The sequence below is a fragment of the Saccostrea cucullata genome, unplaced genomic scaffold, assembly GCF_032062105.1.
Source record: "Saccostrea cucullata isolate Sc308-1 unplaced genomic scaffold, CSIRO_AGI_Scuc_v1 ctg159, whole genome shotgun sequence".
NCBI lineage: Eukaryota > Metazoa > Mollusca > Bivalvia > Ostreida > Ostreidae > Saccostrea > Saccostrea cuccullata.
The window spans coordinates 383,975-452,487 of record NW_026936852.1 but is presented as its reverse complement, the minus strand read 5'-3'; the positions used below and the strand labels follow the sequence as shown (position 1 = coordinate 452,487).

At 33.5% G+C, this 68,513-nt stretch overlaps 2 protein-coding genes across 6 annotated transcripts; both read left to right on the top strand.

Annotated features, from left to right (window-relative positions):
• The first annotated feature begins 5,944 nt into the window (after positions 1-5,944).
• On the top strand, positions 5,945-20,850 carry LOC134246738 (serine/threonine-protein kinase PAK 1-like). Of its 4 annotated transcripts, none has more exons than XM_062729096.1 (8): positions 5,945-6,082; positions 6,332-6,409; positions 13,188-13,378; positions 14,970-15,216; positions 16,208-16,346; positions 17,959-18,022; positions 18,214-18,696; positions 19,023-20,850. In XM_062729096.1, exons 3-8 carry the CDS (start codon positions 13,194-13,196, stop codon positions 19,339-19,341), a joined length of 1,437 nt encoding a protein of 478 aa, XP_062585080.1. In that variant the 5' UTR covers positions 5,945-6,082; positions 6,332-6,409; positions 13,188-13,193; the 3' UTR covers positions 19,342-20,850. The 4 variants fall into 4 exon arrangements, with proteins under 4 accessions (XP_062585080.1, XP_062585079.1, XP_062585078.1 ...); XM_062729095.1 differs by lacking the exon at positions 13,188-13,378 and adding an exon at positions 12,434-12,667; XM_062729094.1 differs by lacking the exons at positions 5,945-6,082; positions 6,332-6,409 and adding an exon at positions 6,427-6,531.
• Positions 20,851-30,704: 9,854 nt separating this feature from the next.
• Positions 30,705-67,687, top strand: LOC134246736 (uncharacterized). 2 transcript variants are annotated; one of them, XM_062729092.1, is made up of 11 exons: positions 30,705-30,823; positions 33,614-33,791; positions 51,730-51,894; positions 59,557-59,629; positions 62,119-62,460; positions 63,834-63,881; positions 64,832-64,926; positions 65,523-65,603; positions 65,911-66,120; positions 66,492-66,849; positions 67,216-67,687. In XM_062729092.1, the coding sequence occupies exons 1-11, from the start codon at positions 30,726-30,728 to the stop codon at positions 67,404-67,406; spliced, it is 1,839 nt and encodes a 612-aa protein (XP_062585076.1). In that variant the 5' UTR covers positions 30,705-30,725; the 3' UTR covers positions 67,407-67,687. The 2 variants fall into 2 exon arrangements, with proteins under 2 accessions (XP_062585076.1, XP_062585077.1); XM_062729093.1 differs by lacking the exon at positions 63,834-63,881 and having other exon boundaries at positions 67,216-67,686.
• Positions 67,688-68,513: the final 826 nt, after the last annotated feature.

Sequence of the window (68,513 nt, the reverse complement as noted above, 5' to 3'; positions counted from 1 at the left end):
ATAGCTTGTAGTTGCGCGTACAATAATTGATGTAACATCGGACACGGAAATTTCGCCGTATATGACCAATACTGAATAACGCCTCATCATAGTTTAAATATTTTAACACAAGCCAAAACAACTTCATTTATGAAAAGTTTCCTCCCTTCAACTATAAGACTTTGGAATGATTTACCATTTAATATCCGAAACCTTTCTTCACTTACATCATTCAAGACTGCCATAAAGAATATATACTGCATAAAACCTAAGAAATATTACAATTATGGAAGTCGTAAAATGAACATATTGCATTGTCAGTTGAGAAATAATGCTAGTAATTTAAATGCTGGCTTATTTAATCATTTTTCAAAGGAAGATAAAAGTTGTGACATGTGCGGTTTAGTTCAGAAACATCATATCACTTTTTTTATGAATTGTCCAAAATACTGTATGCGTATGCAAGACAGAACCTAATACAAAACTTTAATACTTTGCAATTACCAATGCCTTTATCTTTATAACTTATTCTAAATGGAGACAATAATCTTACATACAACCAAAATATTGCAATATTTAAACTTGTTCAAGAATTTATTGCAACTACAAAGCGATTTGCATGATATTTTATCTGCTTTTGTTTTTCAATTGTCAAATCACAGAACCAAAACCTATTTATGTTTTCTTATTCATTTTTTAAATTTATACAATTATTAATATAATTGCCAGTCATATATGTTAAAATATAAATTTAAATTATATCATCAGCTCATATATTTCTCTTTTTTTTGTTCTCCTTAATTTGCCTTGTCATATACATTTCTACTGAATATATGCATGTATATATTTATATTTTTCAATGTTATATTAATAATATTTACTTCTACATGTATGACTTGATCTTGTATTGTGGAAAGGACTTATATATATAGGCAGTGCCTGCTGTCCAATCCAATTATGTTTATTCATAATAAAATATTGTTTAAATTAAATAAATAAATAAATATTTTAAAGCTATTTTAAAGAAAATTTTAAAAATTATTTATTACTGTTGGTAACACAAATAATTTCATTTTTAATTTAAAGTTAATATGACATCGTGAAACAGCCAATTTCTTTGCGACAAAGAGTTAGATATTATAGTACCAACAGCGTGCGCAACGTCTAGGAGATTTGATAGAAATTTACTTTTTTGCAAGGATTTTTTTTTAAATCAGCCTTGTACATTATCATAAGGGTGGTAATTGAAACAAATTCATTTTTCAATGCATTGGGATATGTTGAATCAAGGAATAAAAAGAATTAACATTGTTAACTATTCTATATTCATACATTCAGGAATCATACATTTGCTAAACCAAAATTAACAGTCAAGCAATTAGATGCTTAAGCATATACCATATACGGAAACGATAAAATTGCATGTTCATAATGAAAAAAATTGGCTTAGCAAACTTAAAGAGTTTGAAAAAAATACTAGACTCCTGGAGAAAACGGAAACTTACTATTTTTGGAAAATGTCAGATAACAAATTCATTAATTTTATCAAAACTCATTTATACGGCTAGTGTTTTAGATAATCCGAATGGGAGTTTTATTAAAAAACTGAACAGATTGATATTTTCTTTTATTTGGGGTACTGGTGAACCCATTAAATGAAAAACACTCATTCGCCAAGTTAATAATGGAGGAATAGGAATTATTGCTTCTGAAACGAAAGTAAAGGCATCAAAAGCGGCATGTGTTTCCAAAATTATAAATACTGAAAGTAGTTTAAAAGATCTTTTAAATGTATGTTTAGTGCAATACGGACTTAATTTACCCTACCTTGTACGATCAAATATTACTGATATTGCAGACTTTAACATACTCTATAAGTTACCTCGCTTTTATAAAGAACTCCTTTGTGCGTTTAATCAGTGTAAAGCCCAAAATGAAATAGGTGCATCGAACCAACTTTTGCGTGAAAATGTATATTTAACAAGGATTTGAAATATAAAGGAAAAAAAACTTATTTTAAAAATTAGATCGAAAATGATTATAAAAATGTCAAAGATCTTTTTGATAAAAACGGACTCAAATCTCTCACAGAAATTCAGAAACAACTTCAGTAACAAAAAACAAAACTATATATTTGTGAATACTTATAGTAATTAAAACAATCTTTAGTAAATAACACGATAGGAATTCTAGTAATATTCCACATACATGTATCAATATCAATGACACATGGAATTCATTTTCCTTTCAGTAAATTTCATAATAAAAAGAAAATATTGAAGACAAACCATAAAAATTTCTCTACAAAATTTTATTACAAAGTCTCAAAAGCCTGTTATGGAAACTATATGACCAAAAGAGTTTCATTTCTATTGCTTAAATTAATGGCAAGAAATGCATGAGGAAAAAATTAGAAAAATTCTTGATAAGAATGTTTCAGAATTTAATTATAACCTAGTACATAATTTGTTACCGAGTAATCTCTACATTAGTAAATGGAATAAAGATATTGATAATATAATAAACAATTATTGCTGTTTTTGAGGTCAATACAATGATTTAGCCATCTGAGGAGTACAATATTCACCGAGTCCGAAGGGCGAGGTGAATAGTGTACTTCGAAGATGGCTAAAACATTGTATAGACCGAAAAAACAGCAATAATTGTTTTATTATATGATTTACTGATAAAATGATAAAACTCATTTATTTACTTGTTTGCATTTAATTAAGTCATAGCCAAATACAAACGAGAAGCAGAACTAAAATGTAAAATAAGCCTATTCAGTCGTATCAATTTGAAGTTTTTCAGTTTTAGTTGCCATGAAAAAAAAATATAATGTCAGTTTTTTTATAGGATAGATTTTGAAAGGAAGGACTATTATCAGGGAAAAGTGACTGCCAAAAAGTAAGAATTGTTGTTCAACAGAAGTGTTGGAGGGGTATCCCTGCATCCCCTCTTACCACCCTCACCCGAAAATATATATATTCGCTAATGTCTTGTTCACATGAAAAAAGTCATAGTTGTTTGATTAGCTTTCTAAACCAATTTGTATCAATTTGAAATTTCCCGATCTATTTTTAGATCAATGTAGAGGAAATAAATCCTTGTATTCACCTGGAACGTCACGTGCAGGTCAATACAACGTAGTATTTTTCTAACATAGTTGGATCTCAGCCAATCAGAGAGATGGAAATTATTCAATCATATAATAATGCTGTCAAGAATGTCGCATTGAAAAGAATTCTAAGCATCTGCTTTTTGAATGCATTCAAGTAAAATCAATATGGAACAAAGTCTCTGAAATCATAGGTACATTGTATAGAGATTAGTCGGAGAAATAATTTTGTGGGTTTCAGTCATGGTATCAACCAAATTACTTTCATTTTGAATAATGTTTTATCATTTATTGCTTGTAAAATATTTAAATATAAAATTAAATGTAGAATTATGAAAAATAATATTACAAGTGAAGACATGCTAATTTTTTTTTTATAAAATGCTCTCATGAAATTCTATCTAGTGACCAAACGATCCCGACGCATCACATACAACTTTCACATTATGAGATCGTTGGCATTAAACTTGTAATTATTGTATTTTCATATATTATACATTTATTGCTGGTTTTAGAGGTCAATACAATGATTTAGCCATCTGAGGAGTACAATATTCACCGAGCCCGAAGGGCGAGGTGAATATTGTACTTCGAAGATGGCTAAATCATTGTATTGACCGAAAAAAAAACCCAGCAATAATTGGTTTATTATATGATTCACTGATAAAATGATACAGCTCATTACTTGTTAACTTGCATTTAATTAAGTCCTCGCCAAATACAAGAGAGAAACAGAATTAAAATGTGAATAAACCTTACCAGTCTTATAAATTTGAAATGGTTTTTTTTTTTTATCAATTTTAGTTGCCATGAAAAAAATAATATAATGTCAGTCTTTTTATAGGATAGATTTTGAAACGAAGGAGTACCGGTATTATCAGGGAAAACTGACTGCCCAAAAGTAAAAAAAAAAAAAAAAAAACATGTTGTTCAGTTAAAGTGTTGGAGGGGGGTTCCTGCATCCTCTCTTACCACCCTCACCCTAAAATATATATTCGCTTATGTTTTTTTTCACATGAAAAAAAAAATCACAGTCGTTTAAATAGCTTTCCAAAACAATTTGTATCAATTTGGAATTTCCCAATCTATTTTTAGATCAATGTAGAGGAAATAAATCCTTGTATTGACCTGGAACGTCACGTGCAGGTCAATACAACGTAGTATTTTTCTAATATAGTTGGATCTCAGCCAATCAGAGAGATGGAAATTATTCAATCATATAATAAAATTTATTATGTGTGTTATAATATAACCTTTGTATGAAGTATAAGAGGGTGATCTGGCCCTCTATACATATTGCTCAGGGGTGTGTTGCTATCCAATCTAGGGAGCCCCTAACACCCCTACTGAGGATTATTAATTATAGGGGGACATCTGCGGATGTCATTGCCCAATGTTATCTTGTTATCATGTTTTCAATGAATAAAGTATTATTTAAAAAACAAGATGTGTTTGGAAAACACAGATGCCACCGTATGGCAACATAGCGAAGGTTAAGATTTCTCAAATGCAGATCAAATATGTTGGTACCTAAAGTAATGCCCTTTCACAAGAAATACAAATGTGAAATATAAAACCCTAGCACCACCTGTTCAAAGGTTATGACCAAGGTTAACGTTTTTAAAGGTAGGACAAACTCCGGGGTCAAGATCAAATGGTCAAGGTTGTTGGTTCTAAAAATAGGTCTTGTTTCAAAGATTTCATATGGGAAGTGTGAAAGCGCTGGCCCTTACCGTTCAAAAGTTATGGCCAAGGTTTGAGTTTGTAAAAAGTAGGTTAAACTCCAAGGTCAAGGTCAAAGGGTCAAAGTTGTTGATATCCAATGAAAGGTCTTGTCACAAGGATTACATATGTGAAGCATAAAAGCCCTAGCCCTTACCATTCAAAAGTTATGGCCAAAGTTTAAGTTTTTTCGTAAGTACGAAAATCTCCAAGGTCAATGTTTAAAGATCAAAATTATTGATTTTATATAAAAGGTCTTGCGATAAAAAAATATTTGAAATATGAAATTTCTAGTATCTACAGTTTAAAAATTAGGGCCAAAGTAAAAGTTTGGATTTTTGCGTAAAAATGGGTCAAACTCCAAGGTCAAGGGGTCAAAATTCTTAATATCAAATGAAAGGTCTTGTCACAAGGATTAAATATGTGAAGTATGAAAGCCCTAGTCTTAACCCTTCAAACATTATGGTCAAGGTTGGATTTTAAAAGTAGGTCAAACTCCAAGGTCAAAGAGTCAAAGTTCTTGGTATCCAATTAAGCGTCTTCTCACAAGGATTACATATGCGAAGTATGAAAGCCCTAGCCCTTACCATTCAAAAGTTATGGACAAGGTTAAAGTTTTTTCATAAGTACAGAAATCTCCAAGGTCAAGGTCGAAAGGTCAAAGTTGTTGGTACTCAAAGAAAGGTATTCCTACAAACAATACATATATATATATGAAATATAACAGTCCTGGTATCTAGGCCTACTGTTCAAAAGATACATGTGTGGCCAAAGTAAAAGTTTGGATTTTTTGTGTAAAAGTGGAATAAACTCCAAGGTCAAGGTCAAAACGTCAAATTTGGTGGTACCCTAAGAAAGGTCTTGTCACAAAGAATGTACATTAATTTGTACGTATATATGAAAGTCATACCTCCACTAAATCTAAAGTTATGGGCAAGGTTAAAGTTTTGGTGGACAAACAGACAAACGGACAGAGAGACAGACAAAAAGACGGACGGACACGACAAAAACTATATACCCCCGAAACTTCGTTTATGGGGGCATAAAAAAAACTATTTTATATTATTTGATCGAAATCCCATGGTCACATTCAGAAGAGAGAGAGAGTTGTCTTTCTTAGATTGACTTCGAGCGATGCATTGTGGGAAAAAAATTCCGGAAATAAATTTCAGGAAGTAATGAAACTGCCCAAAAAAGAAAGTCTGCACATTTTTGACAAGTTTGAAAACTACTCATGTATCCATACTAGATGAACTATCACTGGTAAGTGTTTGTCATTTAATTTCCTTGTTATTACGCAATTAGATTCAACATTGTTAGAGAAATGTTTCCACAACAAACCGAAACAGATATCTCAAACTTTACCACTATATAGAAATAGAAACCCCAAACAAGTCAGTCACACTGTTTTCATAATGGATTCATTAAATATAAGTTTTGATATTTATCTACGATACATATCACATACTTATGATCAGATATATGCATACAGTTGATTTCTATTTTGAGCAGATGTCACAAGTCGTGCGCGCAGATCCCTTATAAGGAAGTTTGAGGTCTGAGTTCAGGAACTGGAAAATTCACGATTAGGTATTGTATCTAGTGTTACTCTCTCCTTTGTCCTCATCCTGTTCATTATATCAAATACATGTTGGACTTTAATTTACTCTCATATTACCATGGAGACTAGGATGTCTAGTATTAAAAGACGGGCAAGTACTATCATGGTATATAATATATACTGTATTATACACTCCATGTTATTTTCTCTTTTTACTGAAGTGTCTGTCCTTTATTTTGAGGTTGCTGAGTGGTAGAAATAAAGTCGTGAATGCTTAATGGATGATTGGTTAAGATAATAGAATCACTGGTTGGTGAGACTATCAATTACTTATGAACTGGGGTCTGATTTTTCCCCCATTTGAGTGCCCATAATTTGTAAATAAGGAAACATATTTTGACTGCAGCTATTTTTATCCTCAGATATAAATTCTTCATTGATGAAAGCAAGGCAAACAGGGCAAAAATAAAAGGGGAGTAAAATTTTCCCTATTTACAGTATATTAAAGCATTAATTGAATTGAGTTTTAGACTAAAACAAGTTTGCAAATCAAAGGGGGGGGGGGATTATGGTACGTGTACGTCTGTAATGTGTTGATTAATGATAATGTGTTGATTAATGAAAGCTTGAATATGTTGAAAATCTCAAGATATAAACATGTTGAGTTGTTTTGAAAAAAAAGTTTATCCACCCCTTGTTTTCTCGGATAATATTTTGTTTTGAAATTGGTTAGGATGCTTTTTCAAAAGAAATCTGATTGATATATTGAACAGAAAATTTCCACCCTCTAAGTATACTGTGCAGGACAAAATTTAGAAATGGCCTTTCTGCATTTTCAGCATGTTACAAAATTTTCATCAAAGAAGAATAGTCATTTATCCAAATCAGAATTATACCTCTCATTAGAGGGGTTAATTGGTGCATGTGCCTGAGACAGAGATAAACAACGGTTTCTGAGAGGTTCTTGAACTATAAAGTTGAGTTTTCTTTTTGACCTTGGAGCTTGGCCTACTTTTGAAAAGCTTTATCCTTATTTGACCTACCTTTGAAAATTTTTAACTTTGATCATAACTTTAGACCAGTTGCCTTTCATATTTTACTTGCATATTTCTTATATTCCATGGGATAAGGCCATGCTAATCACGGTTCCAAAATTTTTCGAGTCAGGTCGGTTCTAATTTTTTAGGTTCAGTTTCAGGTTTTTCGGTTCGGGTATACAATATGGAATAAAAGCTCATGAATTAAATTAAATTCAACAACAAAAAAATTATTTTCATTTAAACTAAGAAATAGCAACATAATAACTAGTTTAAAGTTGTTTCCTGACTAGAAAACAATTATGCCAAATCATTTAAATCACCTTATAATGGCAATGTACTAATGAATCTCTCATTTTAGACGCCATTTTTATAGTAAAACCTACTCTATTGTACAAATTGGAACTGAACTGAATTCCATAAAAACAGAACCAAACCCGACCTGAATTAATTGTTCCGTGGTTCTGGGTCATTTGAGGTACCCATGACAGCCCTAGGCCATACCCAATGTATGTTCACATTGACCCTTTGACTTTGACCTTGGAATTTGACCCACATCATGAAAACTTCAACAATGGCCATCACTTTTAAATAGTCAGTGCTTGGACTTTCATATTTCAAAGGTTTATCAATTGAGACAAGTCCTTTCTTTGGGTAGCAATATTTTTCATCTCTTGACATTGGAGTTTGAATTGCAATTGAGAAACATTTGAAAAACTTTTACCTTTGCCAAAAACTGCCATACAGGGACATCATTGTTTCACAAACACATCTTTTTCTTATGAAACTGTTGATTCATTAGTGCAATATGGTGATGAATGCCAGGACATATGGAAAACAAGTAAATTCAAAGAATAGTGGTCCCCAGCTTTTTGAGTCTTAGTGGATGGGGTGCCATTATATATGGCATATTGTGTCAAATATGAAGTCATTTAAAAGTTATCACCAAAGTTATAGGTTTTTAACATTAGGTCAAACATAGATTGGGTCAAACATGAATGTCAAGGTCAGTGGGTCAAAAATCAAATCATGATCAGAAACATCTTGTCACAGGCTATACCCTTGTCAATTATGAAAACCCTATCTCTTCTCAATCAAAAGTTACAAGGAAAGAAAACGTTTTTGAAAAGTAGGTCAAATGTCAAGGTCACAGGGTCAAAACAAACATAGCATATTTAGAAAAGTCTTGTCACAGGTAATATATGTATATATTTGATATGAATTTAGCCTTATTCTTTCTCTCTCAAAACTTATGATCAATTTAATATAATTTAAAATTTTGAAAAACTTCAAGGACAAGGTCACAGAGTCAAAATTCATAGTATATTTGGAAAGGTCTTTTCACAAGTATTAAATGCTCTTGTGAACTATGAAAGCACCAACTCTTCTAATTTAAAAGTGAATCTGATGACCATGGTTTTTGACAGACAACTGACAGACAAATGCGATTTAATGTCCCCTTGCTTTCATGAAAAATGGGGGGGGGGGGGTTAATCCTGAAAAAGTATTAAAGACTTAAAGTATTGTAACCTGGACAGGTGCCTTGGTTATTTGAGTGGACAGTCTAATATTTCTTAAGTTCAGTGAGGGAAATCTAAACTATCTAAACAATATAACTTGACTCACATTATTTTAGGAAATGAGATGGTACATGTACTGAAGTATATGTGAGCGAGTGAGTGTTGATAGTAATTAAGACGTGAATCCTGTTATTGGGTAAGAGGATGTAAGCCTGTGTACATGGTGTATCATGTTTAAATCCTAGCTGATGGGTTACCAGCATGTAAATAATCTATATAGCCAAATGTTAATTAAGGAGAAATTGTAATTAGTTTTAATGATTCATAAGTTCATAATGCACATTGTGTGTTTTGATTTTGAACCCTGCCATGCCCTTGTATGAGTCTGACCATATTTCAAGTGTCTGTTCAATATCTTTGACAGTATTGTACTAACTAGTTATGGATTCAGACTTTAGTTTAGACTTTTCTCTTTGATACATGTATTGTTTATGTACTTAAAAATTGAAAGTGAAAATTAATTGTCTCAGTTGAAGTAGATGTTTCAGTTGTCTGTTTTGGGTCAGTTATCAAGTATAATATTTTTTTCAAGGGGAGATACATTTAAGTTGACAACAGTCCATTTGTGGTCTCTTTTTTTCTGTGTAAGTTGCTGAGGATAGGACCTGCTCCTTAATAGTACCTGTACTACGCAGTCCCCACCTGTATTTTGTCATTACAGTGTCTGTCATACCATACCTTGGGGTCTGTTAGATCTCATCATTTTAGTTGTCATCTTGTAACGGTCTGTCACCAGGCTGGCAATATAACAACCAGGGGATCTAGTAAAACAGGCGGGAGATGTACTCAGTTCATTCATTTGTTCTTCTATCATGTTAATGATTAGGCAATCATGTTGGTGTTTTTATGTTAATTTATGATGTGCTTAGCACACTGGTAACAAAGCATTGTAGAATTTGTAGTAAGTAGTGTATTCAGTGGTGTAGAAGTGCTGGTTTTATGGTATGTTTACAGTTATTAACGTAGGAAATCGAGCTCAGGATTATTATTTAAGGCATTAGATACATGAACAAATGAACATATAATTAAGGCACATGATTAAAGATATAATGAACGTAATGAAAGTGTTTTTAAAATTTTATAGAGAGAATTTCAGAAGATTATATCCAAAAATTTTACAGTTAAAGACTGTTGATTGTTTACATGTACTAAATGAAAGAAGTTATTGGATAGGCCCGTGCAGCTACTGGTTGACTGTTGTTGTACCTAATTGTGTAGATATTATAAATATTGATCTTAAGCCTAGTCATTGCAATGTAGTAAGTTTACAATTAGTATAGCTGAGAATCAGATACATCATTTAATTTTAACTATTGGTTATAGGTCTTTTATCTTAGCATATTCTTTTAATTTTGGGTGAATCAAATAGTCAAAAGCACAGTGAACATGAAGTTGAAGAATTATTATACATACATAAATTTCATATAAATAGTATCTTAGCTGTTACTTGGCTAGATACCTCTAAGAAAGTTGTCATTCACTGTTGTGGAATGATGGAATTGACACAAGTTTGAATTCTCTTCAAGGATTGTGTCAGCATCAGAGCATTATATATATCTACATTATGTCTCACCTTAAAATCATCTTTATTTGTTAGTCTTTGTTTTTCTGGGTCTTGTCATGATGAATAACACATCACTAGTGTCAACATTCACAACAGTTTAGTTTTTGACCAGCGCCTTGAATGTTTAACATTTAGAAGACGGGGAAACAACTCGATAATTAGTGTGCAGGAAGATCAAATCAAACAGCAGAAAAAAATTTACAGAATTACAGGAACGAAAAAACCTAAATTACAAGGAAACATTGTGACCCTGGGATGTGTTGCTGAATTTCATGCAAGCTTGTTTTTGCACTTTTGTATGTGTTACAATTATGCCAACATGGTGTTGCTATAAATACAAGTTAACAAGTGACTCTGTCGTAGAAGTTTGTTCAGGGAAGTTGATTGTGGAAGTTACTGTTGATAAATATGTTTACGGCAATATTATAAATGTGGAACAAATATGTCTTTAAAAGTTGACTATTAACTTCCGCTAATTGTGTGTTCATGGTTTTACATTGAGAATTATACACTACACAGGTAATATCAGTTAATGTTTCAACCTTGACTGGTGGATCTGAACTTGTGCCTACTTTTAAAAAATGTAGATTTCATTTCAATTCATGCTCTGTTTTAAATTATATGTAAATAATAACGGGGGATGTCATATTTAAAACACTTAATATCTGTACGCTTATCAAATGCTATCTACTTGGATCATGATGTAATTTTTTGCTCGGAATTCTTTAACCGGCAATTGAAATAGTTCTCAAAAATGGTGTTTTGGATTATTTGATAGAATTCCCTCTGTTTTTTATCATTTGTGTGATTAAAATATCAGATAACAACTTATTACAGCTTACAATGCTGCCTGGCATATAGAATTAAATGTTGTGTCATTACATTGCATTTATTCTTTGAAACCCAGGGACTATAATACACTACATAGTAAGTGATTTGTTTTCAAGGGATATCTTATTGCATTACACAGTTCACTGTAGAAGAGCTTTATATCAAGGAAGTTGAGTTTTTTTTATTTTAATGACAGACACAGTCTCTTTATAGAGCATACAGCCTTGTCATGCAAATGAAGTGTCTTTTTAAAGCTGAATTATTTTACAGTGCACTGATAACCGGCATTGTCAGTATACTTCCTGTATTGTGTGCATCTCTCCTTATCAAACAAAGTCTATTGGAGTAGAAATCTGTTCATGGTTTTAACATCTTGTCTTGGTTTGTTTAATGAAATTAGAAAAGGATTTTAATGAATTATATTGATAAGGATTGCAGTTATGGAAAATGTGTGCATTTTTATTTCCATCTTTATATAAAGTTTATTGTCCCTCAATTCACTCATCAAATTTTACTTTTACACTAACAATATTTCTTATGAAAAAGAAATTGATTTGTCCCAAACCAGGGACCCATTTTGCAAAAGAACATAGACTAAAACTCAAAACTGTGGTTTTGCAATATTCTGTTTAAAATTGCTAGTGTAAAACATCTTTATACAATCCTTTTAAAAAAGATTAATAAACGATTTTCAATACAATTTTGATTAGAAAAATTATATGTAGAATTATATTTTGGTCTTAGTTAGTCATAAGTTCTTTGGTGAAACAGAGTCATACATACCATTTCAGCATACCTTGATGGGCAAAGCTTGACCAGGCTATGATCTTTTCTATGTTTATTTTTTTATAAAGAAATGTTAATGGGAGTTATCTTTCTTATCAGAGAGTTGTGAACCTTAAGTATGTAGATACACTGATAATTTAAAAGAAATACATGTATGGCTTTTATGGTCTTGCTCTCGTTTTATATAGACAGTATAATATGCAGTCAGGGTACATTTGCATAAGACTGTATTATTTTGAAACTATTTTTTAATAGTTCCTTTAGACAGGAAGTGAGCATGAGTTTCATTAAAAAGATCAAAAAACGTCGCTCTGGACCTGGAGCTACGGAGAAACATGGCAAACAAGATTCGGCTCAGTCCTCAGAGATTCACGAAATTGGTTTCCCCATGGGGGTCAAACATAACCTGCACATAAACATTGACATGGTGACTGGAGATCTAGTCCTCTCAGAGACATGGAAAAAACTCTTAAAATCAGCAGACATTTCGTAAGTAGCTTGCCAGCCGTGGATCTCTGGGTCTGCTCCCAGTGCTGTCATTGGGATTCGCTCCTTATTTATCCTGGATCTGTGTCTGAGAGTTTGTCTTGATCCTGTTTCTGACTCCAGGAATCCTGCATTTGCATCATGATTCGAGTGTATAAATCCCATGGATATTGGTGTATCTGCTCTCTGTAACCCCTGTACTAACAGTGTACTTGTATTTATATATGTAGCAAGATATAATGAAATTGTACTTTCACTTTAGCAGCATGATTGAATTGTACTCATGTATTACACAAATCATACCTCAACCTGAATCTTTCCTTATCAGTACAAGCAAGAAGAAACTTTATCCTTATTGATAATTTTATCTTTATATCAAAATAAAATAATTCCTGTAGTGGCCTGATCTGGGCCCCATTATTGATAAAGGATGATTTGGTTGAGGTACAGACCGAGTATTTATATATAGTGTATACAATTCTTGCTTTATAATCATATTTATTGCTTTTTCTTTCTGCTTCAGTTAAGCATGCCTTTCAAGATTGGCAAGAAGCGACCTTCAGGGTCTTCCTCATCCGACACGGCCCCAGCTATGAATATTGGGCCCCCCACTGCAGTCAAACACAACTTTCACGTAGGTTTTAACGCAGCAACCGGAGATTTTGAGGGGCTCCCACCAGCATGGAATGCTTTACTTCAGTCCTCCAATATATCGTAAGTCTTCCTAAATATCGTAAGTCTTCCAATGTATCTTAGGTCTTCCAATATATCCTAAGTCTTTTTATATAAGTCTTCTATTATCTATCGTAAGTCTTCAATTATATTGTGAGTCTTCAGTTATTGTAAGTCTTCCGATGTATCGTAAGTCTTCCTATGAATGTTTTCCATCATTATGTTAGTTTTTCAATATATCATAAATCTTCCTTTGTAATGTAAATCTTCCAATATTTCATTAGTCTTTCAATTACTACTTCCAATATAACACAAGTCATCCTATGTAACATATTGTGAGTCAAGTCTTCCTGTGTAGCATAAGTCTTCAAATATATCGTGTCCTCCAAAATAAATCATAAGTCTTCCTTGGTAACAAAAGTCTTCCAATAAAGTGCAAGTCTTCCATTCTGTCATAAGTTTTCAAATATCGTAAGTCTTCATATGTATTATAAGTCTTCCAATATATCGAATGCCTTCCAAAATGTATCTTAAGTCTTCCAATATATCTTAAGACTTCCTTTATAACAAAAGTCTTCCAAACTATCGTAAGTTTTCTAATATCATATGTCTTCATATGTAAATTAAGTCTTCCAACATATAAGTTTTCCTGTGTTACTTTAAATTTTTTAATTCATATTATAAGTTCTCAAATATATACGAAGTCATCCAATTTATTTGTCTTCTTATTAAACATATCTTCCATTTCATATATGCTATAATTCGTGTAGTATATCATTTATTTTCCAGTATATCAATACTTCTTAATCATGTTAGTGTGTCATATAAATCTTATATTTACCATGTTAACTAAAAGTCTTATCAATATTTACTAGTCTTCCTTATAATTTCTGTTCCAATTTTTAAGTATTCCAACATTATATCTTCATATTCAAAAAAAGTCTTTCCAATATTATATTGTCCTTAAGAATCCATATACAACTGTTAAAAATTGCAATTGATTATGCCAATGTTTATTTTATGTTAATGAAGCAAGTGTTTAATACTGACAAATTTCTTTGAGTGCAGGGGGCCCTTTAATTAAGAAATTCCATGTGTTTAGAAATGAGCATTTAAAGCAGCTTGTTGATATTAATATATACATGTACAAGAAGAAATTTGGGCCGTGGAGGGGGGGGTGTCTTCTATGATCAATCTGCATTGTATATCACAGTCTGCACTCTTTCATTCCAAATACCATAATATATCTGTGCAGTACTTTTGTTTCATTCATTGTATTCATTTCTTCCTTTTTACGGATATACTTAAATAGAAATTGAAATGAACTAGTTTAAAATGTAATTGTATACAGGAATTCAAATAACAAAAAACAATTGGACCATATTTGAATTATGCAATCCATGTATATATAATGCTGGGTTATATTTTAACCTTATTGGGTGGTTTTGGAGGACTCTTCATAACCAAAGGTCAAAAGAATAACATTTTTTTCAAGATAGCAAAAATACTCTCTGTACTGTAAAACTTTCTGAAACTTCATTTCAAGCTTAAGCAAAAATTTCTGATTTGAAAATGAAAGTTTGTAGTCGACAGTGTGTATGAGTGCTAACTTACTTTGATTGGTTGATTATAGGAAGGCTGACCAGGCAGCCAATCCAGAGGCTGTGATTAATTCACTGCGGACTTTCACCAAATCAGTCAAGAAAAAACCAGGAGTGGGCAAGTTTATGCAAATCCAGGAATCTGTGGCAGAGTCTGATGACGAACTAGATTATAGCGACGAAGAGAAACGCAGCAGTAAAAAATCCAATGAAGAGCAACCCCCCGCCCCTCATACGGTCGAGTCACCAGTGTTTGAGAGGACACCCTCAGATTCTGAAGTAAGTTGCATTTATGGACATTTTAAAGTAATTGGAAAAACATTCATAAAATTACTTATTTCTTTTGTGGATAATCACATAAAAGTGAATATATTATATCTATGGGGTAATCTTAAGGTTTTTTGCATGTATATCTATGGCACGCCAAATTCACAAAAATGAGCTAAACATAGTTTCACAGTTGATAAACAGGTTTATCGACTGTAAACTATAGTTTACAAACCATGAACTATAGTTTACAATTCATTAACTATAGTTTTCATCTGTAAACTATATTTAAGGGTTGTTAACTGTTTATGTTGCTACATATTGTAATGAAACGTTAACAATAGATTTTGTTGATAAACATAGATTCACGTTTGTAAATTATAATTTACAATCATAAACTATAGTTAAGATTACTTATCAGATCGTTAAATATAGTTAAGAGTTGTAAACCATAGTTTACAAATCGTGAAACTCCAAACACAAAATGATTGTTTTCGGTGTTAAGTATAGAGAGATTATCGCGTTAACTGTGTTTACAGATGTAAAATATAGATTAACATTGTTCACTATAGTTTACAGTCCGTAAACTATAGTTTATAACCAATAAACGTACTTTATTGACTGTGAAACTATGTTTAGCTCATTTTTGTGAATTTGGCGTGCCATATATATCTTCTAAGCTAAGGGAGATGATATCAGTGTTGACATATTGTTCTCATTAGGTCTAAAATTATTTACTGCATACAGGGTTATTTTAAATTTCACTATTTGTACATTTGATATATATTAACCATTTATATCAAATCATTCATTGACAATGGGATGAACGTGACAAAAATTAAAATTTGTGTTGAAAATTTCACTGTATATGATGTATATATATTTGTAAATGAATATTTATTGGATCTTAAAATCAAAATATGCACGTAAAATGTTTGAAGATCTGCTTTACATGTAGAACACATGCTTGTGATTTTAAGACTTTGTCGATTTCTTTTTTCAGCATAAAGGTGATATAGTGGATGGAGTTAAGAATGTTACCCTTGACAACAACGAAAAAGAACATGAACCTGAAGTCATCACACGGCGACCTAAGTCTCAGAAGAAAAACATGTCTGATGAAGAGATCAACGAAGGCCTGCGTAAGGCGTCTTTTTTCTCCCATTTTATCTGTTTTTAGTTCTCTTTATTTGTTATTGTGATTGTCATACAGTAAGACCTGTCTAATCCGACAGGCTCTGAAAGACAAATTTGTGTTGGAATAGACAGGATGTCGTATAACACAGGGTAAAGAAACATGGAAAGCAGTAAAATGGGAAAAAAATATAATGTTGGAATTCACAGTGTGTCAGATTTATACACAGTTGTAGGATTAGACCATTTCCACTATAACGAAATACAGTAAAATTTGAACCAGACTGGCCTGTTTTTTACATTCCGTCTATAAATTTTAGTCCCATGCACTTCTTTAACAAATTCATTAGAAAAAATTCTGTGTAGTCTGGATACTGTCTATTCTGTAAACGGCCAACTGGTCTGTCATAATTAACGGTAATCATTTATATTGGCCACACCTAGTTTTAAAAGCAATTTTTTCGTGGTGGAATGATAATACGTGTTTACATTAGCATTAGTGCCATAAGACGCACTCTGTGAAATGCGGCGGTGACGCAGCTCACTTGAAAAATATATTATATGATTAAATTACAATTTAAAAAAAATAACTTTGTTTTAACTCCTTTTACCACATCATAACATAAACACAAAATATATGTACGTGATTTACAAATCAAAATAATAATCGGGATCGAAAATCGAACGCATTTCAAAATGGCGCCATAACACTGTGGGGGAAGACGTATTTTTTTTTTACATAAAAATTAAAAGTTCAATCCAATAATTAGCACATCGTAAATAATTGTGCATTACTGTTTATACATTGAAGGAACTCTTTGACAAGCGAAACCCAGACCGCTTGATATATAGTAGGCCTATATTATGCGTGCCTTAGATTTTGATTTAAGTAACATTTCACCCGACTTTCAAACTTCGTGAACAAACAAGAAAATACTTTAAGTCATGTGGGACTATTTAATAATTTCTGGACTCCAAAATGTTAATTTATTTCATTATTAAATTATATTTTATATTATGTGTATGAAGTACTTGTAAATAAACAACGAAATTTTCAAAAGTAGTATTTTCCTGCATTTTTGTGTTGGACTCACAGTCGGATAGTCTAAACCGGCCAAATTTTCAACCGGCGGTAAAATTAAATGTAATGTTTTTCTGTAGCATTGCACCTTACTAGTTATAGATTTTAATAATTTTTGAGTATTTTTGAAATAATTAAATTAATTGTTTGTTTTTTACTTAACTTTATGATGTATGTAAACTTAACTGCCTTTTTATGTCAAGTTTTGTTTTGCAATTGCTATAGATGAATGTAATATACCGTATAAGTGGAAATTTTAGTGAGACACAAATTTAGCGATTTCTCCTTAAAAATGGGTATTTTATTTTTAGCAAGAATTAATTTTAGCGATTTTAAAATGCTCCTTTAAGAAGCTAGTACAAATAACACGCAATTTATTTTTAGCGATATTCAATTTTAGCGATCTCAACAGCCTCGCTAATATTGCCAAAATCAAATCCTCGCTAAAATTTCTACTTATACGGTATATATTTTGCATTATTAGAACTATAGTTATAGTATTGTAACTATCTTTTGAAGCTAATGGATTTTTTTTTCAGGAGCACTTGCTTCACCTGGGGATCCCACTGCAAAGTACACCATCTCAAAGAAGCTTGGGGCAGGGTAAGGGTTGTGTTTCTTCTGATATATTAACTCTCAGTAATGATAAATTGACACTTGTAACATGAATAGCAATAGAAGGTAATGTATGGAAGATTTAAACAATACATAATTCTTCAATCCATTTTAGACTACTTTTAAGACATGAGAGGAAAGAATAAGTAAAGTTAAGATTTGATGTTATCCTTTTTCAGAGCATCTGGTTGTGTGTATAGTGCGAAACCTAAAGATCATGATGCAGTGGTAGCCATTAAATCTATGGATCTAACCAACCAGCCGAAGAAGGAGCTCCTTATAACAGAAATTGAGGTGATGAAAACCTACCGACATCAAAACATAGTCAACTTCCTGGATTGTTACTTCCTGTCTGAGAAAAATGAATTATGGGTAGTAATGGAATACCTTGATGGTGGTGCACTGACTGACGTTGTTACGGAAACCATAATGAATGAAGGACAAATAGCAGCTGTAACCCGGGAGTGCCTACAAGCTTTGAACTATTTGCACTCTAAGGGTATTATACATAGGGATATTAAAAGTGACAATGTTTTACTAGGAATGAATGGGTCAGTCAAACTAACTGACTTTGGCTTTTGTGCTCAGCTAAGTGGAGATAACTCAAAGCGACAGACAATGGTAGGAACGCCATATTGGATGGCTCCCGAGGTCGTATCCAGGTCAGTGTTTATTGTGTCAATAATAATTCTTCTTTTAGTTGATACATGTAAGAATGGCTTTCCAGCATTGAAAATGTTCTTATGATATTGTTTCAGTTTGTTTATTTGAATATCCATTATACAAATGAAAACTATCTTAACTTATACGCAAATCTAGATCTTTAAAATGTGTATGTGTTAATACTGTTTATAGAATTGAATTGTTCATCTCCCTCTCTTTTAATGCTTATCAACAACGCAGCAGTACATTTTTTTAAAAAAACTGTCTACAGCTTTTTAGTGCATACCTTACATGATTAGTTGTCAACATAAATCCTTTTTTACAGGAAGCACTATGGTAAGAAGGTGGATGTTTGGTCAATGGGAATCATGATAATAGAAATGTTGGAGGGAGAACCCCCCTATCTGAACGAAACCCCACTGAAGGCTATTTATAGAATAGCAACCAAGGGGAAACCCGAAATTAAGAATTTTGAGAAGCTGTCCAAATTACTTCAGCAATTCATCGACCGGACGCTGGAAGTGGATGTGGAGACGAGAGCCGATACCGATGAACTCCTTCTGCATGACTTCCTTAAATGTGCGAAAGACCTTAAAACTCTCCGACCCCTAATTGTAGCTGCTAAGCAAGCTACAGGGCACTAGTTTGCAAATGTACATAGATTTTGTAATTTTGACACCATGCATGGGAGGACTTTCTGTACACAAATGAGCACATGCAAAATTTTCTCTGTGTGTCTGCAGTTGTGAAAATATTTTTTCATTTGATTTGAAAGAACTGAAAACTGTTTTCATATTAAGACCATGAATTAAGCATTTTTAGTTTTCTTAATCTTTAATGCAGGTGTAGATTTCAGTGTAAGTTTTACCTCACTTAGCAGATACTAGTATATAAAGTAAAGCAATAATTTGTGTCATTTGTAGACATAACTTTTCAACAACTCCACTTAAGTGATTTAATTTGAATTTATGTCTGCCCAATTCATTTTAATTTTGGCATCTCTGTTGTTACAATCAGTGTGTAAGAGAAGTTTTGAGTTGTCTTTCATTGTTCCACATAATTCATTTTTCACTTTTTCTGTGTGTTCTTCAACTTTTAGGCTTGCAGACTGTAAGCCCAAAACTTCTTTAAACTTTCTTCACAAATGACAGTCATAATATATAATTGGATGTGTAAAAAGCATGTCCTCCTTGTATTGTACATGTAAAGATGAGGTTAAATATATTGATCTCATTTTTCTGAAATTTTATATATTTTTCTAGAATGGATTTATGAATCTGTGTGACATTCTGACAAAAACATTCTAAAGGATACATTTGCGGCTGTCCAAGCTAAATATGAGAAAGAATTTATAATTCTTTCCATTTTATAATTTACTTCTACATTCCTGTAATATTTCATACAGCGAATACTTGGTACTTGGGATGGCGAGATTTAAGAAAACGTCTGTATGAATGTGTGTGTGCTTGCATATATATATATAAGGTGTTAGTCTGCATCACATGATGATCATGTGACCTGTTTGTATTGCTTTGCTGTTTATCAGTTTATCAGAATTATGTTATATATAATACTACATTCCATTTGTATATTGTTGATTTATATACATATTTTTTTTTTACTGATTGCATTTTCCTACTTAATTATTATGTATATTAAAATTTCTGTCACAATCTTTCCAGTATGTATTCCTGATTAATAAGTGACCTTTTTTTAATAATAAATGTATATTTTAATTTTATTTTTAAAGGTAGAATTTAGAGTAATACCTCAGTAGGAATTTATACTGTTACATGTAGATCAATCACTGTGTGTGCTGGTCACCTTGCCCAAGTTATATTTTTTTGGACTGTATTTTAAGATCATTGTACACTTATCAATACTTAATTTTTTTTGGAAAAGTTGGTTAGTTACATTAACCGAACTTATAAAATTATTATGTAAAAATCTGTACATTGTTACGAAGGGAAACCTATGCTGCTCCAAAATCATTACGAAAAGGAAATTCATCATTTAAATCTGAACAACAGCTGGGATATTCCGGTTCATTGTAAATGTAAACTTGATCCATTAATGTATAATGTGTTAGGTACTTATTTGTTGCTACATAATGAAGTATTATGATGAACAGGAAATAAATGTTTCATGCCACAGTGACGCATTAACATTTTTCATGCTGATTTCCAAGGTTTAAAGTTCACATTGTACGTAGTACTTTATAGACCAAGAAGGGGCTGGGGGTTCAAGTTTCAAGGGAGATGATCAACTTTTACTAATGAAGCCATTTCTTAAAAAGATATTATGGTGTATGAAATAAATTCATTTCACAAATGTGTGATATGGCATTTGTTTGTTATCCCCCATTTCACGAAAGTGAGGGGAAATTATATCTCGTTTGTCTCTTCTGCTGTCACAAAAACTATAACCATAGTCATTACTAATGAATGAAAATGATAGGGATTTCATTTTCCACATGTACATTACCTGTGACAAGACATTTGCAAATATGATTCTTGGCCCAATGAACTTGACCTTGAAAATTTATACCTACTTATTTAAAAAAATTAACATTACATATACTAGTACTTGGTAACTTTTGAAAGAGAAAAGATAGGGCCTTTTATTATATTACACATATACATTACTTGTTACAAGGCCTTTTTAAGTATACAATGACTTTTGCCCTGTGACTTTGACCTTTTCAAAAGTAAAATATCTTTCCTTATAACTTTTGATTGAGAGGAGATAGGACTTTCATATTTGACTTTTGCATTACTTGTAACAAGATGTTTCCGATGTATTATGAATTCTGACCCATTGACCTTCATTACCTAAGAAAAATAGAACATTGTATTGCTGAATTTCATTTTTATTAACACTAACATGTCTAAGTCATGCTTCGGTGTGGTATTCAGCAGATTTTGTTACTTTTAATAGGGATTTTTTCCCCTGAAAAGTTTACATGAAACAAGCATTATAATTGTGGGCAAATCATTAGATGATTACATAAAGGGAAAATACTCCACTCGACCAGACTATGTTGTCGACCTCTTGTTCCGGACTACTTATACACAGTATTATAGACAGGTGCTCCTTCCATCTGAACTGGTCACATGGAGACAAACAAACCTGACTAATTGCATGGCATCTGTAATTATCCAATTTCAAAACATATAAAGGATAAGATAGGCTACCTTTTTTGGTCCCTGGTTTGGGATGTCTTTTAGAATGATGCAACAGTTTATCAATAAGAATCGGTTGTCATCCCTACCAAAAAATGAGTACTGGTTCTAAGTTATGGAATACACTGGGGTCACAGGAAGGTCAGAAAATATGTCAATTTTCCAGATTTTCTCATTTTTATGTAAGTTAACTAAATTTTCAACCATTTTACAGCATACTTTGATTCAGAAGATATAGAGCACACACATGCCCCTCTACCAAATTTTTATATTTCATACACTATAGTAGTATAAAATGCATCTTCTGTACAAAAGTCTCAGATAGGCAAGCTTGTGCTACAAATTATGTTTCCCAAAATGAAAAGTATTCCAAATTTGATAAAATTCCACCACAATTTGGAAAAATGTCCTACATCTGAACTCTCTTATGCCCCCCCCCCCCCCCCCCCCATCAGCTTTGAATCAAAATTAGTAGTAGTTTTAAAACAAGCATCATATTAAGTTCTTTACTACAAACTACCGGTATAACAATTAGAGATGATTTCTGATTTTTGCATTAAATTATAAGTGGCCAAATTCCACTGTTACCATACCTTGTCCTTTAATGTGAATCTTTGAGAAATTAATATTTATAATCGGAAGAAGTACCATACTGTTGTCTTGTGGAAGAAAAATTATGCAAAATAATTTATCTATTTTCGGCCATTTTGTTAAAGACTGAACGATTACTTCTGGTAGGAAGTAGTGCAGAATATCATTAAGGACATTTTGGAATCTTCCTTCAACCGTACGTTTCCCAGTACCCCGCTGATCACAACGTACAATTCGATTTATCCCTTGATTCTTGCCTTTCCTTCCGATGTGTGATGAGTTTGTCCTAGGCATGACTTCCTGTTCCTTCAATGCCAGTTTTCGGTTTACTGTTGGAAAATATTTCTAGCGAAAAAATACATGTACTTTATAGCAAGCAATTAAAAATGTAGCCATTGACATTTCTAAATCTTCCTTCTTCTCAGTGTTGGTACTAGTATTCCTACTGACATGGTAATAATCTCTTGGTTTTAGTTCTTTCTCCCTCTGTGTGATTTTAAAAAAAATCCTGGAACTAGTTGTTCATGTACCAGTGGTATCATGTTATACAATGTAGATTACGATTTGCTTTCATAAAACATTTGCAAAGTTTTACAGAAAAAGACTGGACTGAACTAAGTGTTTTATGTGTAATGACCAGATCAGTTGATTTCTGTTGAAAGTGAATCATGTCAAGTTGATGATGTTCATAATCATTTGGTCAGGTACACTGTAGTCTGCAAATATGTTGGGCTATTTGTCTCTTGTAAACATCATAAATCACATAATGTACGAGCAAGTGGTGTTCCTCCTTTGCACTTAGAAGCGTGATTTCAAACACCCTACCTATCAACCTACTTTAAAACATATCCCTTCTAAGCTATCCAAAATAATGATATCTTTGCTTCATCAAGAAGACTGAATCTCAACTTAGAAACGACAGCATTTGGGTAGTAAAGGGAAGGATTTCATATTATTAATTGCATGGGTTGTACTTTAGCTGACTGTTTCATACCAATTGTTAGGTCTTTGTTTTACACTCAATTGACTGCCAAAGTTCCATCTACTTGAAATAATACATAGGACTCACATAGTGGGGGAACCAGCGACACCGGTCAAAAGGGGATTCTTACCCCTTTCAGCCACCTGATTCCGCCTCTGAATTTTCCAGGGGTCCGCGTTATATTTCCCCTCTTCATTTTTAAAGATCAATCATAGTTTCATTATCTATACCTTTTACATTGAAACAAAAGCACAGATGGTACATATTTGTAAACAGGACCACTTGAAGCACCAGGGGTACTGTAGAACCAGCTGTATGCATGAGAGATGTAACAATTACATCCTTTTTTTTCTATTATTTAAGCAATAAAATGCTTTCTTTGTTTGTTATTATTGGAATTAACGGTCGCAGCTATTGCAGAAAAAAATTACATAACAAACAAAGAAAGACATTTTATTGTTTATATCTATATCTGTTTAAATAATCATTTAAAGAAGGATTAAAAAAGTTTAATTATTGTATTAATGATGCAAGAGAAGTTTCATTGATGGAACAGCCACTTATCTTTGCCTAATGTTTAACTGGGTTTTCTATTATGCTGCAATGAATGTCGTTTTCTTGAAAATAAAGAAAAAGATGTGACAGCCTTTGTTTGTTTTACTTTGAGTTAAAAAAAAATATGTCAAATGAATCAATGAAAATGAATGAAGATAATAAACAGTGATTGATCAAATACAAATCTTTGAACAGGGCATAAACCCGGCCCTGGAAGTTCGATCCAGAAATGGAATCAGGTCCCTTTGAGGAGGACACGTTTCCTGTTGATTGGTCTCACTCGCCTTGAGCCCTATGTATTGATCAAGAAGACGGTTATATTTGCTATGACGACTTTTATAACGACGACAGCAATTACAATTTTCTGACTTTAAATGGTGTTATTGAAATTCCTCAACTTATGTAACATCAACTCCTATGTAGCGAATTACTTGGGAGAAATAAACACCATATGCAGGTAATAGTGGAATATTGCTACATAAATAAGGAGAAGTTGTTAATGAAAGAGCTGTTCAAAGTCATCTCATTTGTCATACAATTTACATAGAATAATTCTTCTCCATAAATTAAGTTGCCCGCGCTGTGCAGTGGTTAGAGCGTCTACTCTAGAGTCGCGAAACAAGGAGTTGATCATTACGTCGTGGGTTCGAATCCTACTGTGCTACCCAAGTGCTGACAAAGCAGATAGTAACGTTGTATTTGTTTGTAAGGCTCATTATTTTAAAAGTATACTAGGGATACTGTGATTTAATTCTGCAAATGGTTATCCAACTATATCTCCCTTTCTAAGGGGCACATTCTTCATTTCCTATGTTAGTTTGGAATATTTGAGCTTCATAAAACATACATAGAAGGTTCCAGCGAATGTTCTACTAAGCCTTTTAAGAAATGTTAACAGCAGTGAAGGAGAAACTTTATTGACATCGACAGCTGCTTTTTCAATAAAAGAAAATGAACTATTAAATTTACATTTATTGTCATTGGTCATTTGCAAAATTATTTAGTTCAAAATCATTCTGCTTGTACACACAAGTACATGTACTCTGAAGTTGACATCAAAAAGATGCTTGAGTTTCTGATTGACAATATCTATGTTGTTTTTGGAGACCAGGTCTTCCAACAATCTATTGGAATTCCCATGGGTACCAATTGTGTCCCGCCATTAGCAGGCCTATTTTTGTATTCATGTGAAGCAGAATTTGTCCAAAATCTTATGCGTGATAAGAATAAAACACTTGCTGTGGCCTTCACCTTGACATTTAGATATATCGACGATCGACGTATGGTAATTTCTATTCTTATGTCGATATGATATATCTTGGTGAGCTTGGGATAAAAGATTCCAAACAGTCTGACACATCTGTTTCATATTTGGATATTTAACTTGAAAAAGACGTTGAGGGCAATCTAGCAACCAAGCTCTATGATAAACGTGAGCACTTTAAGTTTTCTATCGTCAACTCCCCTTACGTATGCAGCAATATTCCTTCATCGCCTCATACGGAGTTTACATATCTCAGTTGATTCGGTACGCAAAAGCTTGCTCTACGTATGAACAATTTCTGAAACGAGGTAAATTATTGACAAACAAGTTGATGAAACAAGAATATCAGCAGTTTCGTTTAAACTTTAAAGTCATCATTTTGTCGATACAATGACCTTGTCAGCAAATACAATATTGAGTCAAATGCTCACTGACATTTTACATACTAATTGTTAGTCCATTATTTATACACTTAATTGACGATGGATTCTTCCTGATAATGATAAGGAACACACGGCCTGTGACCGGCACCTGATGCTCACTTCCATGATGTTTCTGATGTGGTCCGTGTTTGCTCTGCTCCTATTTTGTATTGTTTTATGGATTTTCTATCTTGAATACTATTCGTTATCTCCATATGTTTCATTCAGGAGTATTGCGCAACAACATATTCGAGAAGTGGTGTAAATCCAATGTGGATACATATCCTCCGGTAGTAATTAAAATTTCAAGAAACTTCTTAAAAAGTCAAACTTTAAATTAACCACAATCAATAACATAAATTTTTACCGACATTTCAACGATTCCCCACGATAGTTTGGAGTCTAGGCATTTTGACACCATAGACATCTGCCTCTTCTTTTAAAGAAAGGAACTCGTTAATTTACTTACCTTGTCAGTGGTCATTTACAAGATTATCTTGTTAAAAAAAACATTTGGTTGTGCACACCAGTCATTTTGATATAATTAATATGCTTTAGTTTCTGATTGACAGTAACTATGTAGTTTTTAGTGTCAAGGTCTTCCAACAATCTGTTGGAATTCTCATGGGTACAAATTGCGCTCCGTTATAAGTACATGTAGATATATTTCTGTATTAATATGAAAAAGTTATTCAGGAACATGTCAGGTTTGTGAGAAGAAAACACTTACTGTGGCTTTCAACTCTGTATTTGGGTATATCAACGATGTTTTGATTAATTGACAATACATGTAGTAACTTCCTTTCATATGCCGACTTTTTATACCCCCGCTTGAAAAGTGGGAGCGTGTATAGTGATCGAGATGTCCGTCCTTCCGTCCGTCTGTCACGATATTTAGGAGCCAGTCTCCTTTCTGCAACTCCTCTTACACTACTGATTGAAATTTAATGAAATCTTCACAGAATCTTAGTTACATACTAGTATGCTTTTCTAGATATGACAGTAGGGCCAAGTCATCTGCGTAGTCTAGGTCTTCAAGACTGGAAAAAAGAGTCCATCTTATTCCTGTGTTGTCACCACTTTAATATTGTAGAAAGAATGTCTGTGTCAATGCTTTGCCTTGGGAAACCCGAAATATGTGTCCGATCAAAAAAGTAAAATAGGAGATGCACAATGGCAATACTAGTATGCAAAGTAAAACATCAAAATAACAGAGTTATGCAGGGAAGAAATTGACTGAAAATCAGTAACAAGAAAACTGAAGTTATGTCATTGAACACCAAACAACCCGGAGAATGAATAGGCATATGCAGGCTTCTAGTTTCCACAATGAATGGCCAAAAAAAAAGAAGAGAGATGTGTTTGTGAAACATTGATGCCCCCGTATGGCAGCATAGCAAAGATTAAACTTTTCTTAAGGTATTCAATGTCTAACGGCCATATTTTGTATCTAACAAGTAACAAACGAATACTCCGAAAGCCCTAGCACCACCTGTTCAAAAGTCATAGCCAAAGACAATTTTTTGAAAGGTAGATCAAACTCCAAGGTCAAAAGGTCAAAGTTATTGGTTTCTTCAGAAAAGTCTATTGTTACAAGGATTACATATGTGAAGTATAAAAGCCATAGTCCTAACCGTTCAAATATTATGGCCAAGGTTATGATTTTTTTTTTAAAAAGTAGGCCAAACTCAAAAGTCAAGGTCAAAGGATCAAAGTTTTTGATATCAAATGAAACATATTGTCACAAGGATTAAATATGTGAAGCAAGAAAGTCCTAGCCCTAACCCTTTAAAAGTTATGGTAACGATCTTTTATAAAAGTAGGTCAAACTCCAAAGTCAAGGTCAAAGGGTCAAAGTTCTTGGTATACAATAAAGGGTCTTTTTACAAGGATTACATATGTGAAGTATGAAAGCCCTAGTCTTTACCCTTCAAAAGTTATGGCCAAGATTAAAGTTTTTTCATAAGTACGGAAATCTCCAAGGTCAAGGTCAAAGTTGTTGATATCCAATGAAAAGACTTGCCACAATGACTACATATGTGAAGTATGAAGGTCATAGTATCTACCTTCAAAAGTTATAGCCAAAGTAAAAGTTTGGAATTTTTTTCATAAGTGGGTCAAAAGGTCATATTTGGTGGTACCCAAAGAAAGGTCTTGTCACAAGAAGGAATACAGATATGAAATATGGAAATCATAGCTTCACTAAATCAAAAGTTATGGGCAAGGTTGAAGTTTTTGCGGACAAACAGACAGCTAGACAGACGGACGGACGAACGGACACGACAAAATCTATATAGCCCCGAATCTTTGATTACAGAGGCATAAAAATATCAATGTTAAACTACATGAGAAAGCAAACACAGACGATATGAAAACTTTGTTGACAAAGCTGAGATGGCGATGGTTCTAGGGCATGTGAGAAGGAAACAAGCCAACAACATCACCGAAGTAGCTCTTATGCCTTAGTCACATTTCCCGGCCGGTGGCCGTAGACCGGTGGTAATCTGTGGTGTGAGCGATGCCCTAACATCGGTCCACATCGGCCTAGTAGTCCTTAAAGTATCAGTCATATTATCCAGCGATGGGGTTTACGATGGGCAACCATGCAATGCGTTTTTTGATAAAATGGCGTGGTTGCCGACTGGACTGACAAAGGCCCAGCGATCAGCGATGCATTGCTTATCATAAAACTTTGTTCCAGGTAAATCGGCAGATGTACTAGTATATTACATCGCTCATACATTGGTGAAAATCGTTCATACGTCGGTCGCCAATGTTTGGTCGAATATTGATCGATGATCGGCTGATGTCTGTTGCCCACCACTCAGCCCCCCGATGACCTCAGATTCAACGGACACTTGAGGATGATCGGCCATACATCGGCCAATCCTTGAAAGATGTGTTAATGATGGGTTGCCGATGTGGGGCATCGGTGGAGACATCGCTGATTTTTAACTACAACTTATTTCTTACCGATGACCCCACCGATTCGCCAAATGGCCCCAGTCACCGTCCGATTACTATAGGTGTCCGGCCGGCAACCACGCCATTTTTATCAAGAAACGCATCGGTTTCTCATCGTATACCCCATCGCTGGATAATGTGACTGATACTTTAGATGGACACTGGAAGAGAAGAGGAAACCTGGTCGACCAAAGAACACCTGGCGAAGGACTGTGGAAAAGGAAATGAGGGACCACGCTGGGGGGGGGGGGGGTGTTATTTTGTCCATGTTCACTTCTTTCACACATATTATTTGACTATACTGCAAAAAAGGTGGGTGCATGGCTAATTAATGACCAGCTTTTCAATGCACATTATCAACAGTAAAATATTATTTTGGAAGAGTAGGTCCCCCAAATCCGCCTATACTGCACGCGTGCCTTGAGTCAACAGTTATCGTTCCACTTATACTTGTTGTAGCGAAGCGAACGACAACTCTGGGCCCCCTTGGTCAAAAAAGTTATTGAAAATGAAACATATGATTTGTTGGACCTGTAAAATTTGGAGGCCGCAGGCCAAGGGCAACATTTTCATCTTCAGGTCCAACAAATCATATGTTGCCCGAATCCTAGTCTATAACTGTTTTGTTATACCCTTCACTGCTCACTTTTATCAATACACGCTATACTATCAATTATTATATATGGAAAATTATGGCTTCTTCAGTAAATATAAACATCAAGCTTTTAAAAGAACAAAATCAATTATAAGTCTATTTATGATAAAATTATTTATCACAAAATATATATTCTTTTTACCTTACCTTGCTGTTAAATGCAACAATTATAATAATTTCTTTTGTTTAAAGACTGTTGATATCATTTCCTTGTGATTATACTATAGTCTAATAAAAATCACTGGTGCTTGATGTAAGACCGGTCAATAGTGAAATTGTTAGACCGACGTAATAAACATTTCTTTTGTTGGACTTTTTATTAGTAAGTATATAGATGGTTTTATCACTTAACAATATACAGTTATTGACTGGGTAATGAGTAATCAACAACGTTGCTCTAAAATTTGGCGGGAATGTTAATTTCATAGGTGTCACGTGAGAGGAAGTTACCATAGTTGAGCACTGTTTTGTTATACCCTTCACTGCTCACTTAAGATTGATCAATTTTATCAAATAATAATATAAATTATATATGTATAAATTATGAATGAAATTAAACATCAAGCTGAGAAAGAACAAAATCAATTATAAGCATTATATCACAAAAATTATTTATCACAAAACATACTCTTCTCCGGATTATGACCAACATTACCTTGCTAAGTTATGCAACAACTCTGTTTACATTAGAGATCAATATTGGAAATATATTTTCAATATTTTCCATAGAAATTTTTTATTTTCTTACATGCTTGCAATTTTTGCCATTTAAAGTAAAATTCAAGTAATGCTTCAGTTGCACAATGTCTTGTTCATTGAAAATTAATGGTGTATTTGAAGTATTTTTAATAAAACTGTGCTATATATTAGCTCGAATTTCCTCAGTTCGATGTTGATCTTCCAAATACATTTGATATACACAAAGTTTTGACTCTGAAGTTTTTGTTTTGTATATCTTATACTCACTGTGTTTTCAATTTAAGAGCTTATTTTTTTTAATTAACAGTATACATTCTTTTTATTGTTTTTATTTCAGTGAATATGCACAATTATAATAATTTCTTTTGTTTAAAGTCTAGTTCATATTTCATTGCACATTGGTGATTATACTGATACAAAAATTTCCCCCCCCCCCCCCCCCCATAATTTTGTCTTTTTTCAGAAAATATAACAAATTGAATAGATATTGGGGTTCAAAAGTTTAATTTATTTGAGGATTTATTTCTATGATGAGATTGGTTAAGGCAGGGAGAGAATTGTGTCACCTTGTACCTCTAGGCCATCCTTAAAAAAATGTTTTATATTTGGTAACGCTACTCACTATTTTAGAGGTCAGTAGGTACTAGGTAGGTTGGTGGGGTTTTTTTTTGGGGGGGGAATGTGAATAATTATATTAAATAATGTATAAACTATATGAATGAATTAAAAATGAAAACAGCCGACCATTTAAGCAGCAGTTTACCAGCGGTTTTAAAGCAGTATCTTCCGGATTATGAACCAACATTACCCGTGTAAGTTATGTCGTCCGTCGTGTTTACATTAGAGATCAATATTGGAATTATATTTTCAATATTTTCTGGTGGACATTTTTTAATACCAGTGTTTTTGCAATTTAAAATTCAAGTAATGCATATTGCACAATGTCATCTTCATGGTTTAAGTGTATTTGAGTATTTTTAATAAAACTTTGCATATATTAGTGGTCCACCTTAACCTTGTGAATTGGTCATTTTTAATTTTGATGTAAAATCCACTGTGTTTTCATTCTTTTGTTTTTTTAATAAACAGTACATTACTTCTTAAGGATATTGTTTACATTTCCAACGAAATTTGTTATGGTCTTATTCTCCTTTCCGTGCCATCTACCAAGGAAAGAACTTAGAAAATTTTAGAGAAGAGTTTTGGAGTTAATTTTAAAAGTTAGTTTCACATTATGAAAATTGGTTAAGGCATGAGAGAGTTGTGTCACCTTGTCCCTTCACCATCCTTAAAAAATGCTCATTTCACTGAGCTAACTGTTTTAGGGTCAGTAGGTAAGACTTTGGTTTTTGTGGAGATTAAATTCAGTACACTTTTTTATAGGTTTTCTTTTTTTATATATAAATACTACTACCAATATCATAAATCTTTTAAAAAGTATTTACAATGTATCATATAAATATTCTTTAATATGTATTAACAAACAATAAAAACAAGCATTGCAGGGTTAGGCGGATTTCCCGGGTTCAATATACCAGTAGCGGACATTTTTCCATACCTGTTACAATATAATTGCTTGTATAATACGTCATCTTCATGGTTTAAGAACATAGTATGACTTAGCTTTGCATTCAGTGGTCCACCTTAACCTTGTGAATTGTTCATTTTTAATTTTGATGTAAAGGATTACAAACTTTTTAAAATTAAATAAACCAACACACCCCATTCTACCAAATATGTTCTTCCAGAATTTTCTAGAAACTCTGAATATATCTTTAATTGACATTTCTTTCATTACAATAAAGTTTGGTGTAAGTTTTAATTATAGATATAGATTTAGAAACTAATACACTTTGAACTTTACAGGCTTATTGACTTAGAGAAGTGGATTCAGGTGAAAGTGGTTTGATGAAATTAACAGTTCAGTTTGCTGAATGTTGAATGATGTATAACAAGTTATTGAAATTTAATTACTAACTTTGTTCTTAACAACTGTTATAAATAATTGGTTTGATATTTTAATTTATGGTAAAGTTTGTACATGTAAGCATGAAAATTGTAAGTTGAGCTACAGTAATTTGTTCAATATACTAATTAACATGATACGTGACATTACAACAATTCTGTATATTTCTTGTTTAATAAGTTCTTATCCTGTGATCCTGATTATACAGTAAATGAACCACATATACACATTTTATTGGTTTAGTTGGAAATGGAGTAATTAATAAACATTTTTTGATTTTCAAGTAATCACAAGCCAGGATTTGAATATTTTTTATTGCAGTGTGTACACATGGTGTACATGTAGATTGTTATACATGTATAGAATGATACATTTTAATAAGAAAGTCTTTTTAAAAAGTTCAGTGACTTTGAATTTTAAAGTTAGATTTATTAATCAAATTGTATTCACAGGGTTCGAAATGCAAAATTCAAGTTACATTAAATTAACAGAGTTTAGAATATCCAAATTGGGAGTTAATTAAATTGAAATATTTGTAACCCGCAAAAATTTGCGAGTTGATTTTTTCATTGTAATTTTTACCCAGGAAAGAAACATCCGTTTCAACCCGGTTTTAGTCTTTCTCTCGTTAGTTACCGTTTACATCTGCCATTTTAAAATGAATGAGCATTTGCCTTGATCATGTTGAAAATTACAAAGTCTTTTAAGAGATGGATAGATGGCTGTTTATTTTTGAAAAGCTTTCATCTTAAAATTGCAAGTTGTCTTAATTGAGAGTTCATTTTTATGGTACTCACAATTACTAGAGAAATACAATTTTAGGGAATTTCTACCCCTGATTCACCCATTTTGAACTTCATTACACAAGGTTTATACAGTAAATCAAATCAGGTAATTTGTGAATTTGGCAATCATTGCCATTTGTTTTTAATTGATTAGCTAATGTTAAAGTTTCTAAAATATTGTCCTCAAAGACCTAACCACTTTATAAAGTTTCTAAATGCTATAGTAGGGCTTCAAATGATGCATATTTTTTTGAGCATCATTCCCCACACATTAGAAAAATGTTTTACTTTGTTAGGTCACAGTGACTTATTGTGGCACTGCTGAAAAAGAGAAGAATTAATTAAGTCAGTCACTCATCAGACCAGGGTGTAATGTTGTAAAATTAAGTTGGATGAAAAATGTATGTGTTATCACCTGTCCAAGTTGCCTGCTCTCCATTAATGATAATCTATTTAACTTCTGACTTATTAACCAATGAATGATGCATGGTTTTATTTGACTTATTAGTTATTATAATTAACAAATTTTACTTGATGGCATTTGTTAAAATATACTGAATATCGCCAAGTAAAATTGATACTATGGTTCTTGGGCCAATGTTCTTTCAGCTGTGGACGAGAGGTGGGTGGGAGAGGCAATAAATATGACGCAAAGCACTTTTTTTTTAACAGATAAGGTTTACTTTTTGGCTATTTCAAGGATTTTTATTTTAAAAACAAAACCCTAAATCAAGTTTACTATGTTCAAGTATTTATTTGCTGTACATGTATTGCATTGTTATTACATTAATTTAAGTTCTTGTAGAGGCTCTTCTCATGTTCTAAAGGAAATAATATGTAATACTTTCTAGAAAACCTCAAGAACCAATAACCCCCAGGAACAGGTCCCCAGAAAAACTCTCCGACAGAAGCAGATCTCCAGGGAAGAGGTCCTCGTCCAAAAATAGCAACAAAGATGAGGGTTTCCACCAAAGGTCATCCTCACCAGGAAATGGACAGAACAAGAGGAGACAATCCAGTGAAGCTGAGGTAGGAGGGATGTGGGTTATGTCCATTTACTAATTTGAATCTCAAATAATTGTTCAAATATTTATTTTTATCACCCTGTATAAAGTAATAATATTCTAAAGAAACTGTGATCAAAGTCTCTTTCAGTTGACTGTAATATTTGATTTAACTGGAAGAAAAGGTTGTAATCTCTTCAGTACCTGAAACTGGAAAGAATATTTGGTTTCATAACTTGCAACAGCATTTGACCCTGCATGTTGTTGGGAAGAAAAATTCATAATCATTTTTGTTTATGAAGGAGAAAAATTACAGAACACAGGCCTAAACATGGTAATTTCACCAAAAGTACAGAATGCAATAAATTGAGGCAGGAGGAGGCCGTATAACAGATATGATGATAGTGTTCCTGGATTTCAGTGCTGGGATAGTGGCAATGCTAAGATATATAGTCTATTGCTGTTGAGCTTTCACTTTTTTCTTCCCATTAGAGTGTTTGTATTGATTCAGTAGATTTATACATTTGTTATACAGAGAAGCGAATGGTGGAAATTGATTCTAGGCTGGATAATGAATTAACTATTTGTTCAGGGAATTTCCAAATGCTTGGGTGATCTGGTGTTGTCGAGGAGGAGGGTAATTGAATTAAGGGTCATTCTGTTGGCTTATTTCATTGGCCTTTAGCTCAAAGGGCTTACTTGATCATCAAAACAAGTTTATAGATCATCACAATTCGGCAGCAATTGTGAATTATGTTAAGTTGCCATTCTTTTGTCTGCTGCGGTCGTTTTCTGCATCTCTAATAAATGAAAATCTGAATGCTCATACTTTTAAAGTAAAAATTGTCACTTTCAATAATCATATCATTGTCAGGCAATATAACTTCAATGAAATTTGCCTTTTACTACTTTTTCCCCTCAAAAAAAGGCAGGTTTTCCACCTTTTTTCCCATGAGCCTCATCATTATTGCATCTCAGTTCTAACCATTTATGAGCTAGCACTTGATATTGTACACATACATGAAATGAGAAGCATTATTTTGTAAGTGTGTTTACTATTTTTGCTGAATCCTAATATTGTCAGCATGATAAATTTAATTTATCTCCCTTTGGTAGCGTCGTATTTGTATACATGTATGGAATATTATTCTGCTCTAGACTCTAGAGTTATTGCAAGGATTAGTTCCCTTTTTATCCTGTCAAAATGAGAAGTGAATCAAAACCAGATAAAACAATTTGTTATTAAGTTGAACTTGATTTTTATCATGCCAAAAAGATAAGATTAGGGAGGGGGGAGGGGGGATGAAGAATGCTTATATTTCTACAGGAGAAAATATGAATTTTTCATAGTTAGTATTGTAAATGTTCATTGAGGTTTGAAGTAATACTCAGTATACAAAGCCTTTGATATTGCATTGACAAAAAGAAGAAAAAAAAACATTTTTGAGCAAGTCTAAACAGTTGTCAAAAAATTGATTGTGCGTTGAAACGTGAGAATACCGTATATTCTTCTAAACGGGCTTGTCAATATAGCCCTGCTCGCTCCATCTGAAAAACAGCGAGTTTGTTATCAAACCCAGAGCATGTATGAATATTATTAGGATGCTGTATTGATATCCAGTGCAGCCCTGTTTAAAAGTTTGTTTAGGTAATCATGTAACAGAATCGGGTCAATAAATCATTGAAGCAGGACGGATAGAATTGTGTTTGCTTCAAACAAGTTACCTTGTTCCCCCGGTAACCCTTTTCATCAATAATTGAGCCCAATCAAGCTTGTACAAGTTTTTCTCTATGTTTAGATAATAGATTTTTTTCTTTTCTTTTGAGTGAGTTACAATTATGACTGAATTTTCAATGTTTGTGTAATGGTTTAAAGGTTTAAACGATTGGTAAGAATTGTCAGAGCTTTACAAAAGCTACCAAATGGGGCCCTTCAAAGGGAATTGGAAAATATCAGTGAAGTTATTAAAGAAATTATTAGCATATAAATTGTCTATACATATCAAATTCTAAGGTATTATGTTGTACAATATAGAGATTTATCAATTTGCACTTCAATTTTCAATTCTGATATTTATCCAGACATATGGTGATTTAGTTGATCTATGATTTAAATAGGGTTTTTTGTGTGTTTGTTTGTTTTTTTTTTCTTAATTATCATTGACAATTGTCTTTGCCTTAATAGCTTGGTTTTTATTGCACAAATTGTACTGATGTTTTCAAATATATTATTTACCTTATTACCTCATTATTGCCAGAGATGACACAAATGAACAAAATACACAATGGATATGTCTGTTATATAAATCAAGTTAACAATAACATTGACCATTGACTGATTCCATTTAAGGAAAAATATTTCTGATCTATTTCAAACAAACAATTGAAGTCAGTACAGAGATTGCAGTATATAGCTTCCAGAGGAGAAAAAGGACCATTTCATGTTACAGAAACATTTCAGCTGAGGTCTGCTCTGTAAATGTATCAGTATATCACATTGGTTATGTTTTTTACATGGCGGTCCACTTTGATGTTAGTAAAGCTGCCCCCTGATCTCGTCAGAACGCCGCTATGAAACATTGATAATTAGTGGTCCCTGCAGTCCCTGTGATCTCGGAGGCTATTGAAACATTGATAGATCTAGGTCCCTATAGGAGCTCCCAGAGCACGGGGCCCTATAAAGTGTACGTCTATTGTTTCTGATGGGAAGTCCAACAGCTGTAGGGTATATGTGGGTTATGCGTGTAGACAGAATACAGTTGTGCAAAGAGGCCCTTTGCTGGTCAATAATATTGGTTATTATATATTGCCATTATGGGAAATTTTGTTTTTCAAACTTTTTTTATTTTCTCAGAATTGACAGATGTATTTAGACCAGAATAGTGATGTCTTTATATAATAATATGATGAGGTGTGTGTGTGTGTCTTTTTGAAATGTGGGTGGATTGCAGGGAATTTTGAAATGGGTCATGCCTCATCGACTTTCAGATATGTTTTGCCGTTGCGCTACAATGGCTACATTGAAGAGGTAGTAAGGAGTAGAGCTGTTTAAATGAAGGGGTAATAGGCAGGGCTGGTTGTGCCACGAGTTCGTAACAAATCACCCGTCACAAACGCCTGGTCACACTGCGGGGTAAGTCGCTGTTTTAGCTCATTATTATTTCTAGTGTCTAGAATTTATAATTAGCTAGCGGTGTTCTCTCGGTCAGTAACTTTCTGGCTCAATACTTGTTGAAGGGTATTTCCTTGAAAAATGGGGACATCGATTTGAATGTTTTTTGCAGGAAAGAAATTACCAGATCTGAATGTGTGATTTCAATGAAAATTAAGGGCAGCAAATTCTTTATTGAATATAATTTCATTAAGATGCAATTGTTTTCATTTATCAAAGGAAGAATGTAGAAGGACGTCTTATATATAATATTTTCTGATCACTTATAGCTCAAAAATATGCAGAGTATATAGTTATTAGTAAAGCCCATAATGGACTGAAACATAAACAAAAATCTTTTGATCTCCCCCCCCCTCCTCCATTTGAGGAAGGGAGGGCATAATGCTTTGTTGCTGTCTGTTGGTCGGTGAGTTGGTCTGTCTACCTGTTGGTCCACAAACAGTTTCTGTTTTCCATTTTCTTTGCAGAGGTTACACATACTAAAATGAAATTTGGTATACAGATTTTCATTAAAATATTTAAATTCTGTTTTGGGTACAATCAAGCAATTTTTGACAGAGTAATGCCCCTTGGACTTAGAAAAAAATGACTTTTTAGTAACATTAGTCTATAGAAAATACTGTCCTGTAGGTTTGTTTGTAAAATTTTGTATACAGCACCCTTCATGTACAAGAACACCATATAGGGGTAAAATACCTAATCAAGTTGTGTGTGTAAATTTTTCATCACTTGCTAAACTCTTAAAATTAATTCCTGGTTTCATTGATATTTGCTTAAGTAATGTTTCCTGATAACATTGAAGTAAGGAATCTTTTTGCCTCTTGTTTTTAAGTCTGTACTATTATGTGTTGAAAAATGTATCTGATTCAGATTACTATGCTGTTCTGAGATCTATATCAGAATGCTATGCTGTGTTTAGATCTATCAGAATGCTATGCTGTGTTGAGATCTATCAGAATTCTATGCTGTGTTGAGATCTATCAGAATTCTATGCTGTGTTAAGGTCTATCAGAATACTATGCTGTGTTAAGATCTATCAGAATGCTATGCTGTGTTGAGATCTATCAGAATGCTATGCTGTGCTGAGATCTATCAGAATTCTATGCTGTGTTAAGGTCTATCAGAATACTATGCTGTGTTAAGATCTATCAGAATGCTATGCTGTGTTGAGATCTATCAGTATACTCTATGCTGTGTTGAGATCTATCAGTATACTATGCTTTGTTGAGATCTATCAGAATACTATGCTGTGTTGAGACCTATCAGAATACTATGCTATGTTGAGATCTATCAGTATTATTATTTTTACCTTTTTTACACTAAGTTAAACTAAATTACATATTTTTGTATATATTGTATTTGCTAATGTTATTCAGTCTCTTGAAGGTACCAATGGCCCCATTTCATATAAAATGTGGTTAATCATCAAAACGACTTGACACTCATGAGCCATTTGGGGAGGAAAGTTTCTGTTTTTTTTGGTAGTGGAATGTCATAGTTTCTTCATTCTCCATATCTTTTACATGTAGATGAAGGTTACCAACAGCACTGACTATGATGTCAGAACTTGTAAATAGAAAATCATGTGTGTCCACAAGTTGCCTATCCTGTATTTCTTTGGGCCCCCGTCAGTGCATCAGAGTCAGTTGTGTATTGGTAGCATGACAGCAGTGGGTCATACTACTGTATTTGTTTTATATTGATTGGTTTGGCCCCGAGGCATTTTTTGTGGTCATCATTGAGAATGTATGACTTGTTATCTACATACCTAGAGGTGGTCAGTGTCTAAGAAGACACATGCTGCTCAACTTTTTAAGTACATATATTCCACTGGATTGTGGTCACTTTACGTTTGGGAATTTTTTTTTTTGGCAAAGGTTTGTCATCATTCTTATATTTTCTTAGCAATATTTGTACTGAATCAATGAACTTCTCTTGTGATCTTTATTCTTTCAGTAAAAGTCAAATTAGCCTCACTTTTTATTCAGAATTCTTAGTGCATACTTTATCACAAAAGTGCTTATACTATGCTTTGAAGTGGTAAAAAAAAAGGTAGATTTAAGGTTGATCAATACTCTGATAAGAAAGATAACTCTAACAAGGAAAAATATCTATCATCCCTTTATGAAATCACCAAGTTAAAATGTCATTTAGACTATCAAATTTTGTCTCACTAAGTACGCTGAAATCATATGGATTTTTTAAATGATAAATTAGATGTATCCTATGGAAAATCAAAAAGGTTCAAACGAAAAAAAATGAGAGTATCCAGGAGGGATAATGTACCTTAATGTCATAAGGTCATATGCAATGTAGTTTGAACTTGACTGAGCTCTTCCCTGGAGTTGAAGAGTTCCACTAAATGAAGGACCTGTGTGCAATACTTTTAGTGTCTATATATTGACTTGTACAAATTTTGATGGGAAAAAAATCTGGAATTTATGTTTCGTAATTTTTGTATTTTTTTCATTGAATAATGCTAAATTTTTCATAATTTGATATCTTCCAAAAACCCCTGGTAATGCATGCTGATTTTTTGTCTATGAACATCTGATGGCACTATAATCTTAAATTAGGAATATTGTGAAAAATTATCAGTAGGTAAGGTACCTTGCATATGTCCTTAAAAACATTTTAAAAAGAGAGGGGGGAGGATTATGGACAATTTGTTGGATCCACCTATGATGTTCCTGTATCTGCCAGTCCAGGGGTTTAATCTTGGGACAATTTTATTGAATGCTTCTTTTTGCTTGTTGACTTTTTTATGATGTCTCTCTTGGGCACTTTGACAGTTAGTATGCGTACCTACACATATTGTGTTTTATTGTGTCATTAACTTCAGCATGTCTTTCCCAGCAGAGCCATAGAAAAATTTAGGTGTTTTATTATTTACCAGCCACAATTAGGGGGCGTGTCACAAGTATGGCCCATGAAATACAGAGGTGGAGCTAGCTAATGTTATGACCTGAAAATTACCTGCCAATACTGAGGTATCAATAACACAGGTGAAATTACAGCTGAATTAATGGCCATTTATTGGGGCTGGCCACAGATGCTTTATATTCATTTTTAGTCAATAATAAATCTTTAAACTGAAGCTCCCATTTCTAAACCATGTAAAAAATTTATCAATTACCCTGAAAATGATTCCTAGATTTTGTTTGCTTAATCAATTTTGAGTTAGCCACAGTGGTTTCTCGTGAAACCGACAACACACTGCAATTGAGTTTTTTTTATTTTTTCCATAACTGCTTAAGGTAGCTAAGGTTATATTGCAGAGTACCAGAAAATTGCCCAGAGAGGAAGCAATGGAGAAACTAGGCCAGGAAGTGGGGTTCTTTTATAGTCAAATGTACAGTCAGTAGAAAATACCAGATCCTGTAGTGGAGAAAAAAAGCTCAAAGAAAAAAGAGAAGAAAGGGGAAGATGATTGATTTTTTTGGTGTAGTGTAGATAGAATGGAATGATTAGAGTATGTTACAAGAACTCAGCCTTCTAAAGAGAAAGCTGCCGCTTATTTTGTTAATTGAAAGGTAATGAAAATTGATAGAAGTAGCTTCATTAGTACACCATGTCGTCTCGATCGGAATTCTAAAATAAGGATCAGCATGTATAAATGACCAAAAAATGTAAAGAAATGGATTGATGTTGCAGACTGTAGCATATAATGTCTCAATAATTGCCTGGTTATGTAAGTGTTTCAATTATAGTTCAATTGTGATTTTTTTAAGGAATAATTTGTATGCAGATTTTAGTCTCTCTGAAATTGATCCTCATGCAGACATTCTGCATTGCAAAGGAAAAACAGTAATTTTCCTCGTAAAAGTGGAGTTGTTCTCTCTCTCTCTCTCTCTCTTGATGATAATTTTAATATGATATGCTTTATCTAACCCTAATTGCTCAAATACTATTTTTACGTAGCTGACCAGGTACTATTCCTGGTTAAATATAAAACTCGCATCTTTTTAGGGGTGTCTGGAAGATTTTTACCATAGTATAAGATACGTGTATCAGTATGGCTAAAATAAATGCAGTAGAGGAGTATTTTAAGGAAGAATTTTTTTAAAGAATTTTTTTAGGGGGGGGGGGGATTCCCATTGAAATGCACAGCATTTGGAATTTTCATCTCAATCACAATAAAATGCTAAGAATAATGAACTTGTGGTAGAAGGCATTTATTCTATGATAGATTTAATTGGAAGTTAAAATTTCATTTATTTAGCAGAAAAGAAGGTTGATATTTGAGAGTAACGTATTCTGTTATAGAAACAATTATACTAGTTAAAGCAGTCATGAGATCTGATGCTGCTTACAAGGGAGACTCAGCTACTTCTGTGTCTGAGGATCTTTAATTAGTTTAATTGATACATTGACTATATAGACTCATTGGACTCTAATTTGGCTTGATGTAATCTTTGTGGAGTCATGGTACCACTGAGATTGGTATTTTTTGAAAACTGACACCTTGATTTAAGTAATTGTTGTATTACTGTATAGTGCCTTTCTACTAGATACATATGTTTTTCTCTATTGTGTACATTAGATTGGTATTTTGTAAGAGGGTGGTGGGAGGAAAAAAAATAATAAATTGACAATGGAAGGGCAGTCTGCACATGATAAAAAAGTAATTATACAAATTTCTGAAGGTGAGGGTGATGGATGTTATTGTTGTATAGATGTATAGCTATGGTGTTTAGGAAGATTCCACAAAGTGGTGGTTTTTGCTATTTAAATAAATGTGTCAAGCAGAAATAAAATTTTCTTTTTATTGAAATGTTGAAAACAGAGACCATAGTCTAGTTGCTTTGTCAGAGAAATGCTAATGATGAGGAATAATTTACATTTCTGTGGTCCATAGCCCTAGCTGCACTGCTCAGCACCAATAGGAAATGAGTTTATTTTTGAAGTATTAAAAGAGGTTTCTTGTGGAAGGATATGTTTGTGCTGATGAAATGAATATGGCAGGATAAATGATGGAAATTGATCGAGTTAAAATGTCTGATTGTTTGATATTGATGTTTTGAATGTCTTTACTGGTTCTCCACTCCTAATGGATTGATTCCAGCCGGGAGTAACTTTGTGTGAGAACTAGCGTGCCACACTGGGACACTGGATTCAGGACGGTCCTTTATGTTCGGAGAAAGGCCTCCATAAACTGCATGGTCAATACTTTTACATTAAGCTTGAATATTAGCCCAGAGTTGGAGGACAGTGTGTATTAAGCTTGCAAATTAATGGATTCAAAGTTTATAATTTAAAAATCATTTACAGCCAATTGATTAATGAATGATAAAACTCTGTGTTGTAAAATAGTCTCAAATTGAAAAAAAAATACTGTAATTGTCTTTTTAACATGGTCATAATTCTCAGAATCACAGTATCTGTTCAATCTGCTGGTAGAAAATTACGTGGAATTCAAAGGTAGCCACTATATTCGTATATATGACTTCAATGTACCTTGAGTACTCCAGGACAAATTGTAGCCATGTATATATACTATATTAGTACTATGCACAAAAACATCTACAGTACTCATTCTTTTAATACACATTTGCATAATTTTTAATTCAGATAAAATTTTAAATAGGCTGAAAATCTTTTTTGTCATACATGTAGATTGGAAATTTTTGTTGTAACCTGGCGTGTAAGAAAGGGTTCCTGACAAGATGATACGATTATAATGAATCCCCATTACTTTAACTTAGATCCACGACTCCTCATTTAATTGTACTGGGATCCACCAGCATCTGTTGTGACAGAATGGCTGATGACTTGTGTGAAATCAATTGCAATAAGGTCAAAACCAAATATTTGCCAACTTGAGGGAACAAGGTCAATTGAATGCTTTCAAAGGAAACATGAAGTCAATAGTGGTATTCTGTGAAGTTTTCAATGTTTGTTTATTCCATGTTTTTGTAAGGAGCTGCGGGGTTAAATTACATTTTCTTTTTTAACATTTGAGGAGAAAATCATTTAATTTAAAAGGAGACAAGTACCAATGTAATAGAATGATCAATGTCCTCAAAAGGAATGAAACTAAAGGGAGCTAAGATGTGACAATGCAAAGTACAATAAAGGGTTTTTGAAAGCATTGCTCATCAGCTTTGATCATTAAATGCATCAAGCTTGTTAACATATGCTTTATGAACTTTGTAGACAGGCTTAGTAGTATATATATATGATCTATTAAGTTTGAAGTCAAAATATGTAGGTCCTCCAATGTTTTGCACAGCTAGTCTGCAAAAATCTACCATTAAATGGTAAAAATTTGTTGAAGATATTTCTTTTAATGGACCAATGTGGGCAACAGAAGTGCTTTTGATTGCATTAATGCAATAACATGTCAGTTAGAATGATCTCTGTTGTACTTTAAAGAGTGAATATTTGCTTCAAATTACAGTGACAAACATCTCTTATGATTTCACAGCTTCCGAAGATGTCCAAAAAAAGTATACCCCTGTTCATTATCATACAGATAAGGTCAAAAAGCAAAGAATTACAGGGGGTATTATGACTTATTTTGTGTGTAAAGAAAATCGTTAGACAATTACTGGAGGAGGTTTGAGGGAGATTTAGGGGGTTTAAGGTACAGTATGAATACACCAGGAGGAGAGAGAGAGCTGATTAGCTGGCCAGTCTTAGATGATATCATGTAAGGTCCAGCTAAGAGTATTGTGGACAGGCGTTGATCTGTGTCCAGTTGATCGGACAACTTGTTTTAGCGCCACTGAAGAGGAGGCAAATGGTCTCAATTGTTTGCTCAATAAGCATTACCTTGGGGGAAAGAGAATTTGTTTAAATACAGAATTATAAGCTTTTGTTAGAATGAAATAATTCCGCATTGGGGTTTATTGTGGTCAATAGTTGTAAGAGGCCCACAGAGGGTGGAATATTGTGTGTATCAAATTGCTTATTCATTTTTAGAATGGGATGTCTTTATTTGGACTATATATTTTTATTAAATATTGAAACAGTTTCTTTGTGAGATTGCTCCTAAAGTCCTTATATTAAATTATCTTTAATATATTCTCAGTATTTTTTTTTTCAGTCAGAACTGAGATAAAAGGCTAATCTGTTGTACCTTTATGTTATATATTTTAAAACACATAATGCAATAAAAAAAAAAACTTATGAAATTGGAATAAACCTTGTCATTCATTATTATTATTCAGAAATAACCAATTTAATATAATGTTTTGGTGATTAAAGTGTCCACATTGTAGTTTAAATCCCTATATGGACCCCATGGACTTATTTATAGATAATTCTCTTTTTTTCAGCAAAGTAATCCTTCTTTTTGACTACTATGTGCCAGTAGGAGAGTAAGGGATTAAGCTAGTGACATGTTAACTGTGTTTTGAGATCCTTTCTCACTGATGACCATGCTTTTCTCTAACTTTTCCACCCTCTTTGCATTAGTATACAAATAAGTATTCCCTTTCACCCAGGCCTGCAGAATTTTCTTTCTATGGGATTTCATTGTCTAATGAATACAATATGAAGCTTAGTGTTGGAACTTTCTGCTCTCTCAGAGTTTTAGTACACGATGCATTGAAATTGTTAACTGGACATTCATACAAAATGCCAGCAAGACAAAAAATTGATTCAATGGGGGCATTTGATCCCAAGTGAGGAGTAGGATTTTTCCTTCATGGAATACTAAAACACCGCATTTCCTTCATGTTGAACCAAGAAGGTAGGTACCTTGCTCAAAATTTCTGTCCAAAAGAATTTGGATTCTCACCTTCATTGTTATGTTTGATACATAAATACCAAATATACCCTTTAGAGAGCCCCTTTTATTGTTGCTTTAATTATTGATTTGTTAATTGGATGTTACTAGAAATTGCTTACAGAAATATTGAGCTTCTGACCAGTATATGGGACAGAGCCACATTCCCTCTCCGTAGCGGGCTCGGAACAAAACGGGAACAGGTGCTTTACAGCTTTTTTGGTGAGGTGTATATCTGACCTTGGTAGTCAAACTTCCGCATGTTGACAAGGTGTAAAGATTTACCTGTGTAGGTATTGGGTTGTCACCTGAAATACTTCAGGTATGTGCAAAATCATTCTGTTGAGTATATGCAAATACTGGCTTGGATAAGTTATGTATGTGTACATAGTTTGTTTTAAAACTATATGTGATTTTTGCTAATTTTTGTTAAATGTTTCATTGTTTTATTATCTGAGTTGTTCATGCTCTGAAAATTATGGGAAGTTTATAATGAAAAAAAAATTGCAAAATTTTATGGATTTTTTAAGGACATGTAGAAGCTCAAATGTTTTAAATAATACTCTAAAGTGTAAATACTGTCGTGGTACAGTTTCTCTTGCTTTGTGATGGACACGAGATCCTACAGGGATATCGGTATTCAGTGTTAGTTCCACATCTATCTGATCAAACAACGGGGCTAATTCATGGATGGAAACCCGATTAAATATTGATGTTTTATGACGCAAAATATGTGTATAGGGATAGCAGTGGTGAAGGTCCCCAAGGCCTGGTCCGTCTACCTGCCGGTGTCTCACATTCCATTGTCATATACATGTAGTGTCAGATTTTATGTAGAAACAGATATCTATTGTCTGCACGGCATGCAACCACATACAGGCATGGGATGCAAACAAAAATCTTATTTAAAGAAGAAATGTCATCATTGTAACGGCCGGTTTTGGTTTGCATTTACCGTATATACTCGCCTATAAGTCGGTCCGCCTATAAGTCGGTTGTATTTTAGAAGTTCATTTTAGAAAGATTGACCTTCTATAATACCAGTCTTTTTATATCTCGCCTATAAGTCGGACATAGAGTTTTGGACCAAAGTTTAACTCCCAAAAAACCGACTTATAGGCGAGTATATACGGTATTTTTCTGTCATAAAAATCTTACGATCTTCCATTTTTAGAGGTGAGTGATTGAAAGTGAATGTTTGATTTTGTTTTGTCTTCACCCCCCCCCCCCCTTCTACTAGATTTCTTTATTTTAACAGTGCAAGTATTAAGTTTATAATCATGAATAGTTCGATCTTGCCAACATATTTTATTTTGGTGAGGACATCTTCATACGAGATGATGAATTTGTCAACAGTCGTAAGGCTTTACAATCTGTAATTAACCTTGTCAATTAAAGACATATCAGAAGTACAGAATTACTCATTACACTGGATAATGTTTGTGTCCTAACAAATTAAGCACATAAAAACACACTTCCTAATAGTAGATTCATAAAAAATGTGTCAAGAGCCCCACATTTTGAGGTTCATTTTGTGATTTTTAAAGCTTTTTTTGTGGGATAATTACATTATGGCAAACAATGAAACTTAGCATTGCACTGCATTGTCACTGGGTAATAACCGCAGCTTGTTTTTATCTGTTTGACAAAAAAAGGAAATTAGAAAAAAAGGTTTTGTAATAGTAACCCTTTCTTTTGCTCCTATCTGCCTTTGGAATGTCGATCTGTCAAGCATAGAGTTTGATCAGCAGAAATCAGTTTCGGGGACATTGAATCGTGGATGCAAAGATTTTTTTTTTTTTCATTTTTGTGCTGTAAAAGAAAATCTGGGGAATTAACAAAAAAAAAAAAATGAGTGCTAGATGTGATGATTTAAGTCCAGAAGAGAAAGAAGAAATCCGGTCTTGGAGAATCATGATAGAATGTATCAGAGAATGGCGGAAAGCTAGAGAGGCTTCAGGCTGTGATAACAGTGAAGGCTACTGCAGACTCCAGAAGGTTTGTAAGGGAAGCAGTGTATACTGTGGGAGGAAGATTTAAGGCTCACTGACCCCCTCTGATAAGAGAGATAACTCTCATTGGGATTAACGACTTTCCTTCTTTTATAAAATTTTAAATGCAAATTTCTGTAAAATCATGCCCTTCAAGATGTGTTGAAATTACATACATTTTAGTAATGGAGATTTCTTGGAAAATTGTTAGCGTTACAATAAGAAAATTTTACATTCAATGTGTAATTTCGAACTTAATTTACTTATTCCTCTGAAGTTTCTTTTGTAAATCACAACAGAAGTATATTCCGACCTCCATGTGACCTAGAAATAAACCAATATGCTTCTAGGAGGTGAAGGTCGTGTCATCCTATTAGATCCTGTTGGACAAATCCTCACTTCCATAAAAATGTCTTCCATTATGATGGGAACTCAGTTGTACTGAACCTAGCAGGAATTGTCATATCTTTGAAGATTACAGCCAGGTTACATTAAGAAGTGCTTGGTAGTTACATGTAGGACATGTAAATACAAGGTCAGAAGACAAGAGAGGCAGGGTACATCAAGAATTAAGCCAGGGGATCTTGAAGGAGAAAAGAAATAAATAATGAGAGTAGAAATCATTTCAACCTTCATACAGATTTTTACACAACAAAAATCTCTCTTAAACACATTTGTGAAAAGGCAGTTGAACTTTGTAGTGGTTCCAAGGTACTGGAAGGTATAGCTATGTTGTGGTTTCATTTAATACAGGAAATGACATGTGTGTCCAAACCTTTTAATATTGAGCAGAAAAAGAAAAGGTCCCTCTAGCAACATTAGATGGCCATCATTGATCAGGTATTGACAGGTAAAAATTCAGACCTGGATACATATTTATATAAAGAATTACTGTAACACCGTGGAATGAACTGGACAAGGTTGTGTTGGTATTTATTCAGTTTAATGTCGTAAGGAAACACTATTACCCCAATGAAAAGATGGATCAGCAAGTTCATTTTCAAATGTTTATTTATTTCTTCACCTGTAATTGGAATAAGGATAAGAAACCCGCTTGAACACATATACTGATTTCCTAGACTGCTCTTAATATACATGGTGTATATTTATTGAAAAGAAATATTTTGATGTGCTTTCATTGGAAATTTTACAATTTATATGTTGACACATTGACACATATGCTAGTTTACTTAATTTTTTTGCAATTTTTCAAGTGATTTTTTATTCAAACTCTTTTACACTTGCAATAAGTATTTCTTCATGATATGAAATTGAATTAATCAGTGTGTTCAATTTAAGTTTTTAATTCTGCAACCTCGCACCTCTCACATATGGAGCTGACCTACATTCTAGTTTCTTACCATACATGGTAGACAGCTGTTTATATTGACAGAAGGAAAATATTGTACAATCAAAAGCAAAGACCCATTGTCAATTAATCAAGATATGGAAGAAAATTATGATGAGCAAGATGTTAAATTAATGTTTTAAAATATAATTGCCTGAGCTAAATGACACAGGGGGTCATGCACATGTTGGAATATTTTTCTCATTTGAAAAAAAAATCAATAACTAGCATTCTTTTGGGTAATTTGGACAGAAAAAATAGGCAATTGAGCAATGTAGTGATCAAGGTTTGGTATAGTAAGTGGGCTTATAATTGTTGTCAATCTTTTGTTGTCTAGTTATTGGTGCCCTTTGGAGCATGATCAGTCAGGCAATCCAATACAGTATACTGCACAGTGTCTTAATTCTCCATATTGTCTCTGTCATGCTTTGTTAGTTGGCCTCCATATCTGATCTTAGGGGGCTTTCTACAGTGTAAAGAGCTGGATCATATTATGAGTGCAATGAGGCCATGGGAGATTGAAGGTTAGATTTTAAATGAACTGTCAGTGTTGGATGGCTATGGACATCTATAATCTCGAAAAAAAATAATCTTTACCTCTCAATATTACAAATTAATGTTGAATAATCCCTCATAATACTGTTTCTTCTTGGCTGATGTTTTTGTCTCCAGTAATTGAAGCTTTCATATTGCAGAATACAAACATACTTGTGTATTCTTCTCTGTTGATGATTTGTTGGTAAACATGCTGACATGAAACCTCAAGCCATTTTGAACAATTTTAATTTTTTTAAACACCATGTGAAGAAATTAAAAAATGAAATTGATAAAGTGGCATTATGATAAAGGACATGATACATTGGGTTTTATTGGAGTCTCCTTAAGAAGGACGGGGCTACCACCCGATACTCAAGCCTTCTATTATAGGCACTGTAATCAGAGGCCTAAATCAGTTCCACTCAGGCAAACTTCTCTGTCACAAGTCGTAACCGAATTCTAGTCCCCATGCTGACTCGCTTGAGTGCACTCATAGAAACTTGTATCTGTCTTGTGAATTATGTTCTTTTTCTTTGAATCACCAAGTCTGTGCCTTAAAAGAGGACTGTGTATGTATACATTGTGAATATAGATAAATTGTTGTGCTTCATGAATAGTTTTTTTTTTAGAAGTTGATAGGAATTTGCTGGTTTAAGTTGTACTCTTATCAGAAGAGGTAAGGACAATATGAAGATTGTTTGTAGGTTTTCTATGTTTTAACAATGTAGAGCAGTTTTCATTTGTTGTGTGAAAAGTTCCAAAGAAATTCGATGAAATTTTTTTGCATTAGTGATTCATGGAAAGTGAAGGTTGACACAATGACCTAAAAGTGTTCTTAAATGTTCTGTGGGCTTAGTGCTGCAAAAATTGCACTTTAAAACTTCTTTTTTGAGATAATTGGAACATATTAGCTATTCATATGTATTTTGAGAAGAAAGCTAGATTATAACAAATCTTGCAGTGGAATTATTAAATAACAAGCATTAATTTCAATGTTTTAATATCCGTGGTATTTCCAAAATCATTTAAGATAGAATGAGGTTTATAGTATGAGATATTACTTACTATTCATAACATTATTTTATAAGACAACTTATTCACATGTAAGAGAGCTTGTGAATATTGATATGGCTATGTCAAATTGACTGGTAAATTAATATTATTATTCAGGGAAAAAAGTGGAGCTTTCACTCTGGCCTAGTTTTTGTTCTAGAAAACAAAAAATATGCAGCACTGTTTGCTCAGCATATAGGAACCTTAAAAATCATGGCTTGTCTGCAGTTCTGTACATGCAGACAGTTGAAATGCTTTGAAAATAATCAATAAGTCTGTTTTCACTATATTTTTTCTTAAACTTTCTGTTGATGTTCTCACTGTATAACTTCCAAGGAAATGTATGTGATGAATAGAGGGCATTGGTCTTTATCTGAGGTCAGCAACCTAAAGGTCATCACCCTGGAGACGGACTTTTTTTCCCAACTTCTGTTGTGTGGTATATATACTATACATTAATAGGGTTATATTTTCATTAACAAACTGCTTAAGTTGACAACTTGAAAACATTGATTAAATTAATCAATTACAAATAATTGTCAAAGTTTCCACCCATTAACAATGTTAACAACTTTTCACATTCCTGCTAAGGAGTAATGTTAACTATTCTGGTAGGCTGTCCAAGTTTTTGCTTGCCATTTTTCTAAAATACTAGATTGTAAAACTTTCAACCCGTCCAAGACAGTATGTTTAAAAAAATCACTTGAGTTCTCTCGCAAAGCAAGTAGAATGTAAATTAATCTCTTAGAATCAAATTTTAAAATTGGAAACCAAAAAAATAAATGAATAGAATGCAATGATCAAAATATATACATACATGGTATCATTGGTATTATAGCTTATCTATACAGTACGTCATACATTGCTGGCATCGGTTGACAGTTTTCACAATGGTAAATCATAAAAAAAAAAAAATTTCATCACTTATGATCCTTAAATTTTAAGGTAGCTTTATTTGGACAAAAGCAGAACAATTATGATAAAAAGTAATTAAGGTTTTTTTCCAGGAACATTAGAATTGGTGTTGTGTTGTAACATTGGTAATGTTATCCAGAGGTATAATGAGGTTCCATTAAAGCTGTCACGTTATGTGGCCAGCTAGGCATAAAACCAAAGAAAATTGCTCAATAACAGGTGTATTATAAACAATTATATTGAAGAGAAAAAAAGGAAAAGTCAATTTCAGCCTTGGCTGAAGCAGGGAGAAAAATGATCTATGACATTGCTGGTTTTTAAACAACGATATTGTGAACTTTGCCAGGAAGTTGTGAAATGCTACTGCCACCAAAGATAGGGAAAAAGATGTTGTGATTGAGGAAAACAAGTTTCAAAGATCTTAATTTCAAGGTCACACAGATCGCTTTGTTTGCGAAATTTAATCGATCTAATATGTAACAGTAACTTCTATCAGTAGAAGTATAAGCAAAATCAAAGCTTTTTTATACAAAAAAGTTATAAATTTTTAATGAGCTGCAATGGCAGCTTGGAGCTTTATCCTAGCTGGTCATTTTTTCTGACTTCTGTTAATTCTTATTTAGTATTTTTATAGACAAAGTGTCTTTCCATTAAGTGGTTAGATTCACTTAAAATAGGCAATCAATGCATGATATGGTAAAAAGTCTCATTGGAATGAGGTCCGAGGTTACATAGATACTGGGTCCTGGTTACTGTGATGTGCTGAGGTCTTGTTTTTCTGCTGTTGAACTCTGGTGTACAGGAAGGAGTTAATGGATTGTTGGCACCTTTCAGTTAAAGAAACAAAGTTATAGTATAAAATAGGATTATAACACAATGAGTCATTCAGAAATGCATGAACCTTTTATATGCCAATGACTGTATTTATGTGGCTTAATTAGAGAATTTGGAAAATCCATTTTACTAGAATTTCATCCATTGATAGAAATATTGACCTAGAATAGTACAGTAAATGTCCAGCCATTACTGGAGATTCAGTAAATGCCTATTGATTTATCTTCATATTTTTTCTTCAATGACTGCATATATTGTAACTTGGCAAAAAATGATTTTATCCTTCCTTTAATAATTGCAGCCAATGGTCTTTGATAAGATTTTCTTTGTCACACAATTTATAAAGATTGTTTAAATATGATATTTTTTATCTCTTTACAGAGATTGGAAAAGCTGTCTTTGAAGTGGGACATTGCTAAAAATGATGTTAGACAGGACCAGCATCAACTCCTCAAAGACAAGGTTCTACTGCAACAGCAACTTATCAAGAAACAAGATGCCCTCGCTCAGGCCAAGAGGGAAGAGTTGGAAAAGGAGGCTCAAAAGGTACAAATGACAGGTGAACTCTCCAAAAAAAGGAGGAGAGATAGTGTCTTTACAGGTCATGTGACTGGTTTCCATGGAAATGAAAGAAATCTGCTGTAGGTCCCTGGTTTCAAGTGGTGAATAGATTTTGGAGTTATTATATTGTCTAGCACCATTTGAAATCAGTGCATCTTTTAGTGGAATGTCAAAGCATGGGAGCAGAAGAAAAAGAACAACTTCATACTTGTATCTATTCTTTGTTTGAATGCAGGTGCTATTATAAGACACAGTGAAACACATTATATTGTTCTACTTGAATTAGGGTAGTTTTAACATAGAATATTTCCCTTCCACTCTGTGCATTCAACTCTGTTACAAAAGAAAATGAAAAATGTAAATTGCATTTTATTCCATTATTTGCTGAAAGTAATACAGTCAAATCTCATTATCCTGAACTTTACAAGACAGATAAAACTTCAAGATATCCAAGCTGCATTAAAGATAACAAGGGTAAAAAAAAAAAAAAAAAAGGTGTTAGGACTTTACATTACATTGACATGTCCCTAGGATTTGATATATTATATTGTTCAAGATTATGAAGTTTAACTGTAAAAAAGGGAGGTAAATAAAAAGTATTGGAGGCGGACATTTCTTAGGATGTGAAAGCTAGGCCACACATAAAACAGCAGTGCTAGATGGTTTTATGGTGTTGTTATCTCGGCCTTTTTTTTCTCTCCGTTTTTATGTATGACTGACAAGACAGAAAGGGTGTATTGGGACTGTTGTTTTTTTTTATACAGCTTCCCTAGGTTACTGACCGAGATAGGAAGGTGAAGAGGAGAAATTGATTTCTGCCTGTCTTGGTTGTAGTCCTGGGTCATTAGTGTGCTTCAGGGAGAGATAACTCCGGTTTTTATTGCTTCAAACTTGTTTATACCACATTGATGGTTTCACAGGTACAAGTGTACACGTGGAGGAGGATAGAAAAGACAGCAGGGGAAGGGAGGTTACAAAACAATTTTAGGTCAATGGTCGTTTTTAGCTCACCTCAACGAAGTTGGGGGAGCTTATGTAATACCCTCGGCGTCGGCGTCGGCGTCGGTGTCGGCGTCGGCGTCCCAGGTTAAGGTTAAGTTTTTTGGAGCAGTTTTCTTTTTAAGTACTTCTATGTCCTATATTGATTAGACATGCATGGAAGATGGTTCTAGTGTGTTTCATTGTACCAGTCAAAGTTTCAGATGCTGCAATTTCAGCAAAGGAATGACCAGGTTAATGTTTTTGGAGCAGGTTAACCTTTTTGGTGCAGTTTCTGGTGTAGGTTTCATTTCCAAGTAACTATAAGCCCTATGTTGACCAAACTTGCATGGATGATACATCTAAGGATGCATACTACCAGGCTTGCTTCGGATGCTGAATCTGACCTACATTTTCCGGTTGAGTGAACAGGTTAAAGTTTTTGGTGTAGGTTTCATTTCCAAGTAACTATAAGCCCTATGTTGACCAAACTTGCATGGATGATACATCTAAGGATGCATACTACCAGGCTTGCTTCGGATGCTGAATTTGACCTACATTTTCCGGTTGAGTGAACAGGTTAAAGTTTTTGGTGCAGGTTTCATTTCCAAGTAACTATAAACCCTATGTTGACCAAACTTGCATGGATGATACATCTAAGGATGCATACTACCAGGGTTGCTTCGGATGCTGAATCTGACCTACATTTTACGGTTGAGTGAACAGGTAAAAGTTTTTGGTGCAGGTTTCATTTCTAAGTAACTATAAGCCCTATGTTGACCAAACTTGCATGGATGATATATCTAAGGATGCATACTACTGGGCTTGCTTCGGATGCTGAATCTGACCTACATTTTCTGGTTGAGTGAACAAGATAGAGTTTTTAGTGCAGGTTTCATTTCCAAGTAACTGTAAGCCCTATGTTGACCAAACTTGCATGGATGATACATCTAAGGATGCACTACAGGGCTTGCTTCAGATGCTGAATCTGACCTACATTTTCTGGTTGAGTGAACAGGTTAAAGTTTTTGGTGCAGGTTTCATTTCCAAGTAACTATAAGCCCTATGTTGGCTAAACTAGCATGGATTATACATATATTAGGATTTATACTACTAGGCTTGCTTCGGATGCTGTATCTGACCTACATATTCCAGTTGAGTGAATAGGTTAAAGATTTTGGTGCATGATTCATTTCCAAGTAACTATGAGTTCTTTAATGACCAAACTTGCGTGGATGATACATATAAGGATGCATACTACTGGGCTTGCTTCGGATGCTGAATCTGACCTACTTTTTGTTGCTGAATGAAAATGTTAGTTTTTGATGCATGTTTCATTTCCAATTAACTATGAGCCCTATAATGAGCAAACTTGCATGGATGATACATCTTAGGATGCACACTAATGGACTTGCTTCAGATGCTGAATTCGACATATATTTTCAGATAATAGACCAGGTAAAAGTTATGGGTGCAGGTCTATTACCAAAAAACTATAAGGCTTATATAACATTGTATAAACCAAACTTGCACAAATGTTGCATCAAGAGATGAAAACTCTCAAATTTGCTTCAGATGCTGGATTTTAATTACATTTTCATGAAGAAGAACTAGTTTAAATTTTTTATGTTGTTCTATTTCAAATTCAGATTAAAATTGCTTAAATATTTTCATCTTTGGAATGTACACTTCTTGTTGGTTAATTGTGTGACTTTGCCTTACTTAAAGACAACATTCGTTGAGGTGAGCTCTGTAATCTCTGATTACCTATGTTTATATTTAAAAAAGAATTGCATTTAAATAGTTTTGCGTAAAAAAATTCTTGTTCTTAAAGGTAAAACATAGCCCATTTGGAGTCAATTTTGCTTTGCTGCAATAGTTTTGCATAGCATGTTTGGTTACATTTTCTGGGAAGAAAGGAATGAACTCAGTGTCAGCATTCCCTTGGGTAACAGAGAGAAGCTTGGATTCCAAACATAGTCAAACCTTGATTGTTTGAGGTAATCCTTTGTTTGAAAACTTAGATTGAGGAAGAAGATAGCTGAATGATTGTGTGAATTATTAATGGTCCCCTGATGATTGTGATAAAAGACAAATATAGGTTATATGTATATATCTCACTGGTTCCAGCATTTAAATCATTCATACTGTGGATACTGCTTCACTGGGTGTTTTGTCTTGGAACTTTGTATCAAAGAATTTGTCATATCTGGATAAGATCTTCACAATGCATTAGGATTGGCAGTCAGTAGTGGCAGCCATTTTTGTCAGTGGATAGAATTTCAGAAAGGGATGCAAAAAAAAAAAAGAATTGCAGTGAGAAAAGTCTTTCTGTGACAAAAAGTGCATAAGAAGGCTTCATGGAACATAAAGAGAGGGTAAAGCAGGTGAGAGTAACCTAGAAGTTTAGATACAACTGTTGTGCTTTTGCCCTTCTTAAGAGTCTGGAAAGTGGACTTTTGTAATGGTGGTCATAAACAGTTCAAAAGATGTTGGAGTGTTCACTCTGTGCTATATTGACGTTCTGTTATAGATGATGGCCATTTAGCTATACATTGTAAGCCCTAGAGGTGGTCAATAAGAATTCAGGAGAGACAGGGGGTCATTGGTAGAATGATTGACAAGACTTACTGTCCAGACTTAGGAGTTGTATAGTTAACATAAATATTCTGAGCTATACTGAGCTCCAGACATTTATCTAGCGTTTTCTTGCATAAAACCAAGTTGCAGTTCCTAAGCGAATGTCTCGTGGTTTTAATAGTTTACTGGAGTAATAAACGCTGTCATGTTTTTCTAGGATGCTTTCCACGGGTGAATGGAAGTTCTGAGACTCGCTGGTTTCTCTCTACATTAACAATTTATTGGGACTAGGAGCTACATCTATATATTGATTCACATTGCTTGTTTTTATTGATCCTCCAGCGGACTAGTTCTCAAACCAAACATAAATACAAGTTCATTAAATTTGGGCCAAATGCTGAATGATGGACCGTCTGGTGATGAGGAGATTTGTTATAGAATCTGCTGTAAGTTAAGGAGATCCAGCACTGGATTTAAAGGACAGGGCACAATTACTGCTGGAAATGCCCACAATGTTGCAGGTACTTGTTTGCTCTTTATGTTGAAGGTTCAATAAGATTCTGCATATCATTCATATCAAGAAAAGGCTTTCCTATTCTGTATATGAATGTATAGATATTAAATATGGCATGCATTCTCCAATTAAGTTGAGCCTTTCTGAAGTTAATCAATTATAAAGTAGATTTGTAAGACGGGGGAATTCTGCAGCGGGTTTCATCATTGATTTCATTGAAGTGTATCCATCGATTCGTACGTTCGCTGCATGTTAAGTTTGGATAAGCTACACTTCTTCAGGTAATACAAATTTATGTATTTAGTTTTAATGTAGAAAGAAACTTAAGTGAAGTTGGGCTGTTTTTCACATGAGCCTTTTATTTCCTCTCTGTGTTGTATAGTTTTTAGATCCAATATTAATTAATTGTGCATGAAGCATTTCAGATGTTGCATTGTTAGGGGTTTCCTTGATTGTCAATAGTTCATTACGTCAGCATTTTGCCGGTACCGAATTGTCAATTGATTCATTTACGGAGTAAGTTTTATTTTTACATATAGCTGCCAAAATAGTTAAATACTACAAGATGATGATTGCAGTTGGGCAGTGTCAGAAAAAGTCTAAGAAGTTGTAGATCGTTGACCCCTCCAGAGGTTATTGGGTGTGAAGGAAGACATAGAACTGTGGCACTTGTCTTAATTGGTCTCTCTCAGACTGAAGACAACCATAACCAGTTGATTTCTTTACAGGTTCTGACTTCAGCAATCATGAATAATCCATACCAGGGGAAAAACAGCAACAAAAAAAAGGAAATTACTAGTAGTCTTTTCATTCTTTGTTTGGAAAATTAATTTAGGAAAATATAATTTTAAAGTGCATGTTCAACTGAAGGAAAAAAAGAATCCTGAGAATTTTGTAACTGTAAATGGGCAGTGTATCACTGTATATAGCCCTATTTCTTACGAAAATTGCTTTGATGTGAAAGTTTTTCAGGGAATCAATAGGGCATTAACTGATAGGGAGAGAAAACAATAAAAAATTGATCAAACCAGGGCTTAGATATGGCCAATAGATAGGAGTCCTTCATATGTGATTGCTAAATAGTCCTCATCTGATGGTCGGGCAGAGTGAAGTAGAGGGTTATCCATTCCAGAGTCAGTGGACCTTGCTGGCAAAACATAGGTCATAGATTTTCAGTAAAGCAATCACAGGGATGTAGCATGATAGATGAGGGGGGTTTCCGAGCAGTTTAGGCAAAGAGCAGGAATATTGAAATTTATAGTCTTGTGCAAGTATAGGTGAAGAAAAGAAAAGATAATTTGGAAATGAAAAGGTCTGCAAGTTGTGTTTTGGGGTCAGCTGACTTTTGTAATAATACAGGAGGACAAAAAAATTTAAACAAATTGAATGGCATGAATGAAGGGAAGTAAATGTGGAAGGAAAGAAACTTCAGCTTGAATTTTGGAGATAATTCAATTCTGACAATAAAGAGAGTTGGGAACTGGAAATAACCCCACCAAAGAGAAAACATTGGCCCGAAAGTGTTTTCAAATTGTTCAACCATTTGTAGAGTGAAAAGTAGACAGGACAGCTAAGGGAGGCAACCCTAAAGTAAATAGTCTAAGCAGAGAAGAAAGGAAAAAAGAAAATTTATCCATGAGCTGCATTTGAATTGTGAAATCCAAGGGAGAGAACTGGAGAACTCTGCCACTTAGTGACAGCCTGGTCTCATCTGGTGAATAGAGAAATCAGTTCTAGCACCATTTGAAATCAGTTTGTCTGAGTGGTACTTCATCGTACCAACTACTACACAAAAGGGATGTGAAAACCATTCAAGTGATAGATGTAATTCAGATTATATTGCTAGTTTGGAGAGGATTTTAGAAGTTTGCTAATTATGTGTTGAATACTACCTACTTTATAAGATAAAGATGATCCTGGTACATGATTTAAGTTGTAAGAAAAAAAGAGACAATGAAAAAGGGAAATAACTTTATTGATGTAGTGATGAAAGAAAGAGAAGAAATCTGTAGTATATGTACTAGGTAGTGTGTCAAAGTGTGCAATCAAAAGGGTCTTTGTGATGTCACTGAAAGAGGCCTTTTGGGAAATTAATTCTATTGGTGTAAAGGCTATTTAATATGCAAAAATATTACCTTTTCATGAGCTGTTGAGAAGAAAGAGCCAGCAAAAAGCTTCAAAGCAGTTAATTAGTAATACTTAATGAGATACCTACTTGTGAAGGGAAGTCAAGCATGAATGTGTTTATGGTGCTATTGTATATTGCAAGAGATTCCATTACTCTGCTGGTTTGGCAAATCTAATACTTCATGAAATTTAAATGATCTTTTAATTAAAATGGAGGCAATGCTTTGATTGTAATTGAATGTTATCATGCTGATAAGAGATTGAACCCATTATTTGCAGCATCTTACAAAGGTGCTAAATATTTCATTTTAAACTAAGAATGTAGAAACATTTTCATTCATGGTATAGAATCTATGTCTTTTAATGTTCTGTGGATGAATTTAAATGAGAAATTTAAAAGTTTCTTAAATCTTGTTTAAAGGTGTCTGAGATATGAAACAAAGGCTTCTGGAATTTATACTTCTGTCTTCAAGGAATGGATGAACTCTTTCAGAAATCTGATATGTGATTTATTAAAGACAACGTTCAAGAAAAAAGAATTGTTAGCAAGGAATTTTAATTTTCCAATATAATGCATGTAAGTGTGCTTGGTGGATTTTCGGCTGGTTTCCTTCAGACAAGTATATTTTCAGATATTTGTAACGTTGACTGGACACATTATGTAAAGCTCACCACTAAGACACTGGGTTCTTCCTAGTCCTTTGTTCTCTTCTATAGATGTTCATGGGTATATGGTCCGTCATTGTTTGATTGCACTGCTCTTGTTTCACAGTTATGCCTTTTTAGATAGATTGACTGACAACTGAAGCCTTCAAACTTAAAACACTATATCATATATTGTAAAGGCACAGTATAGTCTAGATCATTTTATAGACCTGTTATTTTCTGATTTTTTCTGATTGTGTTTGTTGATATTTAATTGTCCTGTGTCTTAATTGTATTGTGTTTCTCTTTTCACTATTGATTTCCATGCTTTGCTTGTGAAGATGAAATTAAACAGTCAATTTATTTGAATTGCTACTGTAAATTGCCATTTGTTGATCAAATTGTCATGTTTTACTGGGGTTGGGAACATAATGAACAAGTATATAGGCCATAAACTATAACTTGCAGGAGAAGTGCAAGATTGTTTGCACATTGAATTTATTTTCACATAAAAAGAATGCCAGGAAACACTGCATTCTTATCTATTCTGATGGGCAATTTTGTATATACAATTGAATTTAGTTAAAGGGATATCTTAAAAAATCAGGGATATATGTCAGTAATTTGATTATTCAGACCTTGCTTTCTTTATTTTTTTAACCTTGAAGATTGAGGTCAAGAAAATGAGTTTTGACTGTATAAATATGTTATTTTTAATAACCAACACAATTCCTCATCAATTCAGGTATGTAGTTTTTGGTGGATATTTTATATGTAAAACAACAAATTTTTGTCTTTTTCAGCAAAGAGAGTTGGAAAAGGCTAAAAAGCAGGCCAAAGAGTCAGCCTTACTCCAGCAGTGTAAAAACTCTATAGGTGAGTTAATGTGGGACTTTTTCTACCTCCTAAATTAGAAGATTCACATGGGGTAGAGACATGCAGCTCACCTCAGCAGATTTCGGTCCCTTACAACATCTACATTAGATGGAATCAGCCGAGGTGATCTGAGGGGGGGAAGAGAGAAAAATCTTTATTTTTATACACTCTATTTAAAAAAAAAGAAAGATATGAGGACCTTTAGATGATCACTCAACACGTAATTAAAGCGTTAAAGCAGAAATAGAGACTTGTTGGGGATTAAATTTTGTTTATTTTGGTCAAAATCGTGTTTAACTGTTCAGTTTTTTTTATCCTGAGAAATTCTAGTGTTTAAGTAATTAATGGACATAAATGTAACTGAATATCAAGATTTCGTCTCATGCTTCTCTGTATTATTGTGAAATCTGTTTGAAATACATGTATTCACTGTAAATATGTGTAAATCAGCAGAACCCAAAACTAATATATACATTTAAACTCATATGGAAATAATCATTTTGTAAGGTAGTTAGTGATAGTAACTGAAAACCAATATAGATATAAACTAATATAGAAATAATCAGTCTATATGCAGGGAAGTGTTTGTATGCAGTCTTAAAAAGTGATATGATCAATCTCCAGTTGATGTTTAGGTAACTTAATATGATAATGAAGAGGTTTACATTGGGTGTCATGAAATGGTTAACAAAGTTACCCATTGTAACTTTATAATGTCATTATAACAAATTGCTACTTGAAAGAATGCTGCTTCCTTATTTTTAAATCTCAAGCAGATCTTTTGAGTTTGTATAGATTAGCATGTTTATACAGGTTTAGCAACCAAAATAATCACAGGTGAATTAGCAAAGTAGGATGACATTGCTGCACTGAATGAAGTGTCAGGTTACAAGGTAAAAAAGTCTGTCAGATGCTCTTGTACATACCTGCAAAGAGAAATTATCTTAAACATGAAAACTATATATGCATATATTATGCATATTTCATAAAGTTTGCATTTTGTTTGCAGTATCTTTGATTGATATAAAAACAGAAATTTCTCCTGGAAAAAAAAACCAAAGAAACAAATAGGTATGGATTAAACTCTTTAGCTATTCAGGTGTCTATTACCTTGTACTACAGGTAAATTAAAAGAAATAGCAGAGGTGATCCGGGCTCGTTAACCTTGTCTTGTTACCTGTAAGTCATGTAACATAAAGCTTGATTAATAAATCTCTCTCACTGGGACTTAAGTAAATATAATCTGTAAATCTTAATGAAGATTAACAGAGCCTCTATTGGTTGCAAGTCAAAGGGAATTAAATTCAGGCTGTAACTCTACAAGGATTATCCGAACATAATATCTCCATGCATTTGTAACCATACCTGGCTACATTTGTTTCATATCTGAAAGCTTTGTGCAGTTCTATAGATCAGTGTATATAAATATTATCTCAAGTGTGCTTTACATTGTGATTTGATCATATTTTATGGACAAAGTCAATGACAATGCAGATTGGTGATTTTTGTGTTTAATTAATAATTTATCGGCTGGAATTAATTGAGGGGCCGGTAACACCGTGGTTGCTGGTCTCTAGGTCCCAGTTTCTGTGAGGATTTTCACTGTACTATGTAGGGGCCCTGTCACTGTTCACTATGTTCACCCCCAAAACCCGGTTGTCAGGGTCTGTGAGCTCCTCCCTGGGCAGTTTGGAGGCCATCACAGGTAAACCCAAGATTTTCTTCATCTTATCAATTGAAAATGATTTTGTTTGAAAAGAAAAAATAATGAAGCAGCAGTTATTTTCTCTCGTGTTTGTTTTCAACATTTTAATTCTCACTTTAAAGATACGAGGGAGTGTCAAAGGTAAAAGCAATCAAATACAAGTGTGCAGTACTTTTCTACATTTTTTTCTGTTATTTACTCTTTTTGGTGTTTACTGTATGGAAAGTACAAGATTCTACAAACATTCAAAATGTGGGTTGATAATGCAAGGTAATTTTGCAGTGTTAATGAAAACTTTCGAATGTACAGAAGTTTTACTTTAATTGCAGTGCAATTCAAATTCATCTAGTAAATGTTATATCAATTTGGTAAGTCAGTGGATAGCAATTCTGTGCAGATGAATAGAAATGCAGCTAGAAGTTTTGATTCTGTGTCATAAATATGACTCAAGTGTATGATATGTGAGGAAATCTAAATAAATCTGTTCAGCAGTCTGAAAATAAAAAAGAAAATCAATATTGGGGGTTCTTATCCACATCCTGTGTACTCTAGATTTATGGCCAAATCTGGAAAAACTATTCTCTGCCATATCCCAGTAGTATCCAATGATTGTCTGGGTTGTCGAAACATATTATTAGATCATATCTGGCTGTTTTTTATGTGAAAAATGCATAAAAAATCAGATTTGATACAACCCCTCAGATTTTTGCTTTATTTTGAATACAGAAATGCAGTGTAAACAAACAGAATCTCTTTTACACAACTCTCTGGTCTTGTTTTTCAGAAGAAGATAGGAAGTCTGCTAGTAAAGAGAGAAAGTCCAAAGCCAAAGCAGCGGTCACTACACCACCCACGCCTTCCTCTACAGGCGTCCCATCAAGTCCTGTGAGGACGCCCTCTAAATCCAGACGCTTTCACCCCAACCTACCCCCCGTCAGCCGCACTCCCACAAACACAGAACTGCTGGAGCGCGATCCCTCATGGAGCATGCCCGAGGGGGAACCGTTACCATGGCATCAAAAACAACTCTACCAGGTGCTGGGGAAGGGTGCGGACTATTTTCTGCATCCTAAGATCGAGAAGAAAGCTGTTAAACCTATTAACAGCAAGCTGAGGAAGGAGGGAGGTGGGTTGTTAGACTGAAATATAATAAATCAGTAATTTTTACTCATTGTAGAATTGTCGGCATGTACATTTTATGCAGATAGCTTTATGTATATCCTAGTATTTATTAATTCAGATAGTTAGATACATGTACTTCAGTCAGATAGTGTTCTAAAATAGTATTTACAGGGATAGCTTGAAAATTTGTTGACCTATTTGAGTACTAATTTTTTGGAAATAATTACCATATCTGTAAATAATTAATGCCAGTTCACTATTGGAAATTTGAGTTTTTTGAAGGGTCAATTGATGAATGAATAACTACTTACTGGATGCATATAGGATTTTTTTTTCAAATAGACGGGATATTTTTTTTTCTCAAATAAAGTGTAGCTTGTTAATAATTTGAAAATTGACTTGAAGGTAGGCAGGAGAACAATACTATCATTCACAGTTCTTTGAAATTGCCTATCAAGTCCATTAAAAAATCTGTTCTGCAAATTAATAGTTTACGTCGTCGCCAGCTACAGGTTTTCTGTCCATTCTCTGTTTGTGGAAATAGAATGGACACTAATCCAGTGACTTGCAATGATGATTTGTTTATTCAAATTTATATTTTCAGACATAAATTTGCTAAAAGAAAATAACTCTTACTTTATTTTTGCTATTTCCTAAGAATAAAAATGACTATCCTCACACTAGTGGATGACTCCAGTCATATGAAGCTTTTCTTTCTTTGATGTATTGTGCACAAATTTAGCTTTTGCCAGCTATGCATGTACAAACCTGCAGTATTAAGTGAAGTAACTTGATATAGCAGTCAATTTGAAATGCTGCTCAGTATAATCAATTTATTGACATATAGTATAGAGTACTCAAAATTAATTTTTCTCCACATTACAAACATAATTTCTCTATTTTTATTTTTGTGAAGTTGTTAAATTGTTCTCCCCCCTTCAGAGCTAGTTTGATTAAATATGGTGAAAAAAGTTCATATAATGTTTGATTTTTTTCCTTTTTTTCCCAAATGCTGTAAACGTACTTTTTTCAGCTAGGTCATAATTCTGCAGACTTAAAAATTCTGTTCATGCAATCTGTGATAAAAAAAAAATGCAGATTTATATATGTATTGTGTGATTATATATATGTTCTTCAAGTACACTGTTTCAACATTCAGGAGGAAATTTATATCTCGTACAATGCATAGCCTAAAAAATTCCCAGATGGAAAAAAGTATGTCTATAGTAATGTATCCTTATTTTAGGACTTGTTGTGTGCCCATTTATGTCATTTATTAAATCATTTGTATGCATAACTCTCATATAAATATTTCAGTCATCATTTTGATATGTAGCTTTGCATGCATGTTGTATATTATCGCTTGCCTTCTCACAGGGAAACGCAGGAGACAGGAAACTTCTGATTCAACATTTGATCCCCTAGGTAAAGAGTTATCCCCCTTGTCCCCAGCTGTGACTATTCCCTGTGTTATTTTCCCCACAACCTACTGGCAAATTGATCGCTATCAGAATTGCTTAATGAGCTTATTGTTTAAAGAGAGATAACTCTTGTATGATCAGTTTGCCAGTTTTCCTTTGTTGAAAGTTTTTAACAGTCACTGGTTTTTTTTTTAAAAAAACTTAGGTGTAGGATGGATTATATTAAACTTAAATTTGTGTACATTGAAGACTTGTGTAAATGTAAAGCTTTCTAGTTCTTGAAGTATTTGATTGAAGAAAAAGAGAATTTCTTTATCATGTAAGAAAGTTAATTAATGATTTGTATGTTAAAATTTGACATTTTCTTCAATTGGTTATAAAGAGTATGAACCAAATCACGTTGTATATCACCATGTCATCATTTAACAAGCCTTTTGACTACCAAATTTAAGTTTAATCAGAGCAATTGAATGTTGGAAAGATTTTTATTGGCCTCTGTTTTTTTTGTTAGGAATTATTTTTTAAAAACTTCTTTAAATTGCATATTTCCATTAAATTTTCTGTTTGGGTATTAGAACAAGAAACTTTCATAAAACGGGGCCTATGTGATTAGAGCTGTGTATAAATTAACTGCAGAGGGATAATAATTGTGCTGGTTCAATTTAGATTTGGTACATTGTTAACATTTCCTAACCTAACCTAAATATGTGTGCCTTAAAGTAGTACGATTTAATTGTGGATTTAATTAAGAAATGCGCTAAGCTAAAAATTTAGCTTTTCTGATTGATTTAGTCTAGTAGATGCTGACAAGGGTTTAATACTTAGATGATGCTATGAGATCTGTGAAGCCAGAGATAGGGAAATAATTTGTTGACTATCTAAATGTGCAATTCGTGTGCGCTGCCAATTGTAGGCTATGTAATACAAACAAGATCCAAACTTTGTCCTTTACAGGTAGAGCTGGGGTGGAGAGACTGTTGAAGACTCTGAGAGATGAATCCCAGATCCGACTTCTAAAGGCCGACGCCCACATACCACAGGAATTAAAGGTAGAAAGGGAAAATCTATGAGCTTCACTTATACTGCTGATTGGTACTATATTATATTACTGGGAAATCACAAATTTTCAGGGGGGGGGGGTTAATAATTTTCATTGTTTATTGAGATATAAAGAGACCCACAAATTCATGTCCACCATGAAATGTAAAATGTTACATAACTACTTAACAATTCTTCATCCACAAATTCAAATCCCCTCGAACCAAGAGTTTTTACTCAAACCACGAAAATTTAATCCCATGAAAGTATGTGATTTTACAGTAACCATGCTTATTTCAGAAAGCTTAAACTTATTAATTAGCTGCAATGTATATATGTATCATTTAATCAGATAAGCAGTAATGAATAAATAAGTAACATACTCATGCTTTGAACAACATTTAATATGTTTTAAATCAACTGTATAATAAACTTGAAGACCAATAAAATATGTATAATTATTTTTATTATTTATATGAATTTAATTTTTTTAAAAAACTTTTAATATGTAATTATATTAGAAACTGCATGATGCTTTGATGAATTGCATGATGTATATATATAATTAACCTTAATTACATGTAACATGACCTATTGACCTTGGCAGGACACGTTTGGGGCCTTTGTACGGGAGAGTGTAGGAAAGGATCGGCCCCCAGTTCAGAGGTTTTTCTGTGCAGAGGAAGATGTAAGCAACTCATGTCTCTGTCTGTGGTGGAGGGATTATTACAATACAAAATTATACGAAAAAAATTCAAAAAAATTTAAATCAGCAAAATTTTACAAGTGTACATGTATTAGAAAATATGTTTATGTAGTGACAAAAATTGTACTCATTTGCATGTTAATACCGGTAATGAATTTGGCTTATTAATCTATATAGTTTTATTTTAAATTCTAAGAATTTAAAATAAACTATAAATTAGAAATTAACAGCATAAGTATTAACACAATTATAAGTTATTTTTCATATCATTTATTTTCATTGTACACAGGTTCCAGAGTTAGCTAGACTCCAGGACCACTCTAAGTCTGCCCGAGTACGACATTACAAACACAAGACAGACCTGATGTTCCGAGCTTCTAAAAACAACGAAGACCGAACCAATATTCTGATTCACAATAACCCGCCCCCAGAAGTAGCCTCAGTAGACCCCGAAGAGGACGGGGTGGGGCGGTACCTACCCTCCTGGATTGATGACCTTGTAAGTCAGGTTATTCCTATAGGAAGTTTAATAGGCTACCGTAGAGACATTTTTTTTAAATGATAAAAATTAATATAAAGTAGTTATTACATGTATTGCAAAAGTACTAAAAGTGTACATAGTTTTAAGAAAACTTTGGACCGAATTCTTACTTTTGTTACACTTAATCATAGAGTATTAAATTTGTTTGAAGGTGAACATTTTGCTTATTTGGCATGTCATTTTCTCCTTGTTATACTTTCATTATAAATTTTTTTTTCTTAAATAATTTGAAGTTGGATATTATAAGAGCAATAACTTGTTGATAGAAATAAACATGAGATGTCCAGAGATTGGTATAGGATTTAAATAAATATTTTTGTAAATTACAGGCAGAATCCGAGCCTGATTATATGAAATGGGTAACGGGAGGTAAGCAGAGCCATCGTGACCTGACGAGTCAGCCAATCAAAGAAGATGAGGAGGAGCCGGAGAGACAGGAGGAAGAGAGGGCGGAGGAGTTTACAGACGAGGTCATTCTACAGATGAGTCGACGAAAACACCACAAACCTCAGCCCAAGTACATCTTCATCAAGGACGAGGACACAAACTTCAAAGGGACCTTTACAGACAAGTTCCGAGATATGTACGACAACGCTGACATTCCCCGCCCATTTAATGCTAATAAGCTTCCATCTCCTACAAAGTCCAAATCTGTGCTGGGTCTCACAACAGAGGACATGGCTGAAGGTAGGGGGAGTAACTCTCCTTACTGCTTGCTATTCAGTGTTAAACAGAATTAAAATGATGTGATACATGTATTTTATAAAGCTTAATGAAGATATGATATTTATAAAGCTTATTGGTTACTTTGCAATCATTTTAAAGCAAAAGTTTGATTGATGACTTCAAAATGAAATTGTAACTCAGTCTGTATATTACCCATTGAATCATTTATGCAGAAAAATTTTTAATGTGCAGTCATGGTTTCATTTGATCCATTTGATGTCATATCCATGCGATTGGGCTTTATACTGTAATTTCTATACCTTATTCAGAAAAGTAATCACATAAAACAAAAATGTTTATGATCTCTGTGTCCATTTTATTTTTTAGATGATCGTCCTTCCTGCCAGTCGGCTCCTATACCCAGCAGACACCGGCGTTATTACGATTACGTATCCCAGTGGGAACCCCTCAGTATGAATGCCCTGATAGAGTACACAAAGAAGAAAGAAGCCGAGGGGGCGGGAGAGTTCAACCAGGGTCGTCCTAAAATGTGGACCAATCAAGTCAAGGTCACATGACCTGAATGGTGGATTGTTAGTGAAGAAAGACAACTCTGTGATTTATGGATGTGATCTGATTCTTATGAACTCCTCTTGATATATTAGAAAACTGTGTTATGAAATGAGCATTGTATTGTCAAATTTATACTGACAGTAGCTGATTTTGTAATATAAACAAAAGAGGTTTTTAAATCACATTTATTTAGCATTATGTTTTTGCAAATACATATATTGAGGAAATTTTGAGACTGTGATATTTCTGGATATTTTATGTCCGTCCAACTCTTCTATTTTGAACTGTATTATATTGCATTTCTAAGTTTATTAATTTTATGCTAAGATGAATAAATATGTTTTTAAAAATTATATTGTTTTTCTTTGTGTAATATTTACATCCAGTGGAATTCTTTAAGCTCTTCTGTGGAATTCTTTAAGCTCTTCTGAGCCAAAGTCTCAAATAGCTAATGTTATGGACACTTGTGCGGTGTGTGTCTTTTTTTGGCCCTATCTCAAGAACCCGTTGGCCAGTTTTTTGTCATGGAGTATTCCTGTCCTTAGGGCTCTCAATTATACTAAAAAATTCAAAAAAAAAAAAACCTTGAACAAGGGAAGATAAGGAAAAAAGGAAGAAAAACAGTGATTGCTTAAATTTTTCTCAAGAAACAATGGGGTGATTTTCACCAAAGATTAGAATATGTTGAAGATTACCAGGCATTATCCAGAGGCTTCAAAGTTGACCCATCATCAGACTTTGTCAGTCTAAATACCGGTGTCATATAATATATTGAACCCCGCGATATTTTGAACCCGGGTTCAAAATATCGCTGCGATATATTGAACCCCCCTATAAAATATTGAACCCGGGGTTCAAAATATTATGGCCATAAAATATTGAGTCCCCCTGTCCTTCTTATTTTACAGGGAGGGGGGTTCAAAATATTATGGCCATAAAATATTTTATTAATTCATAAGGGAGGGGGTTCAAAATATTATGGCCATAAAATATTGAACCCCCATGCCCTTTTATGTTAAGAGGGAGGGGGTTCAAAATATTATGGCCATAAAATATTGAGTCCCCCTGCCCTATTAATTTATCAAGGAGGGGGTTCAAAATATTATGGCCAT

Excerpts from the sequence above, each read along its gene's own strand:
- LOC134246738 (XM_062729094.1), top strand. The coding sequence starts at position 6,499 with ATGGAGACTAGGATGTCTAGTATTAAAAGACGG. Across the intron at positions 15,217-16,207 it reads GGACACCCTCAGATTCTGAA|CATAAAGGTGATATAGTGGA; the intron begins GTAAGTTGCATT and ends TTCTTTTTTCAG. Across the intron at positions 16,347-17,958 it reads AGAGATCAACGAAGGCCTGC|GAGCACTTGCTTCACCTGGG; the intron begins GTAAGGCGTCTT and ends TTTTTTTTTCAG.
- LOC134246736 (XM_062729092.1), top strand. The coding sequence starts at position 30,726 with ATGAATGAATTAAAAATGAAAACAGCCGACCATTTAAGCAGCAGTTTA. Across the intron at positions 33,792-51,729 it reads GACAATCCAGTGAAGCTGAG|AGATTGGAAAAGCTGTCTTT; the intron begins GTAGGAGGGATG and ends ATCTCTTTACAG. Across the intron at positions 66,121-66,491 it reads CCTCCTGGATTGATGACCTT|GCAGAATCCGAGCCTGATTA; the intron begins GTAAGTCAGGTT and ends TGTAAATTACAG.